At 40.7% G+C, this 71738-nt stretch overlaps 4 protein-coding genes, 1 long non-coding RNA gene and 1 pseudogene across 9 annotated transcripts; 5 read left to right on the top strand and 1 right to left on the bottom strand.

The window, feature by feature from the left end:
* The first annotated feature begins 12786 nt into the window (after window positions 1-12786).
* p2ry12 (purinergic receptor P2Y12) lies at window positions 12787-17423 on the top strand. The gene is made up of 3 exons (XM_078246023.1): window positions 12787-12943; window positions 13408-13671; window positions 15238-17423. Exons 2-3 carry the CDS (start codon window positions 13408-13410, stop codon window positions 16069-16071), a joined length of 1098 nt encoding a protein of 365 aa, XP_078102149.1. The 5' UTR covers window positions 12787-12943; the 3' UTR covers window positions 16072-17423.
* A 2378-nt stretch (window positions 17424-19801) lies between these two features.
* LOC144513988 (P2Y purinoceptor 13 pseudogene) lies at window positions 19802-20791 on the top strand (annotated as a pseudogene).
* Window positions 20792-27523: 6732 nt separating this feature from the next.
* Window positions 27524-33229, top strand: LOC144515304 (P2Y purinoceptor 13-like). 2 transcript variants are annotated; one of them, XM_078246025.1, is made up of 5 exons: window positions 27524-27788; window positions 28103-28130; window positions 29102-29303; window positions 29383-29772; window positions 30200-33229. In XM_078246025.1, exons 3-5 carry the CDS (start codon window positions 29121-29123, stop codon window positions 30671-30673), a joined length of 1047 nt encoding a protein of 348 aa, XP_078102151.1. In that variant the 5' UTR covers window positions 27524-27788; window positions 28103-28130; window positions 29102-29120; the 3' UTR covers window positions 30674-33229. The 2 variants fall into 2 exon arrangements, with proteins under 2 accessions (XP_078102151.1, XP_078102150.1); XM_078246024.1 differs by lacking the exon at window positions 28103-28130 and having other exon boundaries at window positions 27525-27788.
* A 2190-nt stretch (window positions 33230-35419) lies between these two features.
* Window positions 35420-50061, top strand: mfsd1 (major facilitator superfamily domain containing 1). Of its 4 annotated transcripts, none has more exons than XM_078246029.1 (16): window positions 35420-35670; window positions 35865-35917; window positions 36153-36265; window positions 36396-36438; window positions 36609-36676; window positions 37260-37368; window positions 38359-38461; window positions 39023-39121; window positions 39743-39854; window positions 43076-43132; window positions 43942-44098; window positions 44697-44794; window positions 45339-45451; window positions 45554-45601; window positions 45816-45882; window positions 49041-50061. In XM_078246029.1, exons 1-16 carry the CDS (start codon window positions 35502-35504, stop codon window positions 49282-49284), a joined length of 1653 nt encoding a protein of 550 aa, XP_078102155.1. In that variant the 5' UTR covers window positions 35420-35501; the 3' UTR covers window positions 49285-50061. The 4 variants fall into 4 exon arrangements, with proteins under 4 accessions (XP_078102155.1, XP_078102154.1, XP_078102153.1 ...); XM_078246027.1 differs by lacking the exon at window positions 49041-50061 and adding an exon at window positions 47023-48720 and having other exon boundaries at window positions 35422-35670; XM_078246026.1 differs by lacking the exon at window positions 49041-50061 and adding an exon at window positions 47026-48720 and having other exon boundaries at window positions 35422-35670.
* Window positions 50062-50125: 64 nt separating this feature from the next.
* Window positions 50126-51151, bottom strand: LOC144515307 (P2Y purinoceptor 3-like). Its single transcript, XM_078246031.1, has one exon. The coding sequence runs from the start codon at window positions 51149-51151 to the stop codon at window positions 50162-50164; it is 990 nt and encodes a 329-aa protein (XP_078102157.1). The 3' UTR covers window positions 50126-50161.
* Window positions 51152-59786: 8635 nt separating this feature from the next.
* Window positions 59787-61598, top strand: LOC144515309 (uncharacterized). Its single transcript, XR_013501734.1, has 3 exons — window positions 59787-59849; window positions 60174-60260; window positions 61463-61598. It is a non-coding gene; the product is annotated as an uncharacterized LOC144515309 (long non-coding RNA).
* The last annotated feature ends 10140 nt before the right edge of the window (window positions 61599-71738 follow it).

A 71738-nucleotide genomic window follows, 5' to 3' on the forward strand; every position in this document is an offset into this window, starting at 1 on the left:
AGTAAATTACACCAACTTTGAATCCTTTATAATGATGCACATTAAAATCCGCTAAAACTTCCTTTTTGCAAGGCCTCATAAATAATGCTGGGACTTGCACTGAGGTTGTACTGTTTACACTAATTAGGAGAACAAGAGAGATAACAAAAACTATTTTAAATAAAGGAATCGATTCTGTGTCGTATGAGATGAAATTGTAGGTTAATATAGAGTAACACTTTTAAATCCTCTACATTGTATGTGATTGGGGTAGACATTTTTGTTATATGGTTATGGGCCATATAACAAAATGTTTCTAATGAAGAGATGTCAGAGTATTTTCTAGTCTCCTCCTGATGTTGGATTGTGAAGGACAGCTGTAAACACAATCGTTAAAAAGGACATAACTAATTAAAAGTGGCTTCCAATACCTAACGGCTGCATTTTAACAGAGATTCAAAAAAGAGGTCAGTGGTTATTTCTCAAGTGTGTACGTTCCAATAAATCACTTTTTTTAAATGTCAGAAAAAAAACTAATTTTAGTTTAGAGCCAGTCTACAGCAGTATGATATGACCCAGACAGATATGGGGAATGAGGGAATTGTCTTCCATAAACTTTGGAATGCAGGCTACTTGCTCCATGATATGAGAGAAAACTGCTTTCATATGTGAGCTGGGCGACAACCACACACAAATTAAACTAATAGAGTGAAAATACCATGTATTTTTATTGTTTTTAATTATAGCTCTTCAATGTGAAAAGTTCAAAGTTCATCATTCACACCATGTGCCTTCTCTGGATGGTAAAGAGTTTATTTGTTCAGTTCTGGTTTTGCGATTCATGTTTGGAGAACGATGGAGTTTTCTTTTTATGAGGATTTATGTGATTTTCTCATTTACTCCTTTCCTCTTGGGTGTTTAAAGGAAAAGCTTTGAAGTCTAACACATACCATTTAAAATATGGTTGTATAAGAAGCTACTGAAAGTAGTGTGGGGATTTTCTTTTCTTTTTTTTCATGTGTCTTTACCAGGTCAAAAATAGCGTACCTCTGAACCTAATTTCTGGTTACAGCAGTTAAAGTGAGACATGTCAACATCAAGAGCTGCACTAACACTAACATTTCACGAGATTAATTAACAAAACATGTTTTTACACTAGATGAGGTAGGTAAAAATATGGCCAGTCCTTGGCCACCTCGAAGATTGTGGAAAAGCCGAACAAATCTGCACAGAATCAAATGACTTCTTGATGGGGTGATTGTCCTCATTACCCCACAGGCTACCTTCTCCAAGGGACTCACGTTACACACAAGTTATTTTATGTTTTCTGGAAGCAGCTTGTTGATTTTTCACATTTATTTACACTACCCCTACTTTTTTTTATCTAGATTCAGCTGCCAACTCCCCAAACTGCGGGGAACATTTAACAATAGATGCTTTGTTTAACCAGCAATTCCTACGTTAGCTTTCTCCATGTTTCCATCCAGCAGCAAGGCAGTCCATCTCAACTCCTGGAACCAATGGGAGGCCGGATCTGTTCACTCAATCAATAAGTCAGTGATTCTATTTAAAGATATGCTTCTCAGCGACACAAGTCAATGTAATGTATAGTTTGCTGTCTAGCATTTATGTGTTTAGTGTAAGGTTTTTATCTTAGATTGACTTTATACAACAAAGCACCTCATTTTTCATTCGAGTACTAAGTTAGTTCTCAAAATGATACTGGATTTTTATGTCGATACTGATCTCGCTATTTCGGAGTTTCAATACCGATTTATCAGGAGATAGTCATTTTGTTTAATATACACACAAAGCACAAACAATCCTGGTACAGATCCCTTAGACACTCTTTGTAAAATAAGCATGTCTGTACAGCATGTTCTTGTTACTTATTGGCCAACATATACACCGATACTGATATATCTGTAATAAGCTAATATTTGCCAATATAGCTGCCTAGACAGTGATAATAATAAATATGATGATATATGATGATAATAAAATAAATCTGAAAGGAGAGTGGACTCAAATCCACCCGGTGGCTCGAAACGTGTCTCCAAATGAATGTTCCGTAAAGCTACATGAAAATCAGCAACACGCTGCTAACACGTTGCTATATCGATATGAAACAGTGATAATACTGTACGTCAGTGTTGCCCCCAAGTCCCCAGAAATTCAGTTATTGCTGATTTAAAGAAGAAAGTGTACACTTCCTTAGTTGCAAACACTCCAACTCTGTTGCAAATAATTTATTTTTAACAAAATTAACTTTTTCAATATTCAATACACCTTTTAATTACCGTAGGTAAATGTTTAGTTCAAAGACCTTTTTTTTTACATTCTCATAGCAGGAAAAGCACAGGTGGGACAAATAAACCTAACAATGGCTCAGTGCCACAGGAAGTCATGTCAGTGAGCCATTATGCACTGATATGGGACATTAATATTATTAATCACAGTTGTGCTTTTCCTGCTATGATGTCAAAAGGTATTCAAAACAAACACCTGCAATATGTAAACATACAGCCAGCATTTATTTTTTCACAGTCATTGTAGGAAAATTGTATACCATTCATTTAAGAATTCATACCTACTCTTAAAAGTGAATGCGCAATGTATGTTGATGTATGTCATATCATATATCTGTGTGGGCAATACCAGAATGAGTAATGACAAACACTTAAAAAACAGGAAATTTAGAGCTGAGTGAGAAAAAGTGGAAAGGAAGGATAAAGTCTACCGAGTCGGTAGACATGGTAAACCAGGGAAGGGTGAGACATATTTTTGGTCTGTGGTATGAATTCCATACTTAAACTAGAATGCTAGCAGCCTGAACATGGAAACTGAGATCTCAAGAGAGGACTGCTGGGAGCCGACCAACAGCAGTCTGAGACAGTACTTCTCTGTTAGCTCAGAGAGTCTGTCTTTTTTCTTTGATGCTGCAAACTGTCTTCTCTCAGTAGAATTAAGAGGACCACTGGCTTCATTTTTGCTGCAATCCAACCCTTTAAGTGAGAAAGTATTTTCAAATAACCACAGTGGGTCTCTCCGTTACACACACAGCCTTGTGGATGCACTCACAGTAGATGCTCGTACAATAGATCGGTGTCTTTTTCTGTAACTGTCAATGCTGGAATTTCACACCAGCATTGCAGAATGCACACATCCACCTTAACCACAAGTTGGATAGATTCATCATTGCACCTCTCTCCCAGGTAGGATCTGTCATGGTGTGATGGTGGTTCCAGGTTTCTCTGACCATTGCTTCTCAGGAAATGACTCAGTTTTGCCTGGCCCTAATACGTCAGCCATTAGTAAGAGAAAGGAAAGTATGCAGGTAGCAGTTGTCGTCTTGCTCCCACGATTGCATGTAAAACATTAGTTGATTTACAGTGGGACTCTGAAAGCTCTCCAGGCCTTTCTCTTCCTCAGATATCGTTTGGGAGTGTTAAAAGTGAGCCTTTAAGCCATATAAGCCAGGTACAGCATAAAAGCCAGGTACAGGGGCAAAGGTGCAATAATAAATCAACTGACTTTAGCCATAAATTGGCCAAAGCTTTCAGTAAGTGGATACTGCAACCATTAAATGTAAGAGGGACCTAATAAATATAATAACAAAAAGGATTCAACATGGTACACAGATTTTTGTATGTATATTATAAGGCATGGGATACACCTTTTAATGGGACCACATCCCTCCGTCTCTGTCCTGGGGGCAGTGGAAATACGTCAGTGGGGGGTTCTCCGATCTGATCGGGTGCAGATGTGATCCTTTGGTCCCCAGAGAGTAACCAGGTGGACTGGGGGAGCCCACTGCTGTGTACCTAACCTTCCTCACTTCAGTCACACAAACGGCAAACTAGAAACATCAAAGCCCTTCTAAATTATTGAGTCCCAAAGGGGGGGAAAGCTTTTAAACAAGCCAGCTCACCCAATTAGGCTGCATCAACAATGTGGCACTGCTACTTTACAGCAGAGGTTGATGTTTCTATCTGACAGGTTTAGCTTTTCCAGGAAACTTCAGTGATGAATTAGAAAAAATAAGTGGGGCGGGGTGTCAGTAGGACCATACGGGTAAAGAAACTTCTAGGGGGCAGAACTTCTTTGGTATTTGGCATAGATGAAATTTAGTTGTAACATCCCCGACATTAGCTTTGGTCAGGCTTTTAATTCCATCGAGGCCTGCACATTTTTAATTAGATGAGGGAAGAATGCCATACTCTTCTCTGTGCCCCGGTGTGGGAATGAGGTTGTCTGTATTTCTCCTGTTTGACTGGTTTCCCATAATTTGTTTCAAATCTCATTGTTTCCAGTACAAGATAACAAAGCCCAAGTTGGAGGGCTGTTGTGAAAGAGAGTCATGAGTCTGCAAATTACATTCCTTCACTCAGACACACGTCAGCATTTCCTCTGTGCTTCTGGGAATACAGTTTAATTTACCACTCTGTAGTAAAGCCAATGTGTAATTTAGATGCAATCTGGAGAAGCTGTAACATGGCTGAGAAAACACTAAACACCTATAAATAAAAAACGAGACAGGAGCAGGAGTCTTAGCTTTGGACAGCTCTTCTATATAAAAAACATCCTTCTCTGGTTTAAGTAAGATATACGTGTATATGCCTATGCGTGGTTTCTAGACAAACATTTGTGTACAAATGTATTTTCCGTGATTGATATCAACTAACTAACTGTAACTTGTGATTGTCAATTTAATTATCTGTTGTGCTGTAAGTACAATATATTATCCATATATTCACCCATTCACACATTGGGCTTTTATATATGTAGAAAAAGTAAATCAGAGACTTCATCTTCACTCCAAATAATATTACCAAGCCAAATCATGCAATGTACCCTGATTGTGTTATCCTGACAGGCAACCAATAGATGGCATCAACATCTCTAATATTCATACGGTGTCTGTTCTGTAATTCCCAAAAAAACCTCCAATGATTAAATAACATTTCGGATTTAAATATGTAAATATTTGAGAGAAAAACATCCTACAGTGTCCAAGTAAGTAAAACAGAGATGATTGTGTCACTCTGTTAATCTTGTAAACAGACTCACAGGTACTGCAGGGAAATCAATTTACATGACATCATTTAGACCACCTGCTGCAGCTTGTCTTCTCAACAGAAATGTCTTTATGACACATAGCAACCACAGATACCACGATGACATCACAGGAAAAACATAACCTCATTATAGTTCTGAGTTCACTGGTTGTTTACTTGGATCATAAAGGTTGCTTGAGATATTCCCTCACACAGTTTTAATTCTGCATTTCCTGACATATTGATCTATCATGTGTCATCATATATATATATATATAGCTATATATGCTCAGCAGAGACCTGTGTGCACACAGAGGGCAGCAGATAGGCCAAGGGACAGGGCAGAAAGTGTCAGCTTCAGCTGTTAACCACAATTGTGGGGAATACATGGGTCAGTGTCATGTACAGTACAAACTAGGAAAGAAGGCACTGCTGTAAAAGAACTAAACCCACGTTCTTCATGTGCAAACTAAGGTTGATTCCCTACTTGAGACATTGCAATGTCTAGCCACACACTGGATACACATGTATGTCTTACTTGAAACAAAGCCATCCCAACCATTTCCTTGACACCGGATATATGTATATATATATATATATATATATATATATATATATATATATATATATATATATATACTATATATATATATATATGTAAGACATGTGTGTGTGTGTCCAGTATGTGGCTAGATATTGCAATGTCTCAAGTAGGGAATCAACCTTAGTTTGCACATGAAGAACGTGGGTTTAGTTCTTTTACAGCAGTGCCTTCTTTCCTAGTTTGTACTGTACATGACACTGACCCTTTTGCACATGTATTCCCCACAATTGTGGTTAACAGCTGAAGCTGACACTTTCTGCCCTGTCCCTTGGCCTATCTGCTGCCCTCTGTGTGCACACAGGTCTCTGCTGAGCACACAGAGACACCCTGTCAAATATGCCTGGTATCCCAGACTGGCCAGCCTCTCAAAGGGAGCTGTTGTCCCTCTTTTTTCCGATTTTCATGCCACAGCTCTGCATCCTGCTTTCTCAGGCAGCAAGGCTAACTATTATCAGACAAAAATCAACACCCTGGATAAGAATTTAAAAGAGGAATGCCTCTGCTGACAGGTGCCAGAGGCACTTAAAAAGTCTTCCCACTTTGGTTTCATTGCAATTGCAGATGGAGTTTTTTTTCTCAAGCTGATGTCTTACTGCCTCACCACTGTGTAGTGGAGTAGTGCTTTGAGTTGATTTACCACTGTAAAATTGTAGTGTGTATGCACACAAACTACTATGACGATTGTCACACTGTTACAGATGTTTTTAAACATGAGTTAACTGATTTATTCACCGCTTGGAAGTGCAAAAAGCTGTAAACACAACATATGCTCATGTTATAAAGTTATTATGGTGCATTTGTTAGGAAACAAGTTCCTATTTACACACCCAACAGACACAGAGAAACATACAAGTAGGCTTTCATTTGGAGTCGGGTTTCTATCCATCTGACTAAATTCAGTCCAATATTCACTCTTTTAGCTCTGTTTTGGTCTCCACAGGCTCCTGAGAGAAATATATGGCTCTTTAGCTGCTAAATGCTCGACTATATGTCGCTAACTCTGTCTGTCTGACATTAGCTGTAACTAGTGCAGTGCCCGTTGAAAACTGTTTGGAACGGGCCGATTGCTTGTAAAATTCATGAAAACCAAATTGTACCCCAAACCACTTAATATGCAACTCCACTGTATAGCCTACTACTTACTGACGGTGTAGGCTACTTGTACATCAGAGGAAGACATTGTACTACTACATTTACCTGACAGAGAACGTTGCAGATTCAGAATGTAATCACAAAATATCACGATGAAAATATGGAGTAATCAGACATTAGCCTCATGGACTCATGGCAGTGCGCTAACCACCCGGCCCGTTATGAGAGCTAATATCTGCGTTAATCAACCACCAGAACCGGACTCTGTGTGTGTGTGTGTGTGTGTGTATGTGTGTGTGTGTGTGTGTGTGTGTGTGTGTGTGTGTGTGTGTGTGTGTGTGTGTGTGTTTGCGCGCGCAGAGAGAGAGAGAGACGGTGTTGTCTCGTGTTGTATGATGGTTAACGGATATAACATTTCCACAGAGGTGTTAATTTCCATACAGGTTTAGTGGCTTGACAGTTAACGGTGAAGTAGGGGATTTGATTCTCGGAGGTATTTTGGCGACAGTAATGTTATTAGTGTTGTAAGTTAGCAGTAGACTTAATTAACCCGGGGTGAGTCTGATGAAAAGTGCTGTGTCTGCCCAGTTCAGCTCTGAGATTTTCTCACATTGCACAGCGCTGTGAAGGAATAATCTCAGAGATTACGTTATGTTCTGTCTCTGGTTAGAAGTGGTGACTATAGGCTACAGTTCACAGCAACTTAATACTATATAGTGTCTGGCTTTTGTTTGATATTTAGTGTTGGCAAATGGCTTTTTGTTGAGTTTCCTCTTAGCGAAAAAATAGACACTGAAAAGCGTAGGGCCTTTTTTTCGCCAACCGTATTCCACACAACAGTCGCGATGTTCCTTTCAGCTATCCGCTCGTGCTCCAGGAAAGTGAAGAAAAGTTAGTCTGGTATATCCAGCAATCATGTAGCTAATGTTGGAAGCAGGAAAAGAGTCAAAGGCGGTAACACCCCCCCTCCCCGCCATGGTCCCTATGTGTGGGAATCTGAAACATCGTTAAATTCGGGAATTGTCGTTTGTTTATTCAAAGTCAAAGACAGTCCAAAGTAGTGCAACTTTGGACATCTTTGTGGGTCTGAGGTGTATTTCACATTTTAGCTGCCAAAGCTCCGCTGCTTTCTTCGACCCTCTCTGTCTCTGGTCCTTGCTGTGCTCACTCAGTGTGCAGTGTGAGGGGGGGGCGAGTGGCCAGCGGCTAGAGCGGCAAAAGCCAATGTGTGCTTCTTTTACCAATATATATTTAACCGTATCTTTTGCATTTCTAATCCAAACAACGTCAAACTTGGCACTGCACTTACTCGTGCCCGTAGCAAGACACGTGTCAAGTTTGAAATCCGATTTGAAATCCATTTGAAATGATGCGCATAACACACAGACAGACAGAGAGACAGACAGACGTTCCTGCAATTTATAGATAGATAGCTGTTAGGTAGCATACAGTGGGTTTAAAACAGCTGCCTCCTGCAGTCCAAACTGACACTGATGAGAGCAGTGAGAGTAAACCAAAACAGTAAAGTCATGGGCTGTAGAACCAAATCAATAAGCAGAAAAATGCTGAAACACTCAAAAGAACTGTAAGATTGGGTGATAGTTGTGGGTTTGTCACTATGTGCTTATTACATATAGTGATTTGATCCAATGTTAATGTAAAAACATAGGGTGCAACTTTACATTTTTGCGAAATGACAAAAGTTGGTATTAAACTTACATGCATAAGGTAAACAAAATGTCCATTAAATCTTGTGTAAGTCTAAAGGGATGCATTTGTAAAAAAAAAAATCACTTGGAAGCCAGGTAGTAGGTCATTCACCTATAAATTATACAGATCCAAGAGATGAGCAATGATTTGTAGCAATACCCAAACAAAAGCAGTTGCTAGGAAAAAGTGTGAGCAACAAACTGGAGCTCAGGATGGAACCAACGACATCATTCACCGGTAGAAACTAAAGCCCAGGAGCCAGTTGGACCCACTGATGTTCGTGTGTGTGTGTGTGTGTGTGTGTGTGTGTGTGTGTGTGTGTGCGTGTGTGTGTGAGAGTGCGTGCGTGCGTGGGTGGGTTCGTGCGTGCGTGCGTGCGTGCGTGGGTGCGTGCGTGCGTGCGTGCGTGCACACGCAGGAACACAGTTTTGATGCAGACGGTCAACACACCCATACTGGACACATGGGGCTCATGAGAAATGAAGGAATGTACTTCAGTCAGCAGTTACCAATGTAGAGCCCTCACAAAGCTCCTGAAGAAATAAAACTAGCAGCTATAGTAGGACAAATAGACCATTTCAATACATTTTTATCATCAGTGTGGAATTATGCTTTACAGCCTATGGTGCATGACAGCAAATGTGGTTTCATCCTCAATAAAAGCTAGAAATACTGTAGCTCACACTATTTTTAGTCATACCCGTCTCCCCCTTCACCTCCATATGAGCCGCTTTAGATTTGTGTAACCATATGGGAGGCAGACCTGCTGGAATCTACACTGAACAGCGCACCAGCAGCAGTAGCCAAAGAAACCCTACACTGTCAAAACGAAGTGTGGCCCACACATTTCAATGACGCAAGTGGAAGCTAATTTGAAAGCCTGCCAGTGGAAATGTATACACGTTAACATTCATACATAAAGACAAAGACAGTCACAAACAAACCACAAGCAAGGACCACCCTGGATATATATTTTTTTCTCTCTCTCTCTCTATGTGGTAAGAAGTTCCTGTCTTACGTCTTACTTGTTACAATGACAACATGATCAACCACTGACCGTTTGTGAGGGTCAGGGGTCACAGTTCAGCCACATCAACCAGGCTTTTCAGACCACAGCTGTTACAGCTTTGTGTCTGTTATTAACTTGATGTTTGTCCTCAAACACCAGGGCTTCTTTCCAATATCTTTGTCCTAACCTCATACTCACTGTTGTGATAAAAGACCCTCCAAAGGCCATGTAAAGACGGGGTATTTTTGCTCAAAGCAGGGCTAATAAAGGCAATACCCCACATGCAGAGAGGAAATTAAGTGTTCCTCCCTTCACTCTCCAGCTTCATCTTTGCCACAGGGTGAAAGAAAAGTGCCAGACAGTAGCTGTCTTAAAGCAGGCTGGTGGTCTGGGGTTGGCAGAAAATGAAAGTGGTGACTTAAAGGTCAAGGGGTGACATGGGAGGTGAGGAAAGTAGTGCACTTACAGAGAGGGAAAAGCATGTGTGGGTGTGTGTATCGCAGGGGGTCTTGAGGAGGCTCAGAGGAGTTCAAATGGATATTCAGTCAAGTCTTGTGTTACGTTCTTTTTATTTCCTCCCCTCATTCCCTTCTTCCTGTCTGTCTGAGAGGGATTACTGCGTGTGTGAATGTAGTGCAGCTTTGCCTGTGTCTGCAACTGTGCATTCACACACTATTTGATTATGCCTTTGTGTAAACGATTCATGTAAATTTAAAACCTCAATACAAGAGGTAGGATTACACAATGGCCCTTGTCCTGGAGAACTCTGGGATTTAAGAGCCTAATTACCAAAGGAAACACAGGACACAGAAGAAAACCAACTCATGTCAGACCTGAGGTGAACAGACATTCGACAAGGAATAGAAGCAAAAAAAAAGAGAGTAAAGTAGAAAGGGGAGCAGAGAAACACGCGGATAGACTAGTGTGAAAAGCAGCAAGTGTAGCTGTCGAGTTCTTTCCAGGAGTGTCTGCTTGACGCAGTCTTGATTAGACCCAGATGTACTGAGATCACAGCTGCGGGAAACATGACTGCATGTGAATTTAAAGGATTGGGAAATCGACCATGAATATGACTGAATATGACTGAATTTAGGCTGAGCTATACATGTGACAAAAAAAATACAAAAGGATGCAAATGTACAAAGAAGTGAAGTGAATGCTGCCGACTTTGTCAATCTTGCCCCAGACACAGGAAGTTGCAGCATTGCCATGTTAACTGCTGGCACTCAATAGACTGAAGGGCACAACGCCATCATGGTCGTGTGATGAGGAGAGAAATAGATACCAACGTGTGCAGAAAATTGGTCCTCAATTCCTAAAAATAATCTCCACTAAGAAATGTGAACTAAAACACAACCTGGGTCATATCTGTATAAGGAAACACACCACACTCCTGACCACCATGTAGTATAACATTCTGAAAAAAACACAGCACAAAGCACTAATTTTAATGTCATAAAACCATCAATAAATGTGCAAACTAATGATTCTATCTCTCTATTATTCTACATTTACATTCGGACTAAATACATTATATTTGAAATGAATTGAGAAAATGCTTTTTATTTGACTTTGATGTTCCATTAACTAATGTTTCTTCCTATCATATTCTATCCCACCGTTCATCTGTCTTCTGCTTTAACATTTAGAGCTCACCATGCAATAACAATGTGTATTATTATTCCTGTGACACACCCAGACTCCATATTTGAGTCGTAGAATACTATTTGTTTTTTGTGAGTCGTTTTTTGTGAGTCGAGCAGTAAAACACTTTAATAATTTATCAGCTTTATGTTGCCTACAGCTCAATATTTTGGAAGAATAATTAAGCATGCATTGCTTTTCTTCTACTTGATTCCCACATCAGTGTGCCTCACATTCTTGTGACCTGAAAGGTGCACAACTCGCAATACTCCAAATTAAGAAATGGTTATGGTTATGGTTATGGTTAGGGTTAAGGTTAGGGTTAGGTGCCTTGAAGTCAACGGTCACAGCGCTGCCTGGAAGGTGACATTGGGGGCTTAAAACGCCATCAAGCATTTGATATATTTAAATAGGCTGGACCCGGTTATACAGAGGCCCCCAAACTTCCCGACACTATTTTGCAGCGATAATCCCCCCACAGCATCCCGGTGGGGGAAATGTTTTTGAAAGTCACATCAACCATCCGTTGATGTGACTTTTTGTTAGCTACAGCAATACACCAGTGTGTCTTTACAAACAGGATTAGGCTATGCATGAAACTTACTGCATGAAACTGCATTGCTTTGCTTTTATGTCAACATGATGTTTCTCTTAAAGACGTTAAGGACTGTGTCTGCTGTACGTGATAACAGACAACAATTTGGGGAAGTTTCTTCATGCTCTGTATCCAGAGCAGAAGGTTGGAGGGTGAAACTGCTAAAATGGGAACAAATGTCTGTTTCGCAACATGGACCATGCCTTAGAGATCCCAACATGACCTGGGAAGGCAGAGGGTTAAAAATCCGAATGGGATTGTGAGCAATGGGAAAGTTTTATATCAGTAAAGCATCTGCCAAAGAGTTTCATATTTTTTCCACCTTGGAACAGAAGGTTTTACAGCCATATACTTCCAAGCTGTTTGTTTTAAAAGAAATTGCATGATATTGTATCAACAGTGTTATTTATGCTATGTGCTGGTCAAATGAGACTGTCACCAAGTGTAGATCACTTGCACTGCAGAGGAAGAAGCTGGCATAGAAAATAAAAAAGGGATGTTTTTAATGACTCATAATCTGACAAATCTTTTTTGTCTTACATAACCCTGACTTGGTAGTTTTCCCTGTTTTTGGATATCTAAAAACAGCACATCACATTACAATTAAGCAGGTTTAAATTGATCAGATTACAGGTTAGTATGACTTACAGTACCTTCATCCAATGTAGTGATTGCAATTATCCAATAATAAGATAAATGTACGAACAACCAAATTATTTTATGTATTTTATGTGAGCACAATTCTTTGAACATGTATAGAGTGATTTTGAGTAAAGGAATACATCATCAATCATTTAAGAAAACTATAAAGTAATGCAGAAGCTGTGGAGATTACACAACTGTAAAAAAAAAAGTGAATAAGAGGAAACACACTTGGTGAAGGGTCACACCCTCGGGGGCCAATTAATACCCCGAAATGAACTGAAGTCTTAGTGTGTGTTAAAATAGATCTAGAAATGTAGTCTGCAGCCTTTCCTCGTGACAGGATGGAGAAAGGAGAAGGACAAGAGAAAGTCTTCCTGTGACTCTTGTATCACCAGCCTACACACACGCACGCACGCACACACGCACGCACGCACACACACACACACACACACACACACACACACACGCTTGTCTGAAACATTGAAATTGTTTTGCCAAGACCAGTCAGTGTCAGATCACTTTTGTTCAGAATACAGATAAGAGAGGAAGAAGGAACTGCACTGAAATTTTGATGAGACTTTACTGACACATATCAGAAAAATTAACAGGTTAGTTACAAGACATTGCATTTTATTATTAATTATTATATTAAATTAGGAAAGATGTGCAGCATGTACTAACGTATTGTGTTGATGTTGAAATTTTCTGACTACTGATTTATTTCAAAGGCTAGTGTACATAGAGACATGAAAACCAGATATTCTGTGAATGTAATCAAACAGCAATAAATACTGCTTTTAGGAAGTGTTAGTGTCATTTAGTGTTTTTTTATGCTATGACACATCTCAACATAAATTCAACATTCAACACAATATATCTGCAAAATTGCGAGGCTGTTATCGTGGATGTTATTTGGTATGGTGGTTAGGGTTAGAATGACAAAGTGATTCTCGGAGAGTATCAGACTTAACTTTGCAGGTTCAAGTGTTGTTGGTATTTTTGTTTGTTTGTTGTTTGAAGCAATTTTTAAGAACATACTGAGAACAACTATTTTCTTTCTTGTATTTTTAAGATGACCCTCATGGAGAGAAACACAACTTTGCCCCTGTTCCTTGGCAATCACAGCCACACCAACAGCAGCACTTGTTCCCGTGACAACGTTTTGAAGACGGTGGTTTTTCCTGTTCTCTACTCCTTTCTCTTCGTGGTGGGACTGCTGCTCAACGGCGTGGCGGTTTGGGTGTTTTTTCGCATCCCCTCGAAGTCTCACTTCATTATATACCTGAAGAATATTGTGGTCGCGGATGTCATCATGACGTTCACCTTCCCTTTCAAGGTAAGGTTTAACTGGTACCAATTACTTACGGCATGAGGCACACTTTAACTTTTAAATTGGTTTATTAGTTGTAACTAATGGCTAAATGAATGGTTATTGAACCATTTCTAATACATCCTTCCATCCATCTTCATCCGCTTATCCGGGGTCGGGTCGCGGGGGTAGCAGCTCCAGCAGGGGACCCCAAACTTCCCTCTAATACATTAGTAATAGGTAATTTGCATGAGCAACATTTTGGTTGCTAGATGTTGTGAAAAGTCTCTTGCTGGTGAGTCATTCATAGTCACTTCATTAATACATGCTCATGAGTTTCTCTCTTCTAATAAGGCATTCAATCTGCAGTTATAAATGTAAATAAGTCATTAATAAAGGGTATTAAACATACATTTTGAAGTTAACACATGTTAATAGTCGTTATTAAAAGCTTTAGTGTGTAACTTTTTGATGTTAATGAACACAATTACATTCAAGCCATTGCCAAATGAGTTGCTACAAAGTAGGGCTGCGCAATAAATAATTTTTTTTATTGTCATAGCAATATCAACTGGTGCAATATACAAACCACAAAAGACTGCGACACATTGCCCAAGACACTCAGTGATGTTTTGTGTTAGCTGAAAGAGAAAAGCAGCAGCACTTTAAAATGTAATTTATATTTAATTCAATGTTCAATTTGTTCCATAGAAGAATGTTGGAAATGATTTTCACTGTAAACAGCAGAAAGGCAATAGTGAGAAACACTTTAATATCTGTTAATTTATCGCAAATAATACCTTTATCGCTATATTCAACAACGTTATCGCATATCGCATATTTACCTCATATCGTGCAGCCCTACTACAAAGCTAATTAAGACTATCAGCTCCACACAACTCTCTCTGTATTTCTCAGTATGGCTATGTTCAGAAGACTGTGTTGTCCGGTGACTTTCCCGCGCAGAAGGTCGAGTGAAGATAATTACCTCTTCTTAAGAGTTCATCATGTTTCTTTTTTTAAGATTATTTTTTGGGGCATTTTCAGCCTTTATTTTGACAGGACAGCTGAAGACATGAAAGGGGAGAGAGAGGGGGGAATGACATGCAGCAAAGGGACGCAGGTCGGAGTCGAACCCCGGGCCCGCTACGTCGAGGCATAAACAACCATATATGGGCGCCCGCTCTACCAATTGAGCTATCGGGGCATCATGTTTTTTTAATCCTCCGTGTCCGCCTTGGCTTCTAGCAACTGCGTGGAGGAGGGCTGCAGGCACGTGCGCTATCACAGAAGGCTTGTGTCATGTGGACGCAGCGACAGTGTTGTTGTCATTAATTATTACTTATTACTAATTCCTCATGGGGCCGACAGAAACTATGGACTATAGCTTTAAGGCTCAGGAGTTTCTCAGTTCCTAATAAGCCATTAGCAAAACGTCATCTGCAGTTATAAATGTGTTGTTTACAATAATTTGCAGTTGTAAATGTTAATAATGAGTTAATAAATCAATCGTGTGCCAGATGCCCTGCAGCTTAAAAGATAAAGTAAGTGCAAGTGTTGAGTCTTTTACATGTTGCTGTTGTGTTTTTGCAGGTGTTATCAGACTCCAACATGGCTTCCACTGGGCTGCGCTTATTCGTGTGTCGGGTCTCCTCAGTGCTCTTCTACCTCACCATGTATATCAGCATCCTCTTCTTCGGCCTCATCAGCATCGATCGCTGCAGAAAAACCCTCAAGCCCTTTAGGGGGACTAATGCAGCCCGGTTGGCCCGTCGCAAACTCCTTTCCGGAGCCATCTGGGCCTTTCTGCTGGTTCTGTGTCTGCCCAATGTGATCCTGACACGTAAAACCCCAACGTCTCCATATTTCAAGTGCAGCAACCTGAAGACAGAGGGTGGGCTGTACTGGCATGAGGTGGTAAATCATGTCTGTCAAGTGATTTTCTGGAGCAACCTTGTGACTGTGATAGTATGCTACACTCTAATCACCAAAGAGCTTTACAGATCCTACGCCCGCACTAAGGCCCACAGCAGTGGAGGGACTGTATTGGGGGAATCAACTCAGAAACCCCACCAGGCCAAAAGAAAAATGAATGCAAATGTGTTCCTGGTTCTGGCTGTGTTCTTTGTGTGCTTTGTGCCATTTCACTTTGCCCGTGTGCCATACACCATGAGCCAGACTCAAAGGGTTCTCTTTGATTGCAAACTCAAACTCTTCTTCTTTCAGCTCAAGGAAAGTACGCTCTTCCTGTCATCTTTAAACTCTGTTCTGGACCCTCTCATTTACTTCTTCCTCTGTAAATCCTTCAGGACCACTCTGTTCAAGACCCTGCGGCTACCTCCAGGTACCTGTAGCAGGCTAACAGGGAGAGGGTCAGACACGGACACAGGCAGCAACGCTCTCAGAAACTCTTCTGTCTGTGCATAAAACCACTGGGCATGATAAAGAATTTTGTAATGTGGTATCTGAATGTGCACATTCTGTGATTATGTCCTGTTTTTAAGAATAGGATACAATCCAAATTCAGCTTTTTGACAACACATTTAGAGAAATACAGTCGTTGACAGACACAGTGATCTATTTTCTGTCATTTGTTGTAATCAACATGTTGATCATCACAATGTTATTACCATCCCTTTAAGAACCTGTCCTTTCAACATGTTATTGTCTGTGAAAACCAAACTGTGTCAAAGAAGAACTAGCGTGTTTTCTTTGTTTTTCTTTCAGTTCTTCATTCCACCTAATAACAGCATGAAGTTCCTTTTTTATTCTTTTCATAGCTGCTAATCTAATGTGATGCATTTATCTACAAACTGAAAACTAACTCTACATCCATCAAACCATCAACATCTTACAGATAATATCCTGTCAATACAAAGTGATCTTTTATTGTTGCATGTGCATGAAGGCAGTTTAGTTGTGTTTGCATTGATTGATTATTCAGGATAATCATATGGATACATGTTATGTCTACATTTGTGATTTATTGTCGTTCAGTTTTGCTGCTAACAATGATCCTCCTCTATGTATGTAAGTAAGTAAGTAAGTAAGTAAGTAAGTAAGTAAGTAAGTAAGTAAATAAGTAAGTAAGAAATGTGGGTGGTTTCCAAATGAATGAGTTGTGTGTATGGTTATTTCCTTCTGTTGCAACCACATGAAAAAAGAAGGGACTTACATGCATAATAGAGGAAGTATGTGGTGTTGTTATTTGTTGTGCATGCCTGTGGATTGGGCTATAGTATGTGATTGGCACTTTTCACGTAAGATCAATACAAAGTGATCTTTTATTGTTGCATGTGCATGAAGGCAGTTTAGTTGTGTTTGCATTGATTGATTATTCAGGATAATCATATGGATACATGTTATGTCTACATTTGTGATTTATTGTCGTTCAGTTTTGCTGCTAACAATGATCCTCCTCTATGTATGTAAGTAAGTAAGTAAGTAAGTAAGTAAGTAAGTAAGTAAGTAAGTAAGTAAGTAAGTAAGTAAGTAAATAAGTAAGTAAGAAATGTGGGTGGTTTCCAAATGAATGAGTTGTGTGTATGGTTATTTCCTTCTGTTGCAACCACATGAAAAAAGAAGGGACTTACATGCATAATAGAGGAAGTATGTGGTGTTGTTATTTGTTGTGCATGCCTGTGGATTGGGCTATAGTATGTGATTGGCACTTTTCACGTAGGCAAATATTAAACCCCATATGGCTCTCTCAGCCAGTATCTACTTCTCACTGGGAATGTACTGTGTATAGAAAAATAAATACACTTTTTGAACTCCAAGCACTTGTATCGTTTCAAAATTGAACCATTAATCATATGTCCATGCAAAGCAATTATAAATCCTGAAATCCACTATAATAATATAAATAAATAAGTATTTGAGCTTGCTATTGTCAAGTTTATCAATCCACATGTGTGACCAAGGTAAAACAAAACGATTGCAAGCTACATTTTCACTAAATGACCACTGCACTGGTAAAAAGAACATAAAGACTTTTATCTTTTCAGCCATGTTGGAACCAGTAGAAATAAAGCAACCTGGATTTGATGTTTTAAATAGAGAAATGACCTCAGTGTCGCCTAAAAACACAAAGCTTACCACAATCTATGTTATTTGAATCCTCCATCGCCCCCACAGCCGCTCACTATTCATGGATTTGCATCGCTCTAGCTGAAAAGGCAGACAAAGGCTGACTTTGGTGATTTATCTTGTGGCAGTTTGAAGTGAAGGAGATAAACATTGCTGGTGAGTGACTTCATGTTAAATTTTTTTTTCAGATTACAGTGAGAGGGGATTAGAGAAACAAACGTTCTTATTGGTTAGAGGTATAGACTGTGTGATTTAGATTGATTGATTGATTGAACATGAACATGCATGAGCACAGCTTAGCATCCCTTAAATATGATTTACTTAACTGTATCTATCATGGGAGACAGTAATTGGGCCTGGTCGGGGAACTCTCTTAAAATGTAATGGTCTCGAGCACCAGTAAACTGTGATCTTTCTGTAGAGGGGGAGAAATATCTTAAAATTAACACATTTTGTAATGATTTTGGACTGTTTAGTTATTATTAACGTAAATATATAACAGTCCTATAACATTGTATATGAAAGCATATTGCTCCAAAGTTTTATTTTAGCATTCTCTCTCAGAACCATTTAAATCAAACAAGTACTTACTTTTACTGTTGCGGCTGTTATCTGGGTTATTATCACTGGTAAATTATCTTTACAGTATATTCACTCTTAATATCAATCCAAATTGAACTGCACAAATGAGCACATAGCATACAAAATGTAGACACTGAATACACTGTTGAGGTCAATCCAGGTAAAACTCTTACTGAGAACACTTATTAAATCTAAACCAATTACAAAGGAGACAGATTAAAGACACTTTAAAGCACACGTGTCAAACTCAAGGCCCGCAGGCCAAATCTGGCCCCTTGCAGATTTAGATCCGGCCCGTATATCAATTTGGGTTCACAATACATTTTGGCCCGCCTAGTTGTGCACCAAACTAAAAACACAGGAAAGTGTTTTATAAACTGCAATTACCTGACATTGAGAGCAGAATATGGCAGATTTGCCGACTGAGACTCAGAAATTCGCCCAGAAGAAGCAGAGAGAGAGTTTTCATATTCAGGCTAAGAAACAGGTTGTTGTTAAAGAAATTATCATTGTTTTTGCTTTATTTTCTAAATTCTATTACGGCTAAGGAACTCTTTCGATGACTTTTGTAGGGCTTCATGTCAACAAAAAGTGTACAAAAATGTCGGAAAAAGCAGCAAATGTACAAAAATGTCTGAGAAAGCCACAAAAAAGTCGGAATAAAAACAACAAAAATGAGGAAAAAACTACCATAATGTTAAAAAAAAAGTGACATGCAGTAACTAAATCACGTCAATAAAAAATGTCTGGCCCTTTGTGTGATTCTCTTTTTCCAGTGTGGCCCTTAGTGAAAATGAGTTTGACACCCCTGCTTTAAAGCAACACAAATCTATTGTGAAGAAGGGATTGTGACTAAAATACCAGTCTTTAAAAGTTGGCAATTCTGTGCAGTATATGTACATGTAATGAAATAAATATACAAGCCAGGTTTATTTTGCTCTAGTATGGTGAAAACATCTCCAACAATTGCAAAAGTGCAAGTGTCAGGTTTTGCGTCAGGGATGCATTCAAATGCTCTGGTTGAGCATGCAAAACCAAATCATAGTAACAAATGTCTTTTAAACTATAATAACCAATGCAAATGAGGTCCAACGGGGCAAGAAGGAAACATTTAAAGCAGTAGTAAGGCTCAGTCTCAAACAAGTCATAGGCAGGGGCCAATTCCAGTAAAACTCATCCCCCTGGCCCTTCCCTCTGCCCTAAAACTGGATGTTATTTTCACGAATCACTAAACTCATGCCAATGCACCATTGATCAAAACTGCTTGTTTCACTTTAAATGTGTTGAAACGTAGTTAAGAAATGTGAATCAAAAGCAAAATATCTGGATGTGGGTGTGGTCTACAGGGCCTAAAAGACTCACTGCTTGCACACAATTTTCGATCCCACGATCTGATCACAGGTGTAAACCAGTTCTGTATTAGAAAGATAAAGGCAAAACAAGTTTTTCTTTGACATGTGTATGTTTGTTTTTTTCAGATTTCATGATGGTGTCCAACAACACACAACCCTTCTCCTCTGGCTGTGCTTCTTCCAGCACTGTGACCGTAGATGTGGCCGTCTCGTACCTTTACTTCTTCTTGTTCCCCATTGCGCTACTGCTCAACGGGGTAGCAGCATGGGTGTCTTTGCACCTTCCGTCCACCTCTACCTTCATAGTGTATCTCAAAAACCTGGTGGCTGCTGACCTGCTCATGACCCTGATGCTCCCACCGATGGCAGCCAGCATGCTGCCTGGAGCAGCAGCTGGGTTAAGGGCGTTCGACTGCCGTTACTCTCGTGTCCTTTTCTACTGCAGTATGTACACAAGTATTACTTTATTGGGTCTTATCAGCCTTGACCGCTTCTTCAAAATTGTTAGACCATGCAGAATGCTGTTGGGACAAAACGTGGTCCTCAGTCTTGTAATGTCCACCTTGGTTTGGGTGGTGGTATTTGGCAGTACAGCCATCCCAACTATCATTCTAACAGATCAGGATCCTGTTAATATGACAGGCGATTTCTGTATGTCCCTGAAGGGTCCAGCAGGTGTGGTTTTTCACAAGTTTGTGGCTCTAGCTATGGAGAGTCTTTTCTGGCTTGTCCTCATAGTGATTGTGTTTTGCTACATCCGCATCACCCTGAAAGTCCTGCAGTCCTTCAGAAACTCTGGGAGCAACAACAGCCACGGAAAGCAGAGGACCAAGCTACGAGTCTTCCTGATCCTTCTTGTGTTTTTTGTGTGTTTTCTGCCTCTCCACATGATGCGTGTTCCATTCGCACTGTATGAAACTGCTGATACTGTCGTATGCGTTGAAATGTGGTTGACAATAATGTATAAATTGGTCCTGTGGCTCTCTGCAACTAATACCTGCCTGGACCCTCTTGTCTCCATCTACCTGTGCAGGGAGTTCAGAGATAAACTGGTTGATATGATGAAAGCTAGAGGGATCTGTGTCGGGTTATATTCAGGTCAAAATGAGGATGTTTCACAGTAGAAAGGAGAAATATCAGTCATCAAAGGCTGTTGGGTTACTTATATTAGTTTATTTTATGGAAGCGAGAGAGCCTTAGCAGTGTGGTCTTACAGCAACTTTTGATCTTTAAATGTTATTTTGTACTGCCCTCTAGTGGCCTAATGACGATTAACATCTAGCTATAGGTCCATTTAGACACACAAAGAAGAAACATATAAAAATACAACATATAATAAACATGATGTAAATTTTATTGCAAAACATACACCAGGATAAATACACCACATGTATTATTATATTCTAACTTAGGTGGATTTGACCCACAACACAAAACAACACACAAATGAATGTTAAATCTCAGTGGTCATGTCTTAGAGCTGTGTGTCTTTATGCATGTACAGTGTACTGCATGCATGTATCCATAGATATATGTATTTATTTCTGAGTGTTATGGTGAGACCTATATCAATACATTTGAGTTTGAAGTTGTCCTTTGTTTAGTTTTTCTGTGTTGGGTCACTGCAGATTGTCTGTGTAATGATATAACTGGGTGACAACAATATAAATGGGTTTTAAGGGGGAATGTACATGACAAATATAAAATAATATAGGAGTAAAGTTTAGAACATGTAGATTATCCCCTCCATCATTATTACTATTTTTTACATCAACAATTATAAGCGAGTGGAAATGGGGACTCAGTTTTTGGGCTGCACAAAAGAACAATAAACGCATCCTACAGTCCTAAGTGTTGACCTATTATTTCAAGTGCTGACAAATGTAACATAAATCGTTTCCATTCTCATAAATCCAAATTTAATAGCTTTCCTGCAAAAGAGCCTTGTTCAGTTGCCAGAAATTCTTTTATTTGAATTAATGAACTGTATTCTGTTCTTCATTGTCTCATTAAATGATCGCATATTTACTCTCTAAGTAATAAACTATGTGTTTATTGTTTTATTGTAAATATCAAGTGCCAACAAGTGAAATAAAAACATTGAAATTGAATACACCCACTTTGTAAGTCACCACAATACTACACTCCAAGAACAATTCCGGTCACTATTACCATACAGTGTACCAAAGATTTTTGATTAGTTTGACGGAAACGGAATTGAACCTCCCCCCCCCCCCTTTATACAATAACTCCTCTTGGCAGCTATTGCACTTCCTTTGTTTAAGTAGACAAACAACTCCAGTGTAGCCTGTGGGACATTTTGGTAGAACACCCTGATGATGATGCCACTGTGCCACTCACTGCCGAATCAGCTCTATAATTCTTGCAGAAACTGGTGCAAGCAATTTAGTCAATCAAAAAAGGAATATTACCCAAGTAGCAAAGAATAAAAACAAAACAAAAGAAACAAGGAGAACAGACAAGAGAGAAAATGACTTGGGTGCTCAGCTTTTCTAATCGAAGAATCATCATCTGCTGCAATATTTCTAAAAGGGAAGTTTATTTTCTTCTACCAGCAACAAACAACACACTGATGGTGAGTGTGGAGGCAATGATGTGTATTTGGCCTTCCAAATGATTCTCAGAACCAAGGGCATGTCAATACCAGGATTATTTGCTGTTCTAATGACTCAGAGGATGATGACTAGCATTAAACATGGCCAAAAGAAAAAACAAACATAAATGCTTCCAGCTCCATTTTAAAGGTGAGACAGATATGGTGATATGGAGGTTCATGTGCAGGCCAAAGGAAGCACGGTGCCCCCTGAATCCAAACGTTCACTCCATCCAATGCCTGCCCATTGGTGTTTACACTGTGGGCTGGGTGTATGACGTCTGTTTTTGCTTTTGTCTAAAGACCAGAGAGTTTTTCCTATTTTTGCATATGTTCTGATAAATTGCCATTCTTATCACAGCTGAAACGTTGATTTGTTTGCTAGGAAAAACAGCAATGTCTCTTGAACACCCTGAACATCAGTATATTGTCACACACGTCCATCTTGCAGCTTTGCCTTCGAGGAGAGTGAGTGAGCCAAGTCATCGACTGTAAGTTATCTTCAACACGTATCTTTTTTACATAATTAGTTCATAATGTAGTATTTATTAATGATAGGTTAATCTGTGATGATAAAAATAGACAGCTAAGGAGCTTATTTTTTCAACATCTCCATTTGAAAGAAAAACACCCTAATACAATGTACTATAATACAAGAAAAGCATAACATATTTACATAGTGTCTCAAAAATGACAGATATTGTAGTTGAAATGCTCACAACTACAGATTTAAAAAAAAACAAAAAAAGTACTCGTACGTTGGAAAAACAACTGCATCAATCTTAAAAGTCAAAGAATTAGTTAGCATTTTTTTCCAAAGTCACAACTGTGAACACGCTTGTACGTACGTACGTAAGCTAGGACGTACTGTAAAGAAATGGCTTTGACTTGAGTTTAGTAAAGTTAAGTTAGGAAAAAGAGGCAATCCTACTAGAAGTTGTTTTCCCATGAAAATAAATGACAATCTTTGAACAAATGGTAGGTTGCCATGTGTCGAAGTAGTTACATCTTCATCCATTCTACCTGGCAAAGTCTATAAAATAAAAAAGAGCTGCAAGGGAAACCTCACGTTACTTAATTCTGAATTAATTGTATTACACAGGAGTATATATATATATAATGGAAAAGATTATAATAAAAAGAGTCTTAAAAACTAATTTATTTTCGCTACTATGTACAGTAACAACGCACTGCTCCCTTTGCTTTGCCCAGCCTGCAGCCTTGACTCAAATAAGCAGCGGATAATGGATGACGATCTGAATGCTCCCTTTGACAGTCACCAGCAGAGTGAGTGCAAAAAAACAAAACATGAAGTTAACCCTGACAAATGATTTACTGTCGATTGATTTCTCTGAGACTGTGGGACACTATTAAAATCATCAATTGTCCAAATGATATTGCACTTATTCACAGGGACAGTTTGTTTGTTTAAATGCATGATTTCAAGCCTACATGAAGATTATGTTAAGTTGTGGCTTCTCTTTCATTCTCTTCAGGTGCAGTGATGACAGTGAATCAAACTTCTTACGATAAGTGTGATAACTTCATTTACAACCCAGATGTCGTCCCAGCTCTCTACCTTTTGATGTTCCCCATAGCTTTGTTGCTGAATAGTGTGGCAGCCTGGGTGTCTCTGCACCTCAAGTCCACCTCCACCTTTGTGGTGTACCTGAAAAATCTAGTAGCTGCTGACATTATCATGACATTGGTCATCCCAATCAAAGCTGCAAGAAACCTGCCGGTTGCGTCAAGCACATTAACAATACTTTCATGTTATGTCAGTATCATTTTCTACAGTACACAGTACACCATTATTGCCTTGCTAGGCTTTATCAGTCTGGACCGTTTCTTCAAGATCATGACGCCCCATAGCAAGTTTAGTCAGAATCTGACCTTTAGCAAACTGATGTCAGCCTCCGCCTGGGTAGTACTCATTGGAGGCGCAGCTTTACCAAATATCATTTTAAGTAACACATCAGTGGCCAATATGACAGAGGTCACTAGCTGTATGCAGCTAAAAGGAACGGCTGGACTCATATTCCATGAAAAGGTAGTGATTTACCAGAATGTTTTCTTCTGGCTCGTCAGTGTGGTCATTGCGGTTTGCTACATTTGCATCGCAAACAAGGTTATCCAGTCTTTTCGAAACTCCGGCAGCAGCAACAATCAGGGACAGCAGAAGATCCATCTACGTGTTTTTCTAGTTGTCATTGTGTTTTTTGTGTCTTTCGGACCATACCATATTATCAGGATCCCATACACCTTTGAACAGGTCAAGGATTCTTCCTATATCGGCTGCTCTTACTTTACCAGCAAGTTCTCCAAGGAACTGAGCCTCTGGCTTGCCAGCACAAACGTCTGCATGATCCCACTTCTCTACGTCTTTCTGTGTCGGGAGTTCAAGGAGAAACTGGTGTCCATGAGTACAGATGTGTCCAACTCATTCCAAGTAGCCTTAGCAGGCAAAGCAAAAGTCCCTTCACCACAGAGTGGAGTCTGATAGAGGTCATGAAAATACTCTAATATCGACTGTTGATTTGTGTCTATCCTACTGTCTACTTTATTCCCTTATAATGCCCATATTTAAAGCTGTCTTCAATTTTTTTTACTTTATCCTTGCACTGCTCTATCATTTTTATATTACTATGTCTACATTCCTTGCAATATTGGACTTACACACACTCTCATAGAGCACCTTACCTGCCCTGTCACTGCAAGCGCCTCATGCTTATACATCCCTTAGTACATTCATGTTGATTTTTTATTTAGTATCTTTTCTTTGATTGTCCATATTATTCATGTAGATTTGTTTGCTTTTTTATTTGTTATTTGTTATTTTATCATCCTGTTTATGATGTATGTGTATGTTGTATGTGATGTCTTTAAGCTACTGGGACCTTGAATTTCCCCTTGGGGATCAATACAGTATCTATCTATCTATCTATCTATCTATCTATCTCTCTATCTATCTATCTATCTATCTATCTATCTATCTATCTATCTATCTATCTATCTATCTATCTCTCTATCATCTATCTCTCTATCTATCTATCTCTCTATCTATCTCTCTATCTATCTATCTATCTATCTATCTATCTCTCTATCTATCTATCTATCTATCTCTCTATCTATCTATCTATCTATCTCTCTATCTATCTCTCTATCTATCTCTCTATCTATCTATCTATCTATCTATCTATCTATCTATCTATCTATCTATCTATCTCTCTATCTCTCTATCTATCTATCTATCTATCTATGTCATGGACTGAGCTCAGATGTTACTGAAGATTTTGTAGACTAAAAGTAAGATTATTGTTCCACGTATATATTAACATTTAGCTATTTACTGCATTTACTTTTTAACCCCATATAGAAGTTGTGCTGTTTCGTGTCTTATCAATGTTGCTCTAATTAGCTTGACACCCATTAACAGGAAATGAAAACAATAAGGATGGACGAGATAAACAGTAGGACACATGAGGGTGCTGTTTTTATGTATTTATGAGACTGTAAATGAAACTGCTATGCAAAGCAAGTTGAGTTAAAGCTCATTGACATTTGCTTCTCACACTTTAGTCCTGTAATGTTTGTGGTGACAGTAAAAATGGCTCAAGACTTTGATAAGCTGATGTGCAATGTGTTTATCTGGCCAGTCATCGGTTCGCAGCATGCTAATCAGTGTCTAACAGGTAACTGCAAAGACTAAAGGAAGACTGTTTGATTGATAAGCCAGGGATCTTCAACAGGGGGTCCGGGACCCCTTGGGGGGTCCTCAGACTCAATGCAGGGGGGGCCTCAAAATGATTGTTTAACATCAGTAAACACGAATCCAACGTATTATTAGCAGATATAAATCCCCACTGCTTACTGTAGCTAAGGTAGTCAGTAAGGTAGCCATCCACAGATTCAGTTAATCCTGTTTAACATTAAAACGTGATTTATAAAATCATGCCAACAATTGGCAGAATTGTCTATTTTAATAACTGAGTATTCTATGCGGGGGGAAAAAGGTATGTATAAAGGCTTAAGGCCGCCCTACACATTATTTGTTGGGCGCAGTTTAATATGCAACTTTATTTTATACAATATGTGTAGTAGGGGGTCCCTGCTCTGTCTGTCTTTCAGTTAAGGGGTCCTTGGCTTAAAAAACGTTGAAGACCCCTGTATTAAACTGTAAAATGAATGAAGTATGCTCTAAATCTATAGAATTGTTGTAATCAATCCAAAGATAAACACTAAATTGAGATATCATTCTGCTAAGTGTTGTATAAGTTTCAAAGACTACTTTTAGAATCAACACATTTTCCATTACAATGTCCCTGCATGCACTGTACATTCCAGCTGTGTTAACCACTGAACAGTCCCTATAGGATTTGCTAAGTTTGTGATAGAAAACATGGCTGCTAGTACATGTTTTAATGTGAGTTTGATCTTTTAGTACGGTGTGATTTAATTGAAATGAGGTTGTGATTACCTGATAATTGGGATGATTTGTTTAAACATACAGTCTCTGTGGGTCTGGAAACCACAGGTCTCTGTGTCATTATAATCAAACAACGACAACAACAACTAATTATCGTCACATAAGCTGAACCTGTTGTACACACATGTATGTCATTTCTCGGCTAATATTTTTTACCATAAGACATCATTCTTGGCACAGATCCAAGCAAAACCTCACAGGAAATCATGCTGTGTTGTTCCCAGAATGCACTATTTTTATCAAGACAGCACAAAAGGGAATTAAAGACACACACTTAATCAGATATGAGTGGAAGGGCATGTTCAATATCTTATACTGTAATATACTGTAGTGTGATGGACAGTAGTTACAGAAAATATATGCTATCTTAAAAACACGCTTACAGATGTAGAGACATGTGGTCTTAGTAGTAAATAAAAACTATACACAATTACATTTTGCACAAACTACTTTGTTAATAGCTTTCCTCTTCTGTCATGTAATAGCTTGCATGTATGGTAAATGAGTTTAAGGGAACCTTAAGTCAGTAGCACATCATAGTTCTACACGTCTCTTGTTAGTTTCTTTGGTCTATGTGGTTAGTGCTGAAGGTTTCATGACGTAAAAAGACAGAAGGCAGATAGAAAAGACAGAAGGTAACATTATAGCCCTACATGTCTATTTTTTCTTTCTTTTGGTCTATGTGGTTAGTGCTGATTAGTCGCGTGATGTAAAAAGACAGAAGGCAGATAGAGGTGGGGCAAATAAGCTGCAGGGTGGAGGGAGGAGCAGTCGGGTGCAGGAGGTCTCTAGATGTGTGTCGAGAAATGAGTCCATGGCTTTGGTGTTCTCCTGTCAACAGCTACTGAGACTGACGCAAGCTAGCGGAGGCAGGGGGACTGGCACGGAGCAGAACAAGCCCCTCAGCAGACAATTGGAACAGGAAGCAAGGAAGGAAAGGGTCTTTCACCCAGAGGAAGACTGGCAAACTCATTGGGATTGTGACAAGACAGCCACACAGTAGCTCCAGAGACCACCCATTGTAAGAGCATCAAACACACACACACACACACACACACACACACACACACACACACACACACACACACACACACACACACACTTAAAAGCAGAGAGAGAGAACTGAGAAAGACAGACAGACTGAAAGCTCTTTAGGTCAGAAGTAGAATATCTCAATTGATTGTAACACTGAGAGGATTTCAATTTTGGTGTTTCCCTTCTTGCATTTCTTTCCTGTGGGTAAGAAGAGAAAGAGGGAATAGGATATTTCACTTCTTTTTTTGAAATACTGTAGTTTTTCATCGCTTCATTAAGTATTCTTCACATGCCCCACAGCCACAGACGATAAGGACACAGTGAGAAGGTAAGACTCAATAATTGACTTTACAAGTACATCTTCTAGATAGATTACCAGTCTAAGCTTGGCACAAATATGTCATTTGTTGTAGGAGACCTAATTAACATTAGCATGCACACTAAAACAGAATAACGCATTGTATATCTTGGTTTCCATAGCACCTGCTCTTGGCCTCAGTGTTATTCTTAAGGTTTTCAATGTAAAGACAGCACCTCCAGGCAGATATACTGTCAGACAGGGGGAGGATTCAGAGTGAACAAATGCAGCAGTTAGTTGTTGGACACCTACATCACTGTAAGTGTATCTCTGCATTCTGACTGTAGAACTAAATAAGCAGTATGAAGTGACAGAACTATCAATTCTACAGAGTAACCACTTGTCTAAATGTGGTGAAATAGAGCGGCTACACTGTGTTTAGTGATTGTATAAGAAAAGGATTTATATGCTCCTGAAAGTGGTAGAAAGTGGCCTTAACATCTTCAATTCAGACAGAAAGGAACCTAAATGTTCAGACTTAAGTCCTAAAATCAGTCAAGAGAGAAAGAGTTAAGAAAATAACCAATAATCATATACACAGTAAGTCAGCTACAGTTCTTTTTGAAGAATTTACATGAGGAAATTGCACATGTACATGTTTGGGAAACAACATATGACACTGTTCCCTCTTTACATCATTACCGCCAAGGTTATGTTTTTGATTTCGGTCTTTCAGCAGGATTACAAAAAAACTACTGGTCCGATTTGTAGCATGGGGCCAAGCAAAAACCATTACAATTTTGAACTGGATCTGAATCACGGGGCGGATACACAAATTATTTTTCACTTCTGTTAACATTGCGAGACAAGGCATGGCCTTGCCGGAGTTCTGCGCACTCCGAGTGCCCTTTCATAATGTGAATTTACTGTGTATTTTCCTATGTATTAATCAGACTCTCAATTTATCATCTCTCCTCTCTCTCTCTCTCTCCCTTCGAAAGGTCCACTGAAGATCAGAAGATGAACAACACACTGTCAAACACTTCCATCAAGTGTGTTCGGGATACCAGTGTCACATCTGTGATTTTCCCCTGCCTATACAGCATCCTCTTTATAGTCGCCCTGATACTGAATTCCCTGGCTGCATGGATCTTCTTCAGCATCCCCAGCTCGTCAACATTTGTTGTCTTTCTTAAAAATGTGGTAAGACATAAGGGCTTTTGCTTTATACATTTTGTCTGTGCAGAAAAACAACAACATACAGAAAACCCTTCATTAACAGGTGGTGGCTGACTTGCTGATGACCCTGACCATCCCTCTGAGAGTCTTAAGTGATGCAGGTGTGGGTCACTGGCAACTACGCGCCTTCCACTGCCGATACTCTGCTGTTCTCTTCTACATCACCATGTACATCAGCATCCTCTTGCTGGGCCTCATTAGCCTGGACCGCTACCTGAAGATAGTCAGGCCCCCCGGGAGGTGTGCCCTGCAGCGGGTTCGTGTTGGTCAGGCGCTGAGTGCTGCTGTCTGGGTGGTCATGTTGTCTTTAGCATTACCCAACGTTATCCTAAGTGACCAGCCGCCACGGGTTTCTGGAGGCAGACTGAAGTGCACCTCCATGAAGAGCAAAGCCGGCCTTCTCTGGCATGAAGGATTCAACTACTTCTGTCAGGTAGCTGCTCAATCAGCATGTTCTCATGAATGGGTCCGTATGATATAGTACGGAAATGAAATACAGGAATAGGTTGGCTTTTTGGGAAACATCAGGTTTGTTTAATTTGTGCGAAGACTGAAGTGTAAATCACACATAATGTGGTTTTACGGGGGTTATGTGTCAGACTATTTCTTGGCCAGGAGCAAAGACAAAAACCACAACTTGTTTTTACACAAGTCAATTTTAGATTTTTGGACGGATACAGCATGTCAACGTGTTAATTAGTGAGCTTCAGACGTGCTGGTATGTGGATTTTCTTATCGGACAGAGGCAGGCTGTTTCCAGCGTTTGTGCTAACCATATTTACTGCGCCGACATGAGAGTGGTGTCAATTTTCTCACATAACTCTTAACAATGCTAATGTTTTGTCGATGTGTACTTCCAGGTGGTTTTCTGGGGCACGCTGGCCTTGATGGTGGTTTGCTACACGTTCATCAGCAAGAAGGTTTATGAGTCATACAAAGCCTCAAAGAGCAAATCTCAAGCAGTCAGTCGCAGAACCAAGGCAAAGGTTTTTGTGGTGGTGGGGGTGTTTTTCATCTGCTTTGCCCCCTTTCACTTTGCACGCGTTCCCTACACTCTGACGCAAACTGGCAGCATGATGAGCCATTGCCAGGCCCAGAATATTCTCTACATCGCAAAGGAAACCACCCTGTGGCTGTCGGCCACTAATGTGTGTCTGGACCCGCTTATCTATGTGTTCCTGTGTAAGGTGTTTAGTAAAAGACTGGCAGCTGCAATCTGCTGTAGGCCACTCCACAAAGGTGCCATGGAGTCTCACACAGCAACATCAACTCAAATGGAGATGTCACAGATTGGCCAAAGTAACAGACTGTCATATAGTGGGATGTCACAGTAACACGCTGGACAATGCACAATGGAAAAATAATAAATGTAACTGTCAAGGCGTGATGAAACACTGCCTGAAAGTGTATTTTACTTGTAAATAGATTCTATTTTTTTTATCGTGATGACAACGGTTTTAAAAAAATCTCAAATGAATGCAAGGTGATCCAAATCTGTTGAATTGGCAATGCTACAAGACTTAAAAATATGCAATTATGTCTGGAGGTGGTCATGAAGTTTCATGCCAACAATGAAAACTGTTTTTGATACAGAACTAACCAAGCACTTCTGTCCCATGTTTTGCAAAGTCATCCACCCCATTTCCTTAAGTGTCCTTACTGTCATCATCTACTTCCTCTTCTTCTCTAATCTCATTCCAACTGCACTTTCCCTATACAAAACGTTGGCAAGAGGGTAAAATCTTGACAGCACATATTCTCCAATGATTACACCACACAGCCAATGTGATCAAGGACCGAATGATAACAAAATGTGGACTGTAGTAGATACTGCTTAAAGCTATTACTTAGGTGCAATATAAATGACAATAGTAATACAATTCATATTTTTCATAACACAATTGCATGGCGTTCAACTTTTATGACTACAGACTAATATTGCTCTGCAGATTTGATGTTTGATAACACTGAGCATAACCAAACCTAACACTGCTCAGTTAAGCTGTTAGCAAGTGCAAGTAGAGCATATAGTCTTTCACTATATTGCAGTAGCTTTACTGAGTCAAGAGTAGAAAAGAATTGGAATAAATTGACTTTTTCAAACACTGCAACACCTCGAAGATGGGTTTCAGGACATTCACAAACTGCTTCTGCAGGATTAATGTCACCTCCTACCTGATTTAAAATTGTGTCTGCATTCGGGTCTGATTAATGTAATAATGAAATATGATCATCCTCCATTCCCACCCTCTGTCGGCATCGACAGAAACTGATATTTGGGCAGGAAATTAATGAGCTACAGAGTGGTTGTAGCGGCGACTGCAGCCGGGGAAAGGACCATTCGTCACCCTCAGATTAAATCCTCTGACAGATGACCCCGCAGTAGTGAATTATGAGTAATTTGAAATGACATTCATGGAAATTAAATAATCCTTGCACATAATATTGCCTGGCGGTATGCACAGACCCAAGTTGGGGGACAGAAAAGAGCCAGAAAAATAGTGGGCAGGTAGGTAGGTACTGACAGTTTCTTGATGAAACAAGGTGGTAAAGCTTGCATGTCAGAGACACATGTGAAGTCTACATGTCAGTGATGCCAATCAGCAGAAGTTAATACAATGTTTCTTGTCAAGAAGCAGTCCCCAGAGTAATGGCTTTTAGGCATCTTATTAAAGCTTAGACTTAGGCTTTAGGTCAAAAAAGTCATGTTGACACATTGTTCAATTGTTAATGTGCAGTAGACTCTGCACCATGCAAAGTACGAATAGAACAGAAAAGCATTGCTCATTTTTGGCCAGCACTAAAATAAAAAACTCTTTTTTTTTACAGAATATAACTCCCAAGTAGCTTTAAAATGGGCAGAGTTCCCCTATACTTAGTCAATCTTCTCTGTCCCAAGTAATGTTAAAGTTCTTTTTTGAGAAACCCTTTGTCAGAATTAGCAGATAAAGGTAGGCTACTTGTATGTCATATTTCCTCATACACAGCTTAGATATAATCTTCTAAAATAGTAAATTACGAGATATCGAAGTTATTTTTAGAATTTAGTATTTCCTAGTAAATGCAGTGCCACTGCGTATTTTCAGCGTGTCTGAAACAGACTCTGTGTTGAGAACTAAAAGTAGGCTAGATAGTAGAAGTTCACAAAAGCAATGCAACTTGGTAAAAAGAAAACAATGCTGCTCTGCCAAATGTCTTCAAAGGAATGAAACGTTGATAATAAAGAAAAGTGATTTAATAGTGATAAAGGGATGGTGCACTCCCAGGCCGGTGGGCAGTTGTATCCGCGCTAACGGCTCCTATAGTGGTCTTTGCTCCAGTCTGGCACCGGCAATGCCATCCAGCTCTGCAGCTCGGCGCGCTATTTAGTATTCACAAGGAAGAGCGACGCGCACGGCCGCGGGCGCATGCACGGGATGCGTGTGTGTGTGTGTGTGTGTGTGTGTGTGTGTGTGTGTGTGTGTGTGTGTGTGTGTGTGTGTGTGTCCTACCAAAGCAGATAATTAGCTCCACACTAGTTCATTATAGGCTAAGTCTTAAATAGGCTATTATATTTGGAATATCCATTTAAATATTCACATTTTCCATGAAAAAAGTAACTCAGATGTGTCCAGTTTGGGACGTAGCATAGCATTACTGTATGTGCTGGAGTACATTTTCACATTATTTATAGGCTTATACAAGTGGACACCTGAGTATTACCCCCATATTGAAATACACCCAAAACATGCTTTTAGGGATATTGTAATCAAATATATTGACTGTGATGTCATAATGCAGCAACAAAGTAATCTGTATTTTCTGTCTTTAAAAAACTACTAATCGATTAAAGATTAAGGCTGGTGATAGTCTGTGTTTTTTTAATCAATAAATCCCATTAAAGACCCAAACCACAGCCTGATAAATCTTCTTCCTCCAAAAACACATCAATGAGCAACATCTTGTTAAAAACACATCAATGAGCAGCATGTTGATAGGAAGTGATTAGCTAGTAGTACACAGGTCATACTGTAGCTGCATACTACAGGTGACTATTCTGCCCTGCAAAGGCAAAAGACCTTAACTCGCTAGAGTGTGAAACTGAGAAAAATGACTTTAAAGTTTCTGTTTTTTCCAGACAAAAGTATTATAGGTAGGACTCCCAAAATTTGACAACTTGTTGCTATAATGAAGAAATGTTTGTATGCAAAAAATCTTGAGCTCAAAATTGACCTTTCACCCTTGTTTGGCAGTTATGCCGCGTTCTATTTACCTTGAACTCGGAAGCCGGAGCTGGGAATGACGTCATACCCGAGTTGAATGCGTTCTATTTAAAAGTCGGATTTTCATTGTTTTCATTAGCTCTAGCCCGGTTAGCTATTGTTAGCAATACCAGTTGATAACAACGCATTACGCCGTTTTTTGTGCATGCAAACAGCGTAACATGTCCACAGATAGAAGTTGAACATGCCTGTGTGAACGACTGATTTAGTGACACAAATAAGACAGAAGTGCTTATAACTTTATGTTACTGCAGCTTTTCACAACTGTTGATACAGGGGGCAGCCATGTTGGATTTTGAACTCGGGCTACTGCGAGGTTGTACGAGGTTTGACCTCGTTAAAACCGAGTTGCGAGGTAAATAGAACGCGGCATTACTGTACTCTGCCTTTGTATCATGTGCCAAAAACAAGGAGTCGTGCAAAGGCAAAAGGCAGTAACTGACATATAATCAATATTTGCTTGCTGTTCACCATACTTACATCCATTATAATAACACCTAACCAAGGTCTAGTCATCACGGTATTTGTTTTAAATTATATAGAAGACCGTTGGTTGTTCCTATTTCGTGCTATAATGATCAGGATAGTGCGGCAACACTAACACAGTTAAACAGTATGACAGATAAATTACTTTGCAGTACAGTATGAATAAATACAAGACATATTTTCTCAATAAAGATAATTTAATTATAATTGAATACAAAGGTATATTTATTGTTTAACAATAAATATATTATGTTTAACACTTTTGCAAGGCACTGTTACTTAAAGGTCTGATCCTAGAATCGCCCCTGGTTAAGGGTTAAGGGCCACCAAACTGCTCAACTCGACTTGGATTACTACTTTTTAATTCTGAGATAACATAGACAGAGTTGACCGACCATTTAGGTTAGCCTACTTTACTTTATTACTTATTATCGATTACTAGCTTAGTGCTATTATGGATTTGTGTAAGCTCTGACATGAACACCTGCAAGAAGGAAATATGGCTCAAACATGTATGGATTGTTGTGGATAGGCTACAGCAGATGACGTGCATTGCTATGGATTATATCTTCCATGGATTATATTGGATTGCACGGAAAGGTAGGATGCCTGTGTATTTAATAATTGGTTTTCGGCGTCTGATGTGAGGCTCCGCCAAGTGAGGAGGTGTGTCAGCATCAACGTTAGCGCTACGTGACACAGATTAAATTTAGCTAGCTCCGGGCTGTCACTGACATTGACAGATCTGAACCAACGCCACTTTATGTCAAAGATGTGTCTGTGTATATTACGTGGTTTGGTGACAATTAAAAGCGGCAAACTTTGACAGTATGACAAAGCCAGAGTACAGTAACATCACGGCGGCACAGTAACATCTCTCTTGATGCCTGGCTAAACAAAGTCAGAACACCTTAACTCAACTTCAGCGTGCCGGAAAAAAAGGCAAAGAGCCTTAACAGCTGTCAACAAATGACAACAAATGTTATAATAAATATAACTGTTTGTGCAAAAATGTTGTGTTTGGGGGGCGCTCGAAGGGGGTCTCGCCCAGACAAGTTTGCAAACTCTAAAATTGATTTTTTTTTTTTTTTTAAATAAAATTAAAAAAAAATGAAATGTCAAATGTTAAATGTTTCTTATTATTATAATTTTTAGGGGGGCTGAGATTAACTAAAAAGGGTCTAAAATCGCCAACGCTTTCACAGTTTAACCCCGTTAGACTCTGACGTCAATGAATCTTGAAGCTTTCGCTGTGCGCGCTCCTGCGAAGTGCTTGCACTTCTCGGCGGGCACGCGCCGGGCTACAAGCTACAAGGCTAACGCCACGTGACATTCCCGCCGGGTCATGTGATCGATCTACATCCTCCTAGCTGCCGTCAACTTTTCCCGAGCAGCAAATCCCAAACAAACGAACATGGCGGACTATGAGGAGCGGCAGAGCCTGCTGGGAGATGGGGACGAGGGCTCGTCCACCGGCAGACACACAGCCGGAGGAGCCGGCAGACCGATGCTGGCCATCTGCGACCCCAGCCACATACTGCACCGAGTGCTTGTACTGATATTCATGTGCTTCTTGGGATTCGGTAAGCAGTGATAAGCCCTAACTTTCATAATGCATCCTGAATGGTTATTGTGGAGATTTGTGACTAAGTTCAATAAGTTATATTCGGTTAAAGGATTGTTTTAGTCTCGTTACCCACCATGGCTTAACGAGAAGTTAAAGACATGCAGTATCATTGTTTAAATGCAGTATGTTAATGTAGTTCATTTGTTCCAGGAAGCTACTTCTGTTATGACAACCCGGCTGCACTTCAAACTCAAGTCATCCAGGTAATTCATTCTCTGTAAATGCAAAGTTGTACTGGTTGTTACACCATAAATGGAGCAATTCACATTTATCGCAGCACAACTGAAATCTGCACAATGAGCCAACCAGAACAGTCAAATGAGCCTACTCCTAGATGCTGCCATTAGAGGACCTGTGTTTCACACCAAGATTTAATGGTGAAAACCAAAACCATTGAAGTGACTGACTTCCAATGAGCTTCCTCCCTGACTGTACTAGGATCTGAGCCTGAACACCAAAGAGTTCATGCAGCTGTATGCCTGGTACTCCTGGCCCAATGTGGTTCTCTGCTTCTTTGGGGGATTCCTGCTTGACAGGGTTTTTGGCATCAGGTACGAATACCATTGAATTACATCTATTTTGAGTACAGTGTGTCCATCATTATAAGTGAAAGTGAAAGAGTTAGTGTAGCTTTTTGCCTTGTCATCTTTCATTGTTTTTTTTTGTTTTTTTTTAATAAAGGCTAGGAACCATCATCTTTTCCCTCTTCGTCTGCGTTGGACAGGTAGGTTCACCGTGAAATCCAGATGTGAAATGTATTCTATGAAAGACAGAATATAAGTACCAACATTAATATGCTAATTTTTAATAGTCTATAGGTATCAATAGGTACAGCAAAAGGATAGCAATTCCATCATTTTCTTTGCTGTATTTTAACTTTTCCAATCTGCTCAGGTAATATTTGCTACTGGAGCTTTGGTAAATCGTTTCTGGCTGATGGAAGTTGGACGTTTCGTATTTGGGTGAGCGAATAATTTTGCCTTTCTGTATTTTACAAACAATCTATCAACTTTACATACCAGGGGCAAGTTATTTGCACCTTTACATATGCATGATATCACCACAAATCTGGTAACTTTCAAAAGAGTAGTTTTTAAAGTGCTCATATTATGCTTTTTGGCTTTTCCCCTTTCCTTTATTGTGTTATATATATTTTTGTGCACATTATAGGTTTACAAAGTGAAAAAGCCCAAAGTCCACCCCAAAGGGACTTACCATCTCCAACAGAAAACACTGTTCACAAACTGCTCCAAACAGCTCTATTGTAGTCCAGCCTTTACTTCCGTGACGAACGTGCGTCACTTTGTAACACTGAGCATGTGCGACTCCCAACAAAGATGGAACAGAAGAGAGATGCCTCACTCTGTAGCTAAAACGGAGAAACAAAAAATATTGTGTTTTTTGACAATTAAACCATGTAAACCTATTCTGATATAACCTCTAAATGCAATTATGAACCTGAAAATGAGCATAATATGAGCACTCTAAAATTGGTCAGGGACCTTCTACACCTTCTCCCCCTCCCTGTTTTCTTTTCCTGAGCAGTATTGGAGGAGAGTCTTTGGCCGTGGCCCAGAACACGTATGCAGTCAACTGGTTTAAAGGAAAGGAACTTAATCTGGTGTTTGGCCTTCAGCTGAGCATGGCTCGCCTGGTAAGGACACAGAACATGGAGATAATTCATGCTTTCAAATAACATAATGCTTTCTCGACTGTAGCCATGGGAAATGAGCCTGCTGTATAAAACACGTCATTAATATTGTAGACAACAACACAGCTTCCTCAATTTGCTCAAAAAAGTGCTAACACTTGGTTTTTGCCCTGACGTAGCCAAAATTTTACTCCCATGACTGATCAGCTGTTTCCACTGTCGCCATCTTCCTGGATATTCTATTAATTTGTCTCCATATCTGGAAAGCATGAAACATGGCCAATATTAGCTGACATTAAAGAACAATTCAAACTTGCCCAATTGAACCAAATTCCTGTAGACCTCTCCATTTTTCTATCATATAGATATGATATAATATATGTTTATTGGCAAATTAAAGTCATGCAGAGCCTATAGCGGCAACCACTGAACAACCTACGCTGTAGCCTAGTTTATTCGCTCCTAGTCTCGCATTGCCAGATCCTCCTCCAAAGCGCACTGAACGAGGGTCTGGCTGCTCCACATAGCATTCGGATATGGTAGGAAAACGTGCTCTGGTTCAATGGCATTTCTTTAAACCAGTCAGAATTGTCATGGGCGGTGCTAAATTCTGCACAGAGCCGCTGCAAAATAGTCGTGCGAGAGAAAACTGAGATTGGACAGATAGTCTAGCTAGTCTGGATTTACCCTGCAGAGATCTGAGGAGCAGTTAACCATAGTCCTCATAAATCCACAGAATTTAAAATTCCAACACAAAGAAAACGTAAGGAAATGGAAAATCCATGCATCCGGCAGAATTAGCTGCAGCACCAGAGCAATCCCGGAAGTGGAATGCGAAGGATATAGACTAATTCGCTCCAAACCAGTTGACAGAACGCGCTTAATTCGCTTTTTTTGTGACATTTTTAAAGTTTGCTTAACATTTGCTTGACAATTGAATGGAAACCCAAACGTATGCCTTACGTATTCACCCTCCTCTCTGCTCGTCTCAAGGGCAGCACAGTGAACATGAACATCATGGGCTGGGTGTACAGCAAGGTCTCAGACCTCGCTGGCTCTCCTGGACACACCGCACTAGGTGCATCACTCATGATAGGTAAATATCATACGATTTTGCTTTAGCTGGGGGGTGGCATAGGTGCCTCACTGAAGGGAGAGACTTGAAATTGAAGTGTTAAACATGAAGACTCTGGTTACGTGTGCTTTATCTCTGTCTCTGCTAGAGATACTAGATCCTTTCCTTGTAACTAATGATCTCAGATAACACAGCCAGCAGAGACCGAGAGAAGTGTTATACAGAACTAAAAGTGCTATCGCCTGCTACAGATGAGTCACATGAGTTAGAAAAAGTGTCACTTCATATAATTTTCTCTGGAGTTACTTCTTAGGCATGCTAAAAGTGCTTCCACTTTTGCACAGCTAGCAGTTTGTGTTTTCTTTTATAGCCCGTCTCCATTGCCACTGTTAATCTGACCATTTTAAAATAAATTCATATGAACAATAGAATAGAATTAATCAGCAGGCATCCAAATTTGAACTCCTTGATAATCTAATCACCAAAGTATAACTTGAACTTACCATTTCCTTACTTTCTTTTTTGTCTGCTCCATATGTACTTATTTACTTATGTCTTTGATTTCTTTTTTTCTCTCCTTAGCTGCTGTAACCTGCCTGTTTTCACTTATCTGTGCCTTGGTGTTGGGATACCTTGACAAAAGAGCAGAGAAGATCCTCCACAAGGAACAAGGCAAAACGGGTAATGTTTTCTAATATTGTGACTGAGTTCCAAATCACATGTTTTTCTTTTTGCTCTTAGTATGTACTGCAGCTGCCCTTACAAAGTACATGCTGTTGCATGCAGTATGCATACAATAGCATTGCCCCTTGAACTTTGACTCTCTTCTTCATGTATGCTGGGCAAAGGATTGTGGGTTTTATACAGTATTTGACATACTATGTATTGGGACATACTAAATCTGGCATACTAAATAGTATGGTTATTGGAACACAGGGTGTGTCTTTTTGTCTTTAGTTTTTCCTCTTTGGCCTTCTCTGTCAATAACTACTAGAATGCTTTTCACAGTAAACATGGACCCTGACACAGTGTAAGGCCATGTTTTGTTTTTCTTGTTATCTTCCTAAAATTGACATTCTGGCCAGACAGTTCATTGGCTTTAGCCTTTTCTCTGTTGTGGTGTGGCTTCTTTCAAGACGGGGACAGATCAATTCACTGAGTTCAATCCAGTGTGTGGTATACCTTTCCCTTTGGAACTAAAGGGCTTCTTTTGTCAGAGAAGCCGGTCTTCTTCTTTCACAGTTGTTGAAAGCAAATAATGCTCTCAAGCTGATCTGCATGTGTGTTAATTTTGCATATAAGGTGAGGTGATCAAGTTGACCGATGTGAAAGACTTCCCCTTCCCCCTGTGGCTCATCTTCATCATTTGCGTGGCCTACTATGTCGCAGTTTTCCCCTTTATTGGACTGGGACAGTGAGTATTGCATCAGTGCCACCTTCCACTCACACACACACACACACACACACACGCAAAAACAACTTTCTTTCAAAGGCCTTCACACATCTTTAATACACCCAGAACATTATCTCGTCTGTATAACAAAAGAAGTCAGTTCCTCCCATCTTTCTAATTCAAATTTTAGCATGTATCGCTAAGCCATTCTAATCCATGACATTGAGTTGTACACTTTATTTATTCTAAATCTACGTTTGCGATTGGCCAGTTGTTTATAGAGCAGAGCTATACAAGGGTTATGCGTTGCTACAGTGTTGAAAGATGAAAACGATTTTTATCACACGCTCAGTGCTCACTTTAACTGCACAATCAAATGCAGTTAAATCAAAACTGGTTTGCCATAAAGTCTACTTTTATGATGCCAATAATCAGTTTCTTTGACACTGTCATATGTTTTAGCATCGAGGTCATAGTTTAGAGATGGTGTTGTACTGGACTGCATTAGATGCAGGCTGTTCCTAATATTCTGCCCCCCTCGTATATGTAAATAGGGAGGACAAAAAAGTAGAAACACCTCTCCATGTGTAAAATAGTCCAGTACAACACCACCTTCAACTTTGAGCTCAGTAATATAACTGAATTTACACATTTCTGATGATGTCATCAATTACTGAACATTATGAGCTTTGTAAACATAAAAGTCATGGTAGGGCTGTTGTATTAGATTGTACAGGTGTATTTAATAAAATGACCGCCTTGTGGATTTTTCTAATGTCAACAAATCCCATGATAAGAACATAACCACCAATGCTGTTTGACTTCCAACGCCTCTCTGTGTATATAGTTTCACTTAAAAAAAAGAAAAGAAAAGCGAAGTAATTTCCCAGCTGAAGTAGTTTATAGCAAACACCGCTCACAAAGGAGCAAATATTGTAGTGTAGACTATTTAGCTGCGTATTACTACACATATGGGGCACATACTGTATGTGGTTGCCGAACTGTTAGGTGGGATTGACCCTTTAAACTTGATTTGAATATTGCCAGACTTCTCCTTTGACTTCTTCCCTGTGAAAGATTTGAACATTTTGAGTGCTGGAGATTATCACCAAAGTTTCAGATTTTCTTTTCCCCATAAACATTTACTCCAACTATAATTGCATACTAATTCTGAAAATAGGGGCTTTCAATCAATCAATCAAAATGTATTTATATAGCACTTTACAGCAACCAGCAGGTATCCAAAGTGCTTTACATCAAGAATCAAGTATAAAACAACATATCACACAATAAACAGAATGAAACATATAACACAGTAAAATCAGAAAAGGTTACAAAGAAACAGGAGAGTGAAATTGTCACACCACTACTACGTATTAAAAGCCAGTCTAAACAAATAGGTTTTGAGTTTGGACCTAAAAAGAGCTACATCCGTAATAGTGAGAATATCAGAGGGTAACTTGTTCCAGAGTCTCGGGGCAGCAACTGCAAAAGCCTGATCACCCCACCGTTTATACCTTGACCTTGGGACTTCTAAAACCAGCTGATTTGAAGACCGCAATGACCGGTTGTGCTCATGCAAAGTTAAAATTTCGGACAAATACTCCATTTAAGGCCTTGAAAACAAACAATAAGATCTTAAAATCTATTCTAAAATGCATAGGGAGCCAATGTAGGGTGTAGAGAACAGGAGTGATGTGTGCACGTCTAGATGTATTTGTTAAAAAGCGAGCAGCAGCATTTTGAACAAGTTGAAGGCGTGAGGTGGAGGTCTGATTCAGACCAACATAAAGAGCATTACAGTAATCCAACCTTGAACTAATAAAGGCATGAATAGCCTTTTCAAGATCGTGCCTGTTCAGGAAAGGCTTAACTTTGGCCAGGAAACGAAGCTGGAAAAAGCTCATTCTAACAACATTACTGATCTGCTTGTCAAATTACATGCTTCGTTCAAATTAAGAAAATTTTGTGAAGCCACAACTTAATATCATTAATACAACTAAGCAGGGAGTTTAGTGCAACACTGTCATTTGCTTTGATAGGCAAATACATTTGCAAATCATCTGCATGAAATGACCGGTTGTGCTTGCCTATAATAGCCCCCAAAAGCAACATATATAAAGAAAACAGAATGGGGCCAAGCATGGAACCCTGGGGTACCCCACAAGAAAGAAGAGCAGCTGACGAGGAGAGGTCCTATTTGCCAAATAGGAGCTAAACCATTTAAGTGCCGAGCCTCGGATGCCTACACAATGATCAAGGCAAGAGAGGAGGACTGCATTGTCCACTGTGTCAAAAGCCGCTGTGAGGTCCAAAAGCACTAAAACTGTAGGATTCCCGGCATCTACAGACAAGGCAATATCGTTGTGTACTCTCAATAGGGCAGACTCAGTGCTGTGACCTGATCTAAAACCAGATTGAAATTCTTCAAACACAGAGTTCTGTTGTTAAAAGGCTTGTACCTGTGTGAAAGTAACTTTTTCCAAAACCTTTGAAAGAAAAGGCAGATGAGAGCCTGGTCTAAAATTGGACAACACTGTGGGGTCAAGATTAGGCTTCTTAAGTAGGGGCCTGACCACAGCATGTTTAAAGGCAGCTGGGACAGAACCTGAACTAAGACAAGAATTTAAAGTATAGTAGACAATGGTGCTATTAAAAATCTCCTTCACCATTCTGGCGGGAACAATATCTATAGCTTTGTATGCTGAAATGATGGAACGGCATTTTTGGTTTAGTGCTTGATGAAAATATCTTGACCCTTACTCGTCCTTGAGTAAAGAGAAATTATAATTCACTTCAAGATGTTTTTTAGTTAAATTGTTCAGTTTGAATTAAATCGAGAACTTACATTAAAGTCGTACAGTGCCTGTGTTGAGCAAAGAACATTCAACACTGCAACCTCACAATGCTGTGTACGGGAGGGAGAGGGAGTCCGAAATGGAAAGAGGTTTGACAAATAGGTTTGCAGTGAAAGAAACCAATTGAAGCTATCGCGACCTGCATTTCCTTCTCTGAAAGGCACTCTTAAATCACTTAGCAACTGACATGGTTTCTCCACCGAGGGTCAATGCTTACAGAGCAAATACTTGTTATGCAAATTGAGCAGAAAACAATGTATGGAAGACCGAGAGCTACCTGCCGCAGGAGTCAACTTGATTTCCTCTTCTCTTGTCCTCACATCAATATAAATGTTGAGCAGCACTGTGTACTGTGAGCCCATCATCTTGTCTTTTTATTTACAGGGTGTTCTTCATTGAAAAATTCAATTTCTCCCCGGCTGAAGCCAGAGCTGTCAACAGGTAACTCAGATCAGTTGTAATAGGCTGTTGAGACCATTCTACCTTAAGGCACTAACACCATTATAGTCTGCTGTTGCTGATCTATCTCCTTTGTTGGCTGCATGTTTCTTATTCTAATGGATGACTGCTTTTGCCAGTCTGAAAAAGCAATTTGGCCAGAGTTTTAGTTGAGAAATGTTACTACAGCTACCCGAAACTGGAAACATGTTAGACTTTTAGTCTCCCTTTGCCAGACCTTCCTCCACAGCGCTGCAGAAGAGGGTCTGGCTAGTCCACACAGCATTCCGGGGTGGGAGAAAAATTTATTGGCATTTTTTTAAGCCACTCAGCGCCGAGCGGAGCCACGGTGGCACTGCAAAATAGCCTGGGAAGGAACTTGTCTTGGTCGAACATGTGTACTTAAAAAAGTTGTTTTAGTTGTGCAACAGAAAACTCAGATTGGACAGATAGTCTAGCTAGCTGTCTGGATTTACCCTGCAGAGATCTGAAAAGCAATTAACCACAGTCCTTATAAATCCACCGGAGATTAAAATTACCAACACCCAAGGTAACGGGCATCCGGCCTAATTGAGGGACATATGGCGGAATTTCCTGCGGCACAATCCCGGAAGTGGAACGTTATTTATATAGACTAGAAGACTTTTAATATCCCATAGAACGTAAACCAAATAACTTGGTATCACGCTCCTAAAGGCCTACTTCAGCAGATAGATTGTCTTTACTCAGATTTCTGTCATTAACCAGGATAACATTTCAATTAGTTTAGATTCCAGTCATAAAAACGGACTGCCCTTCTCTATCTTTGCCAGTATTGTGTACATCATCTCAGCCCCTGCATCTCCACTTCTGGGCTTCGTGGTCGATAGGACGGGGAGGAATGTGGTTTGGGTAATGATTGCCGTGGTCGCCACACTCGCCGCTCACATGATGCTGGCCTTCACCTTCTGGAACCCATGGATCGCCATGGTAATGCCCCTGGCAACCTTTTGCACTATACTCCACCAAAGTCTTATTTTGTACATTTTTTAACATTCGTAGGATGAATTAAGTGAAGGAATTGTGCTGTCGATAAATGTCAGTACATTCACTGGGCGCTGTTAGGTTAGTGGTGTCCAAGTGAGATGGAAGAATTGTGAGTCATAGTGGGTGTGGATACTAGTTTCTAAAGACACAAAGTCTTGGAGAATTGTTGACCTACTTGTAGTTGCAAACCCATTGATTGGCAGTGCAGGAAACCTAATTTGTGTTGTATTTGAGTGTGCTTGCAGCCTGCATATAAAGAAATGATAACACTGATATTTCTATTTAATATAAAAAATAAAAACTACTATATTAAATTCTTACTGGATAGCAGTAGGAGTTGAACAGGGTTTTGCTTTAAGAATGGAATAAACATATATTTATATAGCACCATTTATTAATTTCCCATCTAGAGTGTTAAATGCATATTTGCATCATGCAATAAACAAGCTATTTTAGGTAATCCATCATACCACGGAATTATTTGGAGAGCCCTAACATAATAAAATGAACGACTGCATGTGTGTCATCCATTGTTTTCCAGTCCCTGCTGGGTGTCTCCTATTCCTTACTGGCCTGTGCACTGTGGCCCATGGTGGCCTTTGTGGTACCTGAGCATCAGCTGGGGACGGCTTACGGCTTGTATGCACCTTTTAATGGCAATGTTATGACTGATGGTGCAGCAAGGGAGGACTCGCGCACACAGATCAAAAAAGGGAGATTTAGACCAGAGTCTGGATGTATTAGATACATTCCTCGTGGCTAGGCCCGAGATGTTTGACAAGGTGCACTTGTAGAGTCCCTTACATATAGGCTGACTCATCTTGCATGCCTCATCATGCCCTGAGGAAAGTTCAGCATGGACTGAAACGTTTGCACTTTTGCACTCCATGCACATTTGTATATTTTATGACTGTCTGTAAGCCCTGTAATGTATCAAATAGAAACATTAAAAATCCAGACTCTTATCTAAATCTCTTCTTTTGTTCTCTGTGTGTTAGTCCTCCCTTGCTGCAATGTATTCCCCCCCCCCCTGACTATCACACCAGAGAAGGAGAGGGTGCTGCTCAACCTTTGCAAACCAATGTTCTGACATTTCTACATATTGACAGTTAAACGCATGCACAGTTATGACTGTTAATTATTTATATTTTTCACTGACACTGATGTTGCCTTCGTCCACCAGCATGCAGTCGATCCAGAACCTGGGACTCGCTCTCGTTGCCATGGCAGCAGGAGCCATCCTAGACACCAGAGGATACCTGTTTTTGGAAATGTTTTTCTGCATCTGCCTCTGCTGTCAGTATTTTCTGTCCGTTTGTGTGTGGGTTTTTGAGATTGCAGTCTTTCCAACTCCTGTTAGACACATTTGAGTGACAAAAAGTTACTTGTTTCTTGCAGTTGCGCTGATGGCAGTGGTGATGCTGTACTTTGTGAATTATCTCCGAGGTAAGAGAAGACTGAAGCCTTGAACTTTCCCACTGCTTCACTTCTCTCAATGCCTCTCCATGCTGTCTCTGTTTGTTTCCCCAATCTACCCCTGTCTTATTCCTTTTTCTCCTGTGACATCTCTTCACTTTACTCACCTCTCTTCAGCACACCACTCTCCTTGCCACCAGACTCACTCGCCTCTTAATCTCTCCGTCTCCCTCTCTTGCTCCAGGAGGAGAATTGAACCTGTCAGCCGCAGCAAGAACCAAACTCCAGAAAGAAGCCAATTCAGACGCAGAGTGAGTACCATTGACCCTCCCCCCTCCAGCTTTTCCACCCACTTTTCCCAACAATTAGACAAGCATCTCAGAAACCTACAGTATTGAACATTCCACTCATATAATCAAGTGGTGCAGGCATGTTTTGGAACACTTGTAAGAGCTACTAATTGGCCGAACCTGCTGCAGTCAATTTAATCCAGATCTACTGAAATTGGTAGAGTGTCTATTGCATTCATTCTCGTCCAATGTGGTAGTTACAGTCAAGTGATGTTTTTGTATGGATTTGTTCTTTGATCCTATATTCTACACTCCAACCACATGACTCGCATGCTGAGTTGCAGAATAATGCTTAATTTTACTGTTTATCCCCAACTCCTAGTTTTAATATTGTACAAGGTTCAGAAGTGTAACGAGGTGATAAGTCACGTCATCATGGATGTGTTGCCTGAGTTGGCTTTCATTTATCCTTGAGTGGTTGTTACAGCAGAACTGCCCATGGTCCTGCCACTTATAAGGTACAGTGTGTCAATTATCACTGTCGATGCAGATTTGTTTCCAAGTATTCAAATTTAAAGAGAAAGAAACCTTTTCAAACTACACGTGTGAACACAGCCGGAATTAAAAAAAAAAAAATAAAAAAAATAAAAATACAATTTTTTTTTGTGTCTTATCTGATCCAGTTATGGTTTATTATAAACAAATTCTAAACTATAGTGAAAGGGAATTCATTCTATGGACCGTTTTGGTGCTATATGTACTGGCTAGCCTTGCTGTGGTGGCAAAGCACTCATGCAAAAAAGTTTGTTTTCCATTAGAGTTCATGAAACAAGACTTAAAAATTTGGAGGAAATGCCTGCTATGTCAGCAGACCAAGTGGGTACATTTATTTAGGTTAGGCCACATGTAAATAGCACACCACCTGTGGGTGATTTATTTTGTATGTAGTTTCATACCTAAAACACGAACCACACATGGTCTCTTGATGGGTATGACTACTTTCTGTCACAATTGAGGTTACATCTGTTTCAGTCTATCTCCCTTTGTTATATGTATCTGTGTAAGCTATATAAATAATATGTTCTAAGTTACATATGGCTGATGCTGTGTGAAAATACAGACTGATATTTTCTGGTTTGTTCTGTGACTGATATTTTCCAGATGATGATGATGATGATGATGATGAGGGAACACATTCAGTCCTGGGCTTCAGAGCCAGCAGGCTGCACTGTCTACCCCAGAGCTGTCAATCAACTGCCATGGGGCGGGACTGCACTACTGACTCCGCCCAGTGCTGTCATCTGTGACTCTTCCCATCAGAACTGAGTGTCTGGCCCCGGCTATTACATAACCAACCCTGTATAATAGCTTATTATGTCGCTATCAGGACACTGACAAATGAAACAGTTTGGACACGACAGTTCCTCTCTTACCTCTCATACTGACTTCATCTCCTCCAATAGTCACTCTCCACTTTCTCCTGTGTGCGTGTGTTTCCTCACTTACTGAAGAAAGTTAAGACGCTTTGAACATTTTAAAACATTTTAAATGTTCAGCTAAAGATAATACTTGTATCCTTTGGATATATATATATATATATATATATATATATATATATATATATATATATATATATATATATATATATATATATATATATATATATATGAGATAGATAGAGCTTTATTGTATTACATGCGGATGCAACTCACAATATAGGATTCCTATTTTGATTCAGTTGCTTTAAATGTATATAGGGGTAACGTTGTGGATGTTTTTATGTTACTTTTTATTACAAATTGTTTTCAGAAAGACTCTGTTACTTGCCTTTTTGCAGACAACTCGACAGTTAATTTACGTACGCATCAGATGTCAGCATTCACAATAATTGTCGACCAAAATCCTCCTTACTAGACATTCCTTAGTGAGTTCATATTCAATTTTAATCATATGCGTCATTGACCTTTTATGGTGCATAATCTCAAAAAGAGCATAGCTCTTTATTATTTAAATCTTTATTGCTCTATTCTTTTATTTCTTAATTTCTTTATCCGCTCTTCGCTGGTTTCAGAGGATGATAAAGAGTTATTTTCTGTGGCATCATCAAATGGCACATTACTATAATGATAAAGTTAAGAAAAAGAGAGGCACGCTTTGGAATGCATTTACCCGTGTAATCAAACCACTTTCAACTTTTCACAAACTGTTTTATTAATGCGACCTTTGAAAGAATCAGTTCCACTCATAAATAATGTTTTATAGACTGTTTTGCTCGTTTATCAAGCTCAGGTAATGAACTTCTTGAAAGCACTGCCCCCAAAATGTTGCTTGCTTCGTCTGAATGGGACAAAATATTCATGCACTCTGTTTAGCTCTCACCATTCTAGTAATTTGGAGAGAGATGTATCTCCACGTGTTGTTACCAGGATGGCAGACTGGCTGATGAACAGACACTACCTCAGTTGGGCATCAAAAATATTAAGTAACTTTTACTCTGCAGCGCTGTGGAGCTATAGGTTTGGCAAGCGAGGCTATAAGAGTAACTTAACACCCCCTGGAAATCTTGCTTTTTATGACCTCCCACAGTTCCAACTTCCTGTTTTTGCAGGAGTGCACTGTGTCCAAATGGTGACAGGTGCAAAAGGACACACTTCTGTTCTGACCGCACAGTGTTGCTGCGTGTGGTTAGAAGTGAAACAGACTTGAAACTTTCAACCAGAGAGGGTACAAACTCTGCATTTCAACCTGGTGTTAGTTTACTCTTTTTAAGCCCAACACATGTAATAAGACAGGCAGTAGCATGACGTTAAAATGTTGTGATTGCGCATTAAAATGACCACAGTGTCACACAGCCAGAAACCTGTCACTCATTTGCACTATGGTGTTGTGACAGCAGGGCGGTCTTTGCTTAACTGAGAATATTTGTGTTAACTGTTATTGAGCTGTGTACAAGAAATGATACGATTTGAGAAATTACAGAAGATAATTGTACAATCAAAGGCAGTGAGATTGCAAGGAAAGGCATTACAAAAAGTTTTTCTGTAGAACCAAATCACATTTTGATACCAGCTTGTTAATGGAACAATGGAATTTGATGAAGATGATAAAGATGGCGATATTATTATTATTCCTTATTATTATTATTATTATTATTATTATTATTATTATTATTCCTGCAGGAATAAAAGGCAACCCAGTAAAGTGATAGGGGGTGAGCTTGCTAGACTAGCACCCATGTCTGCTTTTGGCTTACGCAACCGGTACCTCTCAAGGCTGGGCGCACAGGTATGCGCACACACACACACACACACACACACACACACACACACACACACACACCAACCACTCATTCAAACAGAAATGCATTTATTAATTTATTCAGCCTCTAATCTTGAGGGTTTTACGATTACACTTTATAATTAACACCAGCAATTCTTCCATTTCCACTTTGCTCTTTTTTTCCCCTTAACTTAATCGTTGTCCTCTCAGCTCCCAGACCACTACTCTACTCATCTGTCATCACTTGCCCACAGGAGTATTCTAAAATGATGCCCTTCATTCAGCTGGCTGCTCCTCCAATGCTGTAGCTCTGTGGCTCCAGACAAGTATGCACTAAAAAAAAAAGGATGCTTACAAAGTGTCCCTGTTTGAACAAGATATTGATGCACTTTTTTTTTTTTTTTTAAACCTTCAAGGTATTTCTAACCTTTACATGACTGACTGTTGTTCTGGGTATTCAGACTGGTATCAGGTTTTTTTCTCCATTAGTATCAACATACAGATTATTTTTGGACCTATCTTCAGTTGTTTTTTTATTTGCTTTATACTGGTGTTGTGTTGTGCCTTTTTATAGAAACCTCACAACATGAATACATTTGTTTCTCAGGAGATTGTGTCCTATAAAATTGGACTGATGCTTTATGGTGCCTTGATGCTGTTTTAGGGTCTGTTTTAGAGACTCAGCCCTCTGCAAACAACAGAGGGCACTGATTCCCTCAAATGTTTGTCACCTCTGGCCACAGTATCATTGCTTTTTAATAACTGCCTTTTAGTATTTACAGTATCAGGTTATACTTCTGCTGATCCTTCAGGTTGCAATAAGTTAGAATAGTGTACACACATAATGCCGTGACTTCTGTGACCTGTTGAATGTTGCCAAATAAATATATTTAAAATAAATAAAAGGAATTATTAAACACAGCTTACAGTGTTGGTACAGTCCCAGTGGCATTGGCCCACTGACTCATGATTAAAAAAATAAAAAAAGTCACTGATGGATGCTCTCTCTCTCTCTCTCTCTCTACCCTCCCGACCTGTTCATGTTGCGTACATCCTCCACCAGACACACGGTAGGCTGGACTCTCGTCCGCTTCCTCCACAGCCTGGCCCAGAGCTTCTGGCGGTGCCGATCACCGCCCAAAAAGTAGAGGAGAGGATTTGCGCAAGAGTTAAAACTGACCACAGGCTTCCACACCTTAAAGGAGATCATGACTACATTCAAAAGATGACAGTCTCCGGGCATGTAGACCCTCACAAACAAGTAGACGGTCCGAGCAATGTGATACGGCACAAAACACACCACAAACATGAGACACACAATTAAGATGGTGTAAAGAGACTTCTTGCGCTTACGAGCTGTCCCTTCATTAGAGATGCTGTCCCTACAATAAAGCACTTTCATCATGCAGCAGTAACAGGTGATAACGACGAGGAAAGGAATCAGAAAACCCACTATGGCTAAAAACAGCCCGTAGGGGAAGTAAACTTTAAATTGCCCCGGGTCAGTCATTTCAAAGCACACAGTCATGTTGTTGATCACACCTGTGTGCGCAAAGACCAGTGTGGGTAAAATCTCTGCAGTGGCCAGGATCCAAACCGAACCTGACGCGAAGAGGGCCAGTCTCTTGGTCCTGAGGCGCACAGACGCGATGGGAAAGCACACTCCGAGGAAACGGTGCACGCTGACGCATGTGAGCAACATCATGCTACAGTGGAGGTTGACGAGAAAGAAAAACCTGACGCTTTTGCAGATGATGTTGCCGAAGGGCCACAGGCCGCCCATGGCATTGCTGACGATGAGAGGGGGCAAGGCCAGCACGTAGAGCAGATCCGCCGCGGCGAGGTTGGTCATATAGATGACCGTGCTGCTCCAGCGGCGCGTCCGACAGCACACGCACCACAGCAGGGCACCGTTTAAACTTAAACCCAGCAGGAACACAAGGCTGTAGGCCACTGGTAGAAGGATCCTTTTGTAGTAGTTAGTCATTGGACACAGTTTGAAGTCCTCCATTCAAATGATCAGCTCAGGTGGTTTAATGTTTAAGGTGGGCCTATAACTTAAACTTAAAGAAGGACCACTTCTCCTTACACCTCACCTGTCTGCAGCTCACGCGAGTGCTGAGTAAAGATGACGTATGCTTTGTTTAAAAAAACAAAAAACAAATACAGGTGTTTGTTCAACTTGCACGTCCCTTCTGTTCCCAGCCCACACCTGTGTAATGTAAACCATTAACGCCATATCTAGAATATGAGCAAATATAGATTGGCACACCGTGAGGCATTTCAAAAGCCTATCATAATAGGATGTAGATACTGTAGTAGCCTATGCGATTGCCCTTCCCCAGAGAAAAGGCGTGCAGAATAATTAATGTTGTAATTAAAGCCGATTGCCAAGTTAAATGACATCGTCGACACACGCGCAATGGGCGCTGTATAAAAACGCGCGCACGCTCAGCGTCCCATTGGCTGCGAGGATTTTCCCAAGTCTGGTCTCTCTCCGGCTGCTCCCGACTCAAAGTGTTCACTTCATCTCTGACTGACCGCGGAGAGAGAGAGAGAGAGAGAGAGAGACACTGCTCGCCATGCTGAGGAACGGCACGTACAGGTTAGTGTCACATCCACCAACTGATCCTATAGTCATACATGTATGGCAAGAGTGTTTTATTTAGGACAAACGAGAAGCTCCAGTACAGGCTGCTCCGACATGCACTGATGTGTGATTAAAAATCCTGCATAACGGTACTCTCTGCAGCTGCACAGTAGGCTGTGCGTATACTGAGGGCTTATAGCAAATTTCCTATTTGGAGAGTCATTGTGGCTTATTAACTTGAGCGGTGTCCTTCCAGAAGCATGTACCAGGGAGAGGAGGGGAGGCTGCGCAGCGGGAGTCTGGCTCGAGAAAGGAAACACCTTGCTCTGTGCATTAATAACCAGGTAGGAGGCATTCAGAAGAAAGTGGCATTAAAGTATTATGTCATTACTATGAACTGGATTATCTGTGAAGATGTTGTTAGTATATAATGGTTATCTCTTTTGGTTGGGGAACATTTCAGTAATGATGTAATTCACTTTCTGATCTTTTTCTTAGGAGCAGTAAGTTAATGCTTATTCTGCTCATTTTTTTATTTATTTATTTTTTAAATAAAAGTATTTAATAAAGTATTTAATGGGGGGGGGGGGGAGCCCATGAACTGTACAAACTAATTTAAAGAGAGCTATGTTTCTTTGCAATCTGACAACATTTAGGCAACTATTCCTCAGTGGTTTAGCAGCTGGAGAGACGGCAGAGAAGTATAAGCACCATGGACAGTGAGCCCTATACTGTATGACCATTTCTTCCCTTCCCTCCATGTATACCCTTAACTGCTTGTTAATTTGGCTTCCCTTATTCCCAAATGGCACAATTGACTGATTTCAAATTTGGTTTGGGGAATTGCTTTTTCGTGTTGGCTTGAGACCACCTAAAGATTTTTGTCATGGCAGCAGGGAATACTGAGGGTATAGCTGAACTGCTCAGCAGATCAAGGTGGCGTGCCCTCCTCCTCAGCATGAGACCAGAGCTCATGTTAAGAGATGATACATGTTTTTGAAACTCAAACAGTTGGTTTGACGAGAGCAGTTGTTGTAATTGACTTCATAATGTAAATCAATTTAGCTAAGGATCATCTTTAACATAAGTATATGACGTTTCCTTTGGGTGAGTGTACTGTAGGTGCTTCACCAGTTCACCTGGTTGTATTGACCTTCTGAATATTTAATGTGAATGATGTGTTGCGCATTATCGGCGGCTGGGGATATTGAGCCATTGAGCTCGGAAAGCACTGTTCCATCACAGCTTTTGACTTACTCTGCAATACATTATGATGTTGGGGCAACCCCCACACACACACACACACACACACACACACACACACGCTTGTTCATTGCATGTTTCTCTAAAGGTTCTGATTTAGACTCCAAATTTGTTCCAATCTGTTTCCACTGCACCACCTGACAGTTTAATTCCATTGTCGCTCCCCAAAAATGACTTTTCCAAATTGATCCAGCTTAACTCTGTGAGACGCCATGTCAGAGGAGGATCATATAGGACTACAGAGGAGGACACGAAGAAGCTTTACGAAGGACTATCCAGTAATTGCCGTGTGAAATATGAGCGAGGATAGAAATGCCGGTTATTGGATATGGAGGCTGCTCCACTTGCTGTGTCTGCGTGAGTGATTCAGATTCATTGCCGAGGCGTGAACCCCCTGAGAAACACATTCATCTATCCAGCTATTACTCCATAATCAATGGGACAGCAGAATTTCACGGTCACGAGCCCTTGTTGTTAACCATTCTACACAGAGCTTATTTAAACAGCACGCCAAAGGGGTCACATTTAATGGGGTTAAGCATGAAATATACAGTACTGGTGACATTGTTGACACAGCACTTGCAGCTGGAATCTTGAAATCATTCATCCGTATCATGCATGGAGCCCCCTGGCTGCTCCTAATTCAGTGAGCATGCAGAAACCATTTTTAATGAGCGCGTGTTTGTGCCCAACAGGAGCAGAAATCCATCTTCCACTGGTGTCATTCAGACCCTGAACAGGGTCAGCATCAGTTTACCCACACAAACCGTGGGAGTCAGACACAGATACGGTGTTCTGCAATATATATATATATATAGAGATGTACATAGGGGGAGTGTGCTGCCAGGGAAGGGCGTCATATTTCAGAAGTGCATTATCGTCTCTCCCCCAGTGGGACAGAGCTGCGCTGAGTGCTGTTTGCCCCAGCTCACTCAAACGCTTCGCGATTGAGTCATAATAACCCATGCTGGAGCGAGATGAGCCTGCACACTGACAGATAGGTGTCTCTCGGCCCGCTACGGTCATATGATGAAGAAATATACATCCTGTGTGTGTGTGTGCGTGTGTGCGTGCGTGCGTGCGTGCGTGCGTGCGTGCACACATGTATGCCCACACACACTCCTGCCAGTGTTTAGTCATTTCCATCTCATCACCATGTCTTGGAAGGCTGGCTTGGTCTAAATGAGAGAGAGCGTAGTCTTTGATCACCCATGATGGGCATGTGTGTGTGAACATGCTCTCACTCCCTCCCTCACCATATGTTAACCAGAGCAGCTCTCCATTGGTTAATAGTAACAGGGGAAATAGTCCCAAGTGCTCCATTTTGCATTTTGATAGACTATAGTCATTTTCTCACTCTCACACCTCCTTTATCTGTAATCGTCACACCCCACTCAACTCCATCCTTCTTGGGATGTCTTTCTCTTCTTCTTCTCCTCTCCCAATTTAGAATAAACATATGGCCTCCACTTGCTTCCCATTGATACCTTCTTGCTTCCCTTATTGTACATCCCAGATACCCTCTTTCCAACCTCTTTTGAATGCTTCCCTGCCCTACCATCGCCTCAACACATGTAGGTTTGAAGACTCATATTGGTTGTATTCTGTGTGCGTTAGTGATTAATCAGTTTGCCAAAATCAGCAGAAAATGAATTAACAATTTTGATAATGTATGCATCATTCATCAAGCAGAAATGCCAAGCATTAGCCTGTTCCAGGTTCTCAAATGTGAGGATATGATGCTTTTCTGACCTTTAATATCTTTGTAAATTGAATAGAAAATTTCCAGTTATGGGCTGCTGGTCGGACAAAACAAGCACTTTAAAGACATCACCCGTGAAATACATGTTTTACAGTGCAGCCCTGTATGCTTAAAATGGGTCTTATATTAGAGCCCTTTCTTTGAATTCATTCATATAAAACCTGGATGGCTCTAAAAGAAATGGGTCTGTCTGTATATAATGAACTGCATTTTTCTAGATATGAAAATAACCTAACATCTGCGTGTGCATGATGTAAGCCTCCTTGGTGTGGCTGTTCCTTATCTGTGCCTCATAGGTCAGTCTACATCTCACGCTCCAGCCTGGTATTAATGGCTGTGTACTGTAACTGCAGTGGCCTGGGTATTGTGAGAATGCATAGGTCTGTAAACGCTGTTATCTGATCAGTATGAATCTGCTTTTCTCACTGCAGCTTAGTCAATATCATAGTAAATAAGTAAGTAAGTCAAGTTTATTTCTATAGCACATTTAAAAACAGCTTGCGCTGACCAAAGTGCTGTTCAGAGTGCATTAGCCACAGGGTAATAAAATTAAAATAAAATACACTTACAAATCAGTGGTTTAGGCTAAAATTACATCAAAAGACAAACACTTAATTACAAACATAGCGTCATATGATTCTTTGTCGTTTTACGCCTTCAAACCTGAATGTCTTCTCTGTCTCCTGCTTCCTCTCTACTCAAATAGGATTTGAAGGTCTGAGTGAAATGACATAAATGCATCAATTTGCCTCAGTAGAAAGTACTTGTCTTACCTCATAGCCATACCATTAGGAGAAAATAGCATTTCAAATAATTTTGTCACATGAGCACAGTGATCAGGGACACCTACATCTCTCAGCAGGCTCTTTTTGTACTCAGGGAGTCAGGCGAAAGAGTACATGTTGACTTCCATATTACTCCTTGCACGCACTGCGCATGTAAATTGATTTCCAATGTTAGGATTAACGAGCATCTCCACTGATTGGACATTTCCCCGGGCTGAGCGACCAGTTGAGCGGTGGCTAAACAGCTGTGGTCTGCGTAGATGTTTCAGCACATTGCCACACTGCAGTCAAATCCTCTGAGATCAGGTAGATATATGTGCGTGTGTTTACATGTGACTGTGCGTCGGTATGTGTGCATGCAGGCGTGTTTGTTCTCTCAAACATTGCACTCAGGTGTGTGTGTGTGTGTGTGTGTGTGTGTGTGTGTGTGTGTGTGTGTGTGTGTGTGTGTGGGAGTTTATCTCACTGAGCGACCCCACACTAGTCTGAAGGGCAAAACGAGCTGACCATCTCTCACACTCAACTATGCCTGCCATCGATCTCTGTGATAGAACTAGGACTCTGAGAAGTTATGATTTTAATAACTCATCAATTAGAGGGCAGCAGGCTTTCTGCTATGTGCTGCTGTTTTCTCTCCGCTTCCTTCATGTTTTCCTTCCTTTTCTCATTTTTCAGTGACATAATGCTTATTACTGTCTACCTTCACCTTCCGTAGCCTTTCGGTCTATTGATTGCCCTTATTTTTAATACTGAAAATAATGTGATTAAGCTGTACACATGCCCAGCAGAATAGGTTCTTCTGTTAATATCCCTGTTTTTATGCAATCATGGATTCAGCTATTGATTTAACAGATTGTCATGTACCCTATATGCTGCAAGTGATGCATTTCTCCTGTCAGCTGCAGTTGTATTGCTCCCTTGGTGATTCTAAACTTAGCACAAAAAGTAAGGAAAGTTGTGTTTGGTAGATTATTTCTCTGTGGTAACAATGCTTTTTGGCAATAAATCTTATACCGTTGGAAAACCTGTTTAGTTCCCTTTCAAATGGTGCCACATTTGTAAAGAACATGCATTTGTGGGATGAGCAGCAGCGCTGAGTATGTGGGTTGCGCCCATGAAAAATTTGCCAAATCTTCTCTGCCATTGCCAAACAGATTATTTTGCTGTTGCTATTGACACTTGTTTTGAGCTTCTGGCACCCCCAGGTGCTGCCAATCAGGTGCCTGATTTAGATATGAGATTCTGCAACCAGTGGCAATCCCATATCTCCACAGTCTGGGATGGAACTCTGTCCTCCAAGATGACAACGCTTGCCCCCACAGGGCGGGGTTTATCAGAGACTACCTCCAGAATGTGGGAGTGGAGAGGATGGAATGGCCTGCCAGCAGTCCTGACCTCAACCCCAATCGATTTTTGGGATCAGCTTGGGCATGCTGTTTGTGCCAGAGTGACCAACACAACCACGTTGGCTGACTTGCGACAAATGTTGGTTGAAGAATGGGATGCCATCCCACAGCAGTGTGTGACCAGGCTGGTGACCAGCATGAGGAGGAGGTGCCAGGCTGTTGTGGCTGTGTATGGTTCTTCCACACGCTACTGAGGCTCCTGTTTGTGAAATGAATAAATTGTTAAATTAGCAATATGTCTTGTTTCTTCAAACTCCAATCATCCAATCCACCAAACACCAAACGAGTCAATGGCAAAATAAGCTGTTTGGCATTGGCAGAGAAGATTTGGCAAATATCTCATGGGCGCAACCCACATACTCAGTGCTACTGCTCATCCCACAAATGCATGTTCTTTACAAATGGGGCACCATTTGAAAGGGAACTAAACAGGCTTTCCAACGATATAAGATTTATTGCCAAAAAGCATTGTTACCACAGAGAAATAATCTACCAAACACAAATTTCCTTACTTTTTGTGCTAAGTTTATTTCTCTCATATTATATAACTTTAGTGCATTTTATCCGGTCCAGAGAGCCAAGACACTACAAAACGATAGTAACTAAAAATAGTAAACAATGATAGCAGCTGTAAATAAGTGACTAACACAAGGTATATCAAGTGTTACAATCTTTGAAAATAGTAACAATTCATAATGAAATGTTTACTGTGATAGATCATTTTTTAAATCATAGTATCAATAGTATTGTCTTAATGTTCAATCTGTAGTGTAAGTAGACAATTGCTCTATATTATGTCATTAAGATATGTAATTGCGGCTTTAAGTTAGACATTTCTGTCATTTTAGCATATGTATATTTAAGCATATCAATCTTTTGTCTTTTAAAACATATTTAAAAACAGTTTCAGTCTTAAAAAAACATCTTTGTCATGGGTTCTTATATAAGTTTAAGCATCAGGATGGAGTCTGCTGTTATTACAGCAGAACACCGGTTGATACAGTTATATTTTAAACCCTTATTGGCCTTTTGCCTGGCATTCTGAACACTTAATCCCTACTGGCTTCACTGAGAGACAAGGCAAGAACATTCAGAACTAATGCAGCAACATCGCAGTGTCTGGACTACATGTACCCAAATGTACTCTTTATAAGCTTAGATGGATACAAACGCACATGTAGACACAGTGTAATGGTGTGTTGCGGCACAGTATATCCCAGTTTAAAAAGGTGACAATATGCATTGTGGGGTTAAAAAAATTGATTGCAGAATGAATTGATCTGATCAATTAGTATTCCCAAGCGGAACTAATTTGATTACATGTGGGAAATGTCAGAGGGCACAACTAAATGAGGTCTCAACTGCTGCCTGAAAATGTTAATTGTCAAAATGGTCTCAAAATGACTTCCAAAACAAATAATACCAGTTTGTGTAAGAAAGGTTTAAATTGGCTATGTGTATCACTCCAACCAGGTTCTTAATTTGTTCTTTATGAACATTTTCATCTAGACAGAAGGATGGGGACATTTTGAAACATAGTTTTTGCACAGCTGTACTCGAAATAGTGAAAAAAGTGGGCTGGGATTGCCTCCACATGGCTCTCACAGACCGTTACCTAATTCGTGGAATACTGACGTTTTGTCATGGCCACATGCGCTTACACTACTCTACTATATCTTCACATAGCACATTTTATTTGCTGCTATATTAAGGTTCTGAATCTTGAGTACAGAACCTCCATCAGTACATTTTTTGACCACTCTGGTGCAGCAATACAGTTTATATGGCGAACTTGCATATTACACATCCAGCAGACAAGGCAACATTAGTGTTAATTTGGAGTCTGTTTCTGGCCAACTGATGTATCTAAGTCCGATTTTCATTCTCTTTTTCTTTGTGAGTAAAATATCTGACTCTTTAGCTCCTTAATGATCCACTATGTTCACCAGCTAGTCTGTCTGCTCTTTGGTACTGGGAAGGTAGGGTTAGAGAGCTTTCCCCTTGAAAACAGCTGCCTACTGCAGCTGTAAATGAGGATGATGAGAGCAGTGAGACTGATCCAAAATATAGCAATATATAAAGTTGTGGCCTGTAAAACCAAAACAATGAACTGAAAGACACAAAGACTCTCCATGGAGTTGAGGGGAACTGCTGATTTGTGCAATAATTCTCTGTGGGTTCATCACTACCAGGGTCGCCTTTCTCGTTACACATAGCAATTCGACCCTGTGTCGTACTGATCTGTGAGCTGAATTTATCCTTACACCCTTGATGTAGACACAAGCACTTGAACACAAACGTGGACAAATACTCACAGCTTGCACCCTGCTGGCTAACATAAAGATGAGTGAATTCTGGAGATGGAGTGGAGCTGGAGTGGAGCTGCTTTGGGAGCACATACATCTGTCCAGCCCCAGAGCTGCCTGACACCGGCCTCGCCCCCTGGCCTGCTGCCGGTGTCTGGCTGGTTGGCACCTGCAGAGCACACACATGCTGTTTTGCATCAGGAATAGCACACACACACACACACACACACACACACAGACAGTTGTTTTCCATACCACTATGTGTGTTCATGATAATTTATGTCTATGTTAACAGACCCAGACAAGCTGCCACTCTTGAGGTTAATAAATCATAAAAAGAGCAGTTTTCCTCTGTTTAGGCTTAGTTATACAGCTATGCCAAACAGATAGTATGCGTGGGAGGAGAAGCGATTGAAAAATGCTCCTGATTTATTATTGTATTTTATCGAAGAACAGCTCCTCCTGTGTCATATCCTTGGCAGAGAGAATTAAAAACCTTGTTGACATATTGGTGCTTTCCACTGTGCAGGAAGAAGTAAAGCGGTATCATCGCTACTGCAATCACAGTGGAGGGCAAGCAGTTCCCAAGGTGGAGAGGTAAGACACTACACAATACTGTCCCTACTGTTTCATGATAAAATCCTCATATTTTATGGACAGCACTCAGTCTACAATGAGGATGGTATACTTTAATGTAAAGCCCTTGTTCTATCGTACAAGACCCTTATTGTGCCATAACGAGGCTGCACTTTTGAACATAAACCACATATCATGACATCCTCTTACTCTATAAGTGCTTATTGTGCTGTGACTTCCAATATCATGTGAAATATAAAATCATTGATTTATTTTGGCATGCAAGTTGAGCTGTTTTCTTCTCTGACCTCATATTCCAGTTTATCCACCTTGTCATTATCATAGAAGCCGTCCTCGTAGGAGTGAGGGAGAGGATGACAATAGCCCAAGTCGTCGTGAGCAACAACAGCACCTGGAAATCAAGGCTATTGTGTGAGTATCACTTGTGGCCCTTTCAAACATCTTTGTTTCTTTTCTACATTTTGAGGCAAATTTCACATAGTGTCACCCATGACCTTAAAAGTGCATTATATTTGTCTTGTAGGAGACATCAATGTGTGGCTTTAATTCCATCTTCCTTCTAATTAGGTTTCGGAGCTGGGGTCAGAGTGCACTTTGTAGCCCATGCACCCTCGTAGACTGCCATCTAGCACCACTTTATTTAAACATGGTCCCACGGGTTATAGGGCTTTTATAGGTTTAAGAGAAAGGGGACAGCTCTCGCCTCAGGCTTTCACTTCCTTGAAAGTCAAGGATGGTGAAGAGAAAGCCAATGTTTCTGTGGTGAGTTAACATGATTGGGGTGTAGAAAGGTGAGATGGATGGTAAAATATGTCAAGATAAACTCACAGAAAAGGCAGAGGAACAGGAAGCATGGACACATAGACTGAGCAAAGGTAGAATAAAAGTGGAGAAAATAGGGATTGAGGAAGGCGGGGGGGGGGGCGTGTATTGGTTTTAGAGCTAGGAGTTATGGCTTAATTCAATTTGTTCCATTTGGCTCAGCTGTCTCTGCTCCACTGGAGGTGAATGTGTTTCTCCATCAGGTAATTGATCCACCAGGCTCCACTCTGGACCATGGTGTTGGGGTGACGATACATGGATGAAAGAAAGTGGAAAGAGAGAGACAGGAAGAGTGATCTGTGGAGGTTGAAAACGGGGGAGATAGGCGGGAAGAGGTCAGAAAAGTGTGTGAGCTGTGTAACACTTAAAGCGGGTAAAAAATAGGCAAAGCTAAGAAAAAGATGTTTGGGAATGGCCAAGAACAAAAATGTAGGGGAGGAAAGTCTAAGAAGAAGAAATTGAGAAGTTGAGAGAGAAATGAGATATGGTGCAATGGTAACATCATTTTTGACTTTTTTTTTTTTTTTTAAATCAAAGAACCAGATATTTTCACAGTTTCTCCTTTCAATTAATTCAACCAGAAGAGTTTCATGTCCATCCAAGCCATGGAAATGCTCCAACAGCCAATCCCCTAACCTTTTCATGTAGGAAATGAACATGACTTCAAACCTTCTACTTCAAAAACCCTAGACGCCCAAAATTACGCCTACCACATGGCAACTCCATAATGTAGCTCAACTTTGGTTATGAGATGTCACTGTTATATGAATTTTGTCCACCTGTGTTCTCAGGATCCAGCGGGCCTGGCGTGCAAGCACATCCCGCAGAGGGAGCTGGCAGGGACAAGACAAGAACTGTTGCAGCCATCGTCGGGGTGAGACGGTGCCTTCCGAGAACCTCCGGGACCCTATGATGACCACCGATATTTCTCCGGTAAGACTGCAAAAAGAAAATCAAACAGACAGCCATATGGTGCAACGTGACAATGAGGCAGGTGGCTGGAGATCTAGACATCTTTAAGCTATCTGCTGCTATGTAGTCTGAGTTATCAGCTGTTGTTTCCGCAGAGGATGAGAAAGGAATGGGTGAGGGATGCATGGATGGATGGATAGACTAATAAAGAACAGAGCAATGGAGGGAACGAGGGAGGGGTGTTTACCTCTAGTGTCATCTGGGGGACACTAGGGGGTCGTATTGGTGGAGGTGGATGGGATGCCAGCTGGCACTGTGCCCAGATCTGTAATTAGCCGTTAATTAGGTACATTTTCAAAGCTGGTTGATTGATTAATGAAGTGCCTCTGCCCTTGTCCTCCCCTGTTTCATGCCCCCGCACCCACCTCCTCACCCCTTCCTTCTCCGGAGGGATTGCAGGGGAGAATTAAACAGTGCTCACAGGGCATGGCAGCCAAAGAAAAGCCAGAGGGAAAAATGACTGTATGAGCAGCAGATAAACAGTAGAGAAGGGGGGAGAAAGAAACAAAGTCGGGGGGGACGGGGGATAAGAAGATGAATGCAGAGATGTGAAAAGATGCCTTTAGATTGCCTCAAGTTCTAAGTGACAGACAGGGACACACAGATACAAACAAACACACACACGCACAGTCTGCTCTGCTGGTTTCTCAGTCTGTGTTGGCTCTCGCTGTGTAGTAATCACACAAGCTACCCGTGCACGTCTGCCCACGCTCTTTGCAGAGACCCAATACAGAAAAATATGATGTCATGTCTGCATACTCACTTGTGTGTGTGGGATGCATTTTTTCCCCACTCGCTTTTTAAGCAGTGCTACAAGAAAGCAAACAGATGGGCTGGTATCCTGGTGAGACACTGTGTGTGTGTGTGTGTGTGTGTGTGTGTGTGTGTGTGTGTGTGTGTGTGTGTGTGTGTGTGTTTGCGTGTGTCCATGTGTGGGTGTGCTTTGTTTTTAGGTTGTTTGTTCTGCTTGAAAGAGTTCGGTGTTCATTAGCACAGCAGCAAATGTCTTCCTAATTAGAAACTTACTGTAACTTAAAAACCAAGATGACAAAGTACCCCCCCCTCACTCTCCTCCTCCATTTATTCCCTCTTAACTTTCTTTTTCAACATCATCTTTATTGGAAATATGAAATGATATATATCTACCACCCATTACATCCCTTAAATGCAGTGACTTGGTAGGTAGGTGAAGACTGTAACATGTTTGGCTGCAGTATTGTTCTGCAAGATGCACACTGATATGAATATCTGTTACTTTGGTATATGGTAAATCCCCCTGCCCACTACTCCAATGTTCATCTGTCATCCTTCCCAAGCCCCTCAACAATAATAATACTAATAATGCAAACAAAATATATTTAAATTAAACATATACTAATACGATTTTTTTTAAATGATGATCTAAATCTAATATCTGCTTCCCAAGAAGTGTTTTATCTTCCAAACCACGTTACCTTTTCTCAGTTAGAAACTTTTGGAGTAATGCTGGACAGGCGCTGCTGTTTTTCACACAACTCTGTTACCCTCTCCACTCCCTCTCATCACTCCTCTTGCCTCGACCTCTGCCCGCAACACACTCTCTCCTACCTCTGTGTTTTTCTTACGTCGCCTTTTCTCTTTCCCTCTCTGTCTCGCACGCTCACATTGTATCACCCTCCTGTGGCTCTTGTGTTCTATGAAGGACAGACATTCATCAGCCACTGTGTGTGTGTTTGTGTGTGTGTGTGTGTGTGTGTGTGTGTGTGTGTGTGTGTGTGTGTGTGTGCTCATGTGCTCATGTGCTTGAAGGACCTTGGTACTGGTATGTAGGGGGGGATTTCAAACATACTTCATGCATATTTCATGAAACATGTATTGAACAACACACACACACACACACACACACACACACACACACACACACACACACACACACACACACACACACACACACAGGCAGGCCTAGATAAGACACCACAGCGCACACTGAGGTTTTTCTACCTCATCCTCTCAAATAACATCCCCAATCCACACTCTGACTTTAAAACACCTGCCAGAATTCAACTCTGTTTATATCAATGTCAAGTTGTCTCTACTTGTATGTATGTTTCTGTATTCCATATATTGCAGTAGTCCAGCAATGGTGGGTTCAAGCCTGCTGTAACCCCAGACCCAAATTAATTATTAATACGCAGAGGGGCCGGGCCCTACATGTCCTGCTCTGGTCAATGCTTGGCCTGTTGTAAATCAATAGGTCTGAATGTTGTATGGCTGACCTGCGGGGGTTGCTGTGTAGTGTTGTTCCAAAATATAGAATAACAACATGAACTGTAGGTGAGCATTGAACGCTATAAAATCCCCTACGATAGGTGGTCATTATGTGATATGTGACAGTGAAATTCCTAATCAAAGGAATAGTTTGACATTCTTGGGAAATGTGCTTATTTGCTTTGTTGCCGAGAGTTAGATGAGAAGTCTGCTACCACTTCCATGTGTGTCCATTAAAAATGAAGCCAAGATGTTTAAGGCAAAAAGGTGAGGGCAGCACTTGTAGCAGTGGACAAATTAATGGACACAAGGTAGATTTCAACGGTGCTTTTTATTAGCATATATGTAGATTATGGTTAGGCATCTTGCACAGTTTGCTTTGTGTTAAGCTATGAAACTATGTGCATTTGCATGCAGTGCACTAGGGAACTCCATGATTCACGGTGTAGCCCTCTGGGATGGCTTGGTGGGTTTTATTCAGAGACTCAAACCAGCGATCAAAGCTAAAGCATTGTGATGAGAATGAAAATGAAATGCTTCAGTGGTGTGCCTTTCATTACAAAGAAACTAATAATGCTACCGGGCTGCCTGATGACTAATGAAATAATTTCAGTGATGGATAGTTAAAAGAAGAGAAGGTCTGTCAGTAGAAGAGAGAAAAGAAGAGAGACTAGAGGGTGAAATATAGATTAAAAACACTTTGCATCAGCTATGCTGAAGTGTGTTTGGCTGTGGCTGTGTTTGTTTTCTTACAGTGTTTGTGGACATTGATCTGTTCCTATCTCTGTGACATGTTAGCACTTTTCTCCCCTCCTTTTCTGGAGCCCAGGCAGAGGGAAAGTGTTAGTGTAAGCATTCCTGCAGCCTGCGTGGGAGATCATTCTCTCATCTCTCACCGCTAAGAATCTCACAAAGCGAAGTGACGGCTTCATCCATGCCTCCACCTCTACCCCCCTAATCCCTTTTTCCCAGCCTCACTCTATGTCATCCCTGGCTTTCCCTCCCACTGCCTTTTGATGCACACACACACACACACACACACACACACACACACACACACACACACACACACACACACACACACACATACCAGTCCACCGTTTCTGCAGACAGATGCTAACAGATGACTTGTTTTATTGGTGTCAGTTGGTGTCTCATTTGAAATGAATTTATATACCTCTGCCTAGGAGTTGACATCGATCGGGCTTAACTCATTTAATAGCCATGACATTTGCCTATTAGCTTATTTACTGTCAAAACAGAATAAGGCTCAGCTGGCTTCCTGAGAGACAGTAACACTCGCATTTGTATCCGTTAGGGAAGAAAATGTGATTGCTTTTGCAAAATATGAACTCCAGAGGAAAATTCAATTCAAGTACACACACAGACATCACACATCAAACCCCGCTGCACAAGCTTATATTAGATTTGCTCTGGATTGTCCCTGTTTTTAGGATATTTTATCATATTTTGGGAAGATGTCCCCCTGTTTTCTAATGTGCTCCTGCCTTAATTTGCTGCTGTTAATGCAAACTCAACAATTCCATATTCTAAGTTTCCCTGCTGTCTCGCAGGATAATGTACATTTTCTCAGCACTACCATCAGATCCTCAGAGTCATGCCAAGTATAAATATTGAGACACTGGCTGACTGTGGCCCCAGACTGTGCCTCTCACACATAGCTCCTGGTAACGATAGCAAACCAGATCAGCGCTGGAGGACAAACGGCGTCATGAATCCCTTCCTTTTTTATTAGCAGTAGCTGAACGAGCAAAACAATTGCTAAGTGATCAATTTCCCTGTAGAGTGGTGAGTATGATATGGCTGTTGCACTTTAATCATTTTGATCCTGCCTTTAGTTGTTCACGCTGTATGCTCCCCTAGCTATTGAAACCCTGACATTATTTTAATAACACATTTTTATTTGCAAATTTTCAGCATGTGAGAATCCACATAGACATAGTGTGCATACACCAGGATACACACAATCTGAAACCTAGAAAGTGGTGCTCCAACAGCCATTGATTTTGTGAAAGGCCATTGGGAAGATATCTCAGAGATTCATCATGGCTAGAGAGGGGAAACGAGGATAGCAGAGAGCCGATGCCTCCTGGAGGTGGAGAAAGAACGATGAATGGTTAGCAAGCTGAAAGGAGGAGGTGAGAGACTATAGAGAAGATGTGGTGGAGTTTGGAGTGATTATGAGGATAATAACTCTGCATTAGAGCCTCCATTTGTGTGGGTGTGAGATGGAGTGTATGCGCAGGCGCAGTTATGTCTGTCAAAGTGTCTCATTTCTTCATCGCTGTCTCTGTCCAAACTGCACCAGATTAGATTAATGTTGACCATTACATCTGTACACACTTACATGCTCACATCAGGTCATATACACAAATATAAAGGACTAATAGTCTACAGTGGCACATTAAGAGCATCTTATGACCCCTCCAAAAAAGAAAAAATCAATGAAAGCCGTTACACAAATGGAGAAGAGCTGATAAGTGAAAACGAGTAGAGGGAAAGATAGATCTTGATCAAGGTTCTGGGGGGAAATGGGAATATGGAGTAAAAACAGGGAGTGAGCTCACTTTAGTATTCACACTTTATGACATTTACTGTTTGTTTTTTTAGCACAGGATCCTGAATGACTTGATTTGATATTTACAGCAGGCTGTGTGCAGCATTACAATGAGAGCAATAGTTTACAGCTGGTGTATAGGGATTTGATTGGATGCTGTAGCTCACTGCAACCTCCCACTGAGCTTCTAATTGGTTATTTATCTAGAAAACATGCCATTTAGCTGACATTACTTAAACTAAACAAGCATATAGCATACTCACATATGGCCTCATACAGGCATGGATTTGACAGATATATACCCACACACACAGACTATAACGAAACATAAATCAGCTGGAAGCGTCTCCCAACCATCTGCAGCCGTAATAACAATCTGGTACCTAAGGCTATATGCTCTACTGTTCTATTACAGCACACTTCTCTCTGCACTGCACACACACTTTCCCTCCAGTTATCTCCTCTACAATCTTTCCCCCATTCTGCAGCCTCCAGTTTTTTCTCCCCATCCCTTCTTCCGCCATCTTTTTCAGTCTGCTGCTTTCTCACCCTCCCACTTGCTCCCCTCTTCACAGGCCTCGTCCCCCTCTTTAGCCCATCTCATACGCATATAGGCGCAGTCCTCATGGCCAGTGAGTCTGCCATAATGAGATCCCTGGAGGAGAGACGAGTAGCGTAAAAAGCAGAGGAGGGCAGCAGGGAGGAGAAGAGTTGAGGGTTGATCTCCTCTCTGACCTGCTCAGATAGGAAACCTCTTAAATAGTCCACCCCCCTTCTCTAACTCTACTTCTCACTATCGCCATACCCGTTCTCTCAGTCTCTCCCTCACCCCATCATCTCCTCCCCCCTCTCCTCCTTTCATCAGCAATCTACCATTACTGTCCATTAACTAGATCAGAGCCATTATAATCCTCTTCTGACAGCATCCCTGCTGTGTGTACAGCAACCCTTGGTTGTGAGGAGGGGCTGAGGGAGAAGCGGAGATAGAAATTGGTAGCAATCCTCAGAGAGGAGAGGGTATCTGGATTGTAGAGTCAAATCACAAGCATGTGCATATGTAAGAGGAGGCTGGGGAAAGCAATGGAGGGATGGAGAAAATAAAGTCCAGGCTGTGAGTTGCATGTTTTGTCTCATATGGTATGCAGCAGGGCCATAACATATTCTCTTCTTCTTCTGATTTGATCATTGACACCTTGCTTGACACATAACCGTTAGTCCTTAGTGAGGGAGAAAGCTTATGCGACGGTTATGCAAAATACGCTTTCTCTTATTGTGCTTTGGGGATTGCCAGCTACAGAGCTCTCTCTTCTGTTATTTAGCTTCAGTTATGACCATCCGCAGATTAGTCCTCTTTGCATCGACCGTAAGAAGGCTAAGTAGAAAGGAGTGATCAGCCAGTCAATGACTGTTAAACTAGAGGCACCGCCCTGATATCATAAAGTCCAGACTGTGACATCTAGCTGCTGATTGTCTCATTAGTCTGTGCACTAACACGGAGCCAAGCTTCTCATTACTGCTCTTACAGTGCCGCAACACTTTAGGCAGGAGTGTGATGTATACAATGTTCTCTGGCCGATTATGGAAACACTATTTCTGGCAATGTAGTGGTGGTTGTCTTTACACAGACATATCCGTGTTTCCTCATTCCCTTATCTTTTTATCCACATCTCTATCTTTCCATGTATGTACTTGTGTGTGTCCATCGGTTTCTCTCGGTCTTAAAAGGATTATACTGAATAAGCATTAAAAAGATGGTTTCACCATCCAGTGTATTGTTGTGTCAGCTGCTGGACTGCCTGCTGTAGCAGCCATATGATCATGTATCTTTCCTTTTTGTTACGAGCTGCTTACTGGGCTGTTAGTTTGTCTTTTGTCTTTGTTTTCAGATAGACATGGTGGGTATTCTAGAATTTGCTTTGAATACCCACTACCGCTTTCAAAGCAAATTACAAATAAATGTAATGTTGGAATTAGTCAATGCAGTGGCAAAGTCATACACCATTTCATTCTACAATGCTAAGGTTAAGTAGTTGCACACATGTTACAGGAGATTTGTGAGGCAACAAGTCTTTTCATCTCCTCAGAGTTTGCTTTTTGGTCAGGCTTGCAGCTGTCAGTCTATTCTCAATCCATTTTTTTTTCATGTCTAAGTTCTCATTTTGAAAACTGACCTCGTGAGATTTACGCTTGCTTCTGCAAAGCTAACCTTTGACGACTCAGCCATGTTGAATGTGTGTCTTGGTTGTGTGTGTCTGTGCATGCATGCGAGTGTGTTCTTGTGATATAGGATAAGTGTGTGTAGTATGCCGGTGGAGGCTCCAGAGATGCCCTGTGGGTGGATTTCTCACAGGTCCATTTGATCTTTCTTTTTGATCGACGAGTCAGGGTTGAAGGGAGGAGGTGTCCTATAGTTTGATGCACATGAAGAGTATCAATTCTTCACAGCATCACAAAGAAAAGAACATAACACATTGGAAGAGTGAAAAGATGGATGGGAGATTGCTATGGACTGAATTACAACCACTCTTCTAATGTAGTCCATGTGCACAGTGTCAGTGTTAAGGTGTAAAAATGATGTGAGTGTGCTTTAGTGTGTTGGGAAATCTTCCAAGCTGGGAGCCTTTTGCTTTGAAGTCTTTGTCTGTAATAGATTTTTGAATCTTTGAAGCGACTGTGAAAACACTTACACCTATTGCATTTGCATCACCTATAATGGTACTGTACAGGCATGTGTATGTGTGTGGAAAGCATGTGTGTGCCATGTTCACCCACGTACAGAGCACCTGTCTCAGTGCCCCTCTAGCAGTTTAACTATTGGCCGAATGTGTCCTCAAAATCTTCTACTATCACCATGGTAACAGTGAACTTGCTTAGAATGTCCTTATTTATGCAAAGGACGTCCCACAGCTTTCCAACCTGTCAATCACAATCCTAAGCAAATCGTTAAAAAAGAATCTGCCAAAAAGGTGAGAACTGTCAGTCTCCGCTCAAAGTTATGTAACCTCCACTGAGCACCAGTTGGTTCAAAGCATGATGTGTATGTGTGCCAAGTGCTCTCTGTAGAAATCAATGCATCCTTAAAAGTTGTTGAAGCTGTGGCAAATCTCACATTACCTCACGGCCATGTTGCTGAGTTTTAAATTAGAACTTTAATTCTTGTTTATCTATTCATAATCCTTTAATCCATGCTTTATGTAACGGTTTTTGTAACAGTATTTCAAAACTGCTGTAGTGTTAAATACATGTGCAAGCTTCAAGCATTTTACCTTCATTTGTTTGTTTACACATTACAGATGGTGGAAAATACTTTGGGAAATTAAGGGGGAAGATTTACTGCTTTCTGGTCTGAGCTAGACAATCAGTAGGATACTTAGCGTAGCTTTCTACATTGTTTTCTTTCTTCTTTTTTGAATTTGGTCTGGCCTGAGCCTTCTCCCAAACCTTACCTCTTGAGCTTGCATTTCTTTATTCTCATCTTTTTGAGATACCACAAACTCTTCTTCTTCCAGGTTCTTCATCACTCTCCTCTCTTCTTCTATCTGCTTTTCTTGACTCGCCCACTCTCCTCTGCCTTAGCAGCTCCTTTTTTCATCAATTTTCTTTTCATCTTCTGAAACCACTGGATTTGTTGCACAATTCATTACATTATCTATGTATTAAAACAACAAATTATGCAATGAAATTGTATTGCAAAGCATGCAGGCAAGGCTACATCTGATGGTCCAGGGTAAAACGGGCTGTGAGATTGACAAGCCGGTCAGTGCAGCACCAGCATGTGGGTTGATTGTACCAATCAATTAGCATGCCGACACCTACCAATCATGAGTTTTACTCAGTGAGTGAAAGCATGAGATTGTGGATACAAGCAGCCAAAATGAGTTCCCCTCACAGAGTGTCTGGGCAGTGTGAGGAGCTCAGACATTTGGCTGTAACTCAGAGTGGAACCCATACTCCTTTGCATTTGAAAGAGCCAGTTGAGGTGGTTCAGGTATCTGATTGGATTATTGGGTCTGGTGATTGTCACTACTTGACAATTAAAAACCGAGTCCCAATTAAACGACATATTCCTTTAGTCCTTAAGGGTCCACCGATCAAAAGAATCAACACGTTTTTTCCATAAAAACGAATCCAAGTTGTAAATATTGTTATGTGAGTATGTTAAGTAACTGTCTGCTCACTTGGTTCGTCATACGTGGGCCACACTTTAACTGACAGAAACAATATTTTCTCTTTTTTTTTCTGCACTGTGTTGTTGGGTCTCTCTCTGTTTAGTTTTCACCCCTTTTCCTTTTCGGTATGCCAAATAGGCTTGTCGATGATGGGCAGGTGGGTTTAAAGAGGATAGAAGTTTTGTTGTTGTTGCGTCGGGATGCCGGGTTCAGGAAATCCTTGGCTGCTGTAAAAATGAGCGTCATTTACTATCACGAGCAGTGCCATGGCAGAGGCAAATGTAAAGTACAGCCTCTTGCTGCGATTAACTTTTTTCGGCTTTCATCCTTTCTATGGTAGGCTAAAGGTATTTCGCTCTCTCTCTCTCTCTCTCTCTCTCTCTCTCTCCCTCTCTCTCTCTCTCTCTCTCTCTCTCTCTCTCTCTGGTTTAAATACACATTTATTTCACATCTTTGCTGAGCAAGAGTTTTGTGTGGAAGTATTAATAATTATTGTGAAGGAATTAAAGGCCTGTCCCAAATATACGCCGGTTGAGTTCAGTGATTGAAGTGAATAAACGCCTGATCTATTGATTGCAGTTTTACCGTAGATTATTCTGATCTTGGCATGTGAAACACAGCATAATCCTCTTCATGAAGCGCTTTCAAAAAACCTGACCAGTAATGGCAAACAGGAAACAGTCTAAGTCTGTAGCCACTGTGTATGGTTAATGACTGCTCATGAGTTACTGTTCTATCTTCGTGAACATAATGGTGCGTGTCTCTGTGTGAGGGAGGTTTACGATACAGTTTACAGTAAAACATTTACTTTGAAGAATGATATCATGCATCAGCTCCAAATGTTCCTCCTCCTTCAGTCATTTAGCAGATGCTATTTCCTGCCACAGGGTGAACAGGGAATGAAAGAGCAGAATTACTATTGATGCCAAAATACAAAGAAGGTGAGAAGAGTGGCAGAGAGAGAGGGAACATTGGGAGAAGGAAGACCAAAGCAAGCGCACTAAGTGAACATTGTAATTCTCTACTTTGTGCTTTTGTTGAAAACACAAAGGTTGGTGGCATTGTTTGGGAGGGTTAAAGGTCCTTCAGAGGGCTTTTTAG

Source organism: Sander vitreus, chromosome 3, assembly GCF_031162955.1.
Source record: "Sander vitreus isolate 19-12246 chromosome 3, sanVit1, whole genome shotgun sequence".
Lineage (NCBI taxonomy): Eukaryota > Metazoa > Chordata > Actinopteri > Perciformes > Percidae > Sander > Sander vitreus.

Excerpts from the sequence above, each read along its gene's own strand:
- p2ry12 (XM_078246023.1), top strand. The coding sequence starts at position 13,408 with ATGACCCTCATGGAGAGAAACACAACTTTGCCCCTGTTCCTTGGCAAT. Across the intron at positions 13,672-15,237 it reads CGTTCACCTTCCCTTTCAAG|GTGTTATCAGACTCCAACAT; the intron begins GTAAGGTTTAAC and ends GTGTTTTTGCAG.
- LOC144515304 (XM_078246025.1), top strand. The coding sequence starts at position 29,121 with ATGAACAACACACTGTCAAACACTTCCATCAAGTGTGTTCGGGATACC. Across the intron at positions 29,304-29,382 it reads TTGTCTTTCTTAAAAATGTG|GTGGTGGCTGACTTGCTGAT; the intron begins GTAAGACATAAG and ends CTTCATTAACAG. Across the intron at positions 29,773-30,199 it reads GATTCAACTACTTCTGTCAG|GTGGTTTTCTGGGGCACGCT; the intron begins GTAGCTGCTCAA and ends GTGTACTTCCAG.
- mfsd1 (XM_078246029.1), top strand. The coding sequence starts at position 35,502 with ATGGCGGACTATGAGGAGCGGCAGAGCCTGCTGGGAGATGGGGACGAG. Across the intron at positions 36,439-36,608 it reads TCTTCGTCTGCGTTGGACAG|GTAATATTTGCTACTGGAGC; the intron begins GTAGGTTCACCG and ends CAATCTGCTCAG. Across the intron at positions 39,122-39,742 it reads CAAGGAACAAGGCAAAACGG|GTGAGGTGATCAAGTTGACC; the intron begins GTAATGTTTTCT and ends TTTGCATATAAG.
- LOC144515307 (XM_078246031.1), bottom strand. The coding sequence starts at position 51,151 with ATGGAGGACTTCAAACTGTGTCCAATGACTAACTACTACAAAAGGATC.